This window comes from Carya illinoinensis, chromosome 3 (genome assembly GCF_018687715.1).
Source record: "Carya illinoinensis cultivar Pawnee chromosome 3, C.illinoinensisPawnee_v1, whole genome shotgun sequence".
Taxonomy (NCBI): Eukaryota; Viridiplantae; Streptophyta; class Magnoliopsida; order Fagales; family Juglandaceae; genus Carya; species Carya illinoinensis.
Genome location: NC_056754.1, coordinates 31,381,832 through 31,453,920, shown reverse-complemented (window position 1 = coordinate 31,453,920; position 72,089 = coordinate 31,381,832). Strand labels below are relative to the sequence as shown.

At 37.5% G+C, this 72,089-nt stretch overlaps 1 protein-coding gene and 1 non-coding gene across 3 annotated transcripts; one reads left to right on the top strand and one right to left on the bottom strand.

Annotated features, from left to right (window-relative positions):
- The first annotated feature begins 34,871 nt into the window (after positions 1-34,871).
- On the top strand, positions 34,872-34,979 carry LOC122305918. The gene has a single exon (XR_006241350.1). It is a non-coding gene; the product is annotated as a small nucleolar RNA R71 (small nucleolar RNA).
- Positions 34,980-65,042: 30,063 nt separating this feature from the next.
- On the bottom strand, positions 65,043-69,080 carry LOC122305633. 2 transcript variants are annotated; one of them, XM_043118218.1, is made up of 2 exons: positions 68,771-69,080; positions 65,043-65,969 (listed from the first exon to the last, which is right to left on the bottom strand). In XM_043118218.1, the coding sequence occupies exon 2, from the start codon at positions 65,967-65,969 to the stop codon at positions 65,349-65,351; it is 621 nt and encodes a 206-aa protein (XP_042974152.1). In that variant the 5' UTR covers positions 68,771-69,080; the 3' UTR covers positions 65,043-65,348. The 2 variants fall into 2 exon arrangements, with proteins under 2 accessions (XP_042974152.1, XP_042974151.1); XM_043118217.1 differs by lacking the exon at positions 68,771-69,080 and adding an exon at positions 68,207-68,406.
- Between the last annotated feature and the right edge of the window lie 3,009 nt (positions 69,081-72,089).

Genomic DNA, 72,089 nt, shown 5'->3' with positions numbered 1-72,089 from the left:
GAGTTAGGATGTGAAATCCTTAAGTTATGAGTAAAATGATCATTTTTCCACATGTAGAGGGTAAACACTTACCCTAAGTTGTCTCGTTTACACCCTTCAATTGTTAGTAATTAAATTTATGACTTTTTAAAAACACCCTCTTATATTTTCTCATATTTTGTACTTTATTCTCGTAGAATACGACAATTGAGGTAAGTCGATTCTTAACTTACGATCAGTTTATTGTGTATGTGTGATGGGGAAGGAAACTACAGTTTGTGTTTGTATATGCCATGCCATGCCATGCATGTCATCACATAATTATTTGTTATACAAATTATTCTATCATGAAATACTTATCTAGTACAAAATATATTTGGTCATATGTTGCTATCTATTGCAAGTATGTCACATTACATATGCTATTTGTTACATGTATGTCATGTCACGTAATATTTATTGTCACATGTTATGCCATGTTATGAAATATTATCTGTTATATGTTATGTCATGTTATGAAATATTGTCTATATTATATGTTATGTCATGTTATGAAATATTGTCTATTACATGTACGCCATGTTATGAAATGTTGTTTGTAATGTTTATGTCTCAAAGTACATCATATTTGTTGTCTTACGATCATGTCACATTATCATACGTCAGGAATTTTGTCCTTTTGTATTCATGTCACGTCCCGTCTCAAATACAGTTTGTGTATTCAGAGAATAGTCTTGTTAAGTTATTCATGTCAATCACGACCCTAAGTGTTAGGATGATGTAATATCCTAGTAGAACTCCTTTGTTCACGCTGGAGTATCTAAATAGGTGTGAAATTTCGTAGGTTGACGAAGTACAGTCAATAGGTTATGAATGGGGCCTAATTAGATGGTCACCGGAGCACGTTAGGCACTAATACTGATGAAGCCATATTTTATTTTATGTATGTTTACAACAATTGTGGTACAAACAATTCAAGGGACCACAACAACTATGGAGCATGAAGTATGGGGCCACAACAACTGTGGAGCATATACTATGTAAGACACAACAATTGTGACATGTAGAATACATGGGGCCATAACTGTGGAGTACATATTAACGTACTCATAGCTGGTGTAGATACATGTGTTGTGATGCACTAATTGGTAGGAACACACAGCTTAAGTGGACCCGTGTAGCACCCTTATGGTCACTTTATTAATTAAGTCTATTGAATAAGATTTCAAGTTTATGTATTTCACATTCAAGTCATGTCTCAGGTAATCTTCTGTTTAAGTTTACATTCATATCAAGTTTCAAGTTCACGTCCATGTTATGTTTCAAGTTCATGTCACATCAAACCAAGTTTCAGTTTCACTTCAAGTTATGTCAGCTCATGCCATGTTACATCAAGTCACGTTATGCTTATTATTTCATGCCATGTTATGTCAAGTTATGTGATACTTACTATTAACTTTGATTGCTTGGTCAAGAGATCCTTGAACTAAACAATGATGCCTTCATGCATTGCTTCAAAGGAATCTAAAACCGTTCCATTTTAGATTCCCAATTGCATTTTAGTAATGGAATTTTTCCATCTTTTCTGAAGAGCTTGCATGTGAAAAAATCTAGTATTTGCATCCCCTTCGGCCAACCATTTAACACGAGATCATAGTTTCCATAAAACCTTTTCCCTATTCAGCCAAACTTGATGCTTTGCCTTTGCCTCCAAAATCTTTGACTTTGCATCCTGACTGAATTGATCTACCACTTCATGCCCAAGATCAATAACATGATCTTCTAGATTGGCCAATTCTCTATCAACTTGACCAAAGGTAGCAACATTCCACTCTTTTTAAGGCCCGCTTAAGCTTCTTCAATCTAGTCGCCAACCTTACCAACGAGCAACTTGTGACCTCTTCATCCCAAAAATTTTTAACTAGCTCAAGAAAACTCTCATGACAGGTCCACATGCGTTGGAAATGCAATTTTTTTGGTCCATGCAAGGGATTAGGGTGGAACAAATTAACCAACATAGGGCTATGATCAGATGAAGTGTGCACCATATAAGTGAGTTTGACCCCCTGAAATTGCTGGAAAAACTACCCATTAATCAAAACTCAATCTATTCATGCCCAAATGTACCTTCTTCCCTGTTAACCATTGCACCATGAATATTTAGAGCCATCAAAAGGGGGTTCCAATAGGCCTCCGTCTTCAATAAACTGGTTAAATTCCTGCTTCGCAAAATTTGAATGGTGTATCCCACCAATTTTCTCAGCATTTTTTCTAATAATGTTAAAATATCTAGAAAGAAACCAAGGATGATTCCCCATATTCAAAGCCAGCAACAATTCATCCCACAGACCTTGCCTTTGTCGCTAAAAACAACTCGTATAGACAAAAGAAACTAGAACTTTTATATTTCCAGAAGAAAACCAGCTTGATAAAGACTAGTTCGACGCCAACATCAAATCAAACTGAAAATCCTAATCTCAGAAAACCCAAACTTTGCCACCCTCTTGAGCATTGGAGCCAAATTTGAGACAACCTTTGCATCTTTTTTCCTCTAGGAAAGGTCCCAAAATCACCACCACCCTGGGCTTTCTTTGAATCATAATTCTATGTAAATGACTTCAAGATGTACACAACCCCCAATGTAATTCATGATTGTGGTGCCCCCAATCCCCGCTTGGGATTGAACGGTGATTGAAATTTTGGAAATTGTAATACAAGGCTACACACCTCTTGTATATGACGGATAACATGTAATGCTCCTAGATATACTAATAGTATGCAATAAACATGCAGTGGAATATAATAAAAGGTAGAGTGATCTAAGCAATGCCATAGGCAATTGCATAGCACATGGTACTAAACTTAAAAACTTTTTCCCAAATATTGTCGTATCATCATTAAGAAATGTAGTCATCAAAATATAGTGACACGTTTCAATCTCCCAAAACACGGGACCTTTCCTCAAAATATGTTAAGTCTCAAAATATCAAAACATTTCCCCTTATGGGAAATGGGGTCCCAAATTCTATCATTTTTTTTTCATGAGGGTTCGTCCTTCACTCGCTTGTCCATAGCCCGATCCTTGTCCCTATTATTGAGGTGTTGGAACTCCTCAATAAACTGGAGTATCTCGGAGATCTCCCTATCTATGGCCTCAAGATGCTCCAAAATAGAGGGCTCGGGCCTACTTATGTCCCTCTTAGGCATGATCCTCTCTAGAGGAGGTGCTGTTCTCTTCCGCTTGGCCATCAGCGACTCCTTTTAAACCTGTGATACCTTCTACCATTTTGGTTGGGGAATGGTAGTGAAAACTACCACAATGAGATTTCAAAAAATCTTAGCAAGTAAACACACAACATACAATAGTCAACACAAGCATACAAGAGGTATATCATGCAATGCATGCATGAATATGTACTTGACGCATGGCTGAAAACTAAATTTTGACTTATGCACTAATCACTTTCAAAGACTTGTAATAGAGATTTGACATTTTCAAAAAAAAAATCTTTAACTTTCCTTTTTCATGTTGATTTTTCACAGAACTTGCCTTTTCAGAGAATATTACAATATTTACATCAAGTGATCCGTAACATATGAGCTCTTTTACTTATTTAGAGGGTGGAAACAACACGGTTCCACTTTGCATTGCATGATCTTACTAGTTACTGCACCATCACTGGTCCATGCACTGTGATGAATACGTCTTAAATAGGAACATAACATATTAACTCGATAGTACTTCGTCGGGTTACATGTCTTATGCACCCACTAGTATTAGGCGCTACCTCACTTCAGCATTCTTTAAAAAGAATCCATTTGAGGCACGTCGATGGTTTTTTGTTAACATAGGCGTTACCACTCCATTCTTAAGCACTCTAGAGTAGATAGAGGAGTTCCACTAGGATATTTCCTTGTCCTAGCACTTGGAGTAGTGATAAAAGTTTTTGACTCATTTTATTTCAAACCATTTTTGAAAACACTTCTCTTTGAAATTACTTCTCCCAAATTCATGTGATTTAAGACTTAAGACATGCGTGCTTATACTTGATATATGACATATGAGATACCATGCATGAAATAACCAACCATATCAGGTTCAATCCATGACTTGATAACATAGAACTCATAAGATATTAAAACACAAACATGGAACTATGAAACCTAGACTTGGTCAAAACTTGTAAGTACAAGAACATGGAAAATCATCACTTAAACATACTCCAAAATTCAACCATATTGCTTAGAAATGATGACATTGTAAAACAAAATATAAAATCATAGCATTTGTAAAAGATCCGAAACTACCAAGACATGTTATAGTTGAATAATCAAGTGTCTCAAATTAACAATATTGTTTTCCTTAAATCCAAAATATGAAAGAACATTCTTGCCATTTTTATCATAAACCGAATCATATTAGTCATTCCATATTCACATTCCAAGTTCATGTAAGAATATTCAACCAAACAAACAAGAATTAACAAACAAAGCAATATAAACAAACAAAAGGATCTACACAAGTATATACATGAATTAACCGAGAGCAAGTTGAGTGTATGTTTACAAAAGTCCACGAAATGAAATGAAAAGTAAGCTGTAATTTAAAACACAACCCATTAGAATAAGTATCTAAAAACCTTAATCCGTGTTCTTGAGTGTGTGAAGGTTTTCTAGGGTTACAACTTTCGGCCTCTAGGGTTTTTCCCCAAGAAATCCTTCGTTTCACTCCTAAACTTGTACCAAACTAAAAATGAGACAAGAACATATGATGGAGGTCAAAAATAGGAAAGATGGACACCTTCTATCAATTGGCTTCATGTGTTTCCAAGAAACCCTAATTTGGTTTTTTGAGAAAAAGTGAAGGAAATGTGTGTGCTTCATCATTTTTGAACTCGCTTGAGATTTGGATCTCATCTTTGAGTTAGAATGATGAAGAGTGAGTTTAAGAACTAAGAAAAACCAAACCTTACCTTGGTCTCTCCCTTGAAAGTGCCTAAACCACTCCTTGAATAAACTCCCCTTGTTTGGATGAAAAGAAAACGTAAGAAATGGTGGAAACCTTCAAGTGAAAGTGTGAGAATGGTTTGGAAAGGATGACAACATATGCATAATTCAAAAATGGGCAAGAGGAAAAGCCCATAGGTGTGTACTCCTCCCCTTTTATACTTGATCTTTTCATCTCCTTCTTGTTTGCCTCCAAAACCCTAGCATGAATGCCAAGTGGCATATTCTTCTTCTTCTTTCTTCTCCATTGCCAAGATGGCCTCTTGGTATCCCCTCCTTGGAGTGCATTGGAATGGGCAAGCATGGGTGGCGCGTTAGGGTTTCTTCCTTAGCCAAAAATCATCCTTCTCCCTACTTTGCCCTTACTTCTTCATAAACAAGTAAACTTCCTTCAAGGGTACTTGGGTAAAACAACTTTTTTATTTTTTTAAGATGTACTCCACAGTCCTCAGTAGTGTGGGTAAAATGACTTATGCCTCTTGTAACAACCTGCTAGAAATTCAATGATGGAATTTCTATAGACTTTAGGAATCTCGTGAAAACTCCATAAGTTTTCACGAATCAACCAATCGCACAGGTTTTAGTCTGTCAATATAGTCAGTGTTATCTCTCACTATGATAACATAATTGCAATTTTAATTATTTGAGGTAGTTAGAAATGTTGGAATATGTTATAGTCCGCGCCACTAGACTCAGTTGATTATTTGGGATTTAATGGCACAATAACCTATTTTCATAATTTCGGATGAAACGGCTATTCGAAACTGTGAATTTATTTAAGGGGCGTTTCGAGGTTGAGTTTTGGCAAACGATTTTCACTTTAGGTTAATATGAATATTTAGGACTTTTCATTACTAAGTTTATTACGTATTTTTGTGGAGTGAATAGTAACTTCGATAAGCGTACTAAGTGCAGTGTTTTCAAAATCACAGTGTGGAATGTCCAAATTAGGTTAGAGAAGTTTTATTTAGACACTTGGAAAGATATTAGCCACACATAGTGAATAGTATTAGAAAATTGGCACAAAAAGGAATGTGAAGGAAATCAAGGTGTAAGATCATGCCACCTAAGCAAAAGCTTTTTTATCTGATCAACCAAATTGAGCCAGATCAAAGAGGATTTCAACCCTAGAGAAATCCTAAATTGTTGGAATCCATTTGAAATCCCAAAAGCTTGGTTGAAACTGAAACCCTAAACGGTTTCCCCAAACCCTAAATTGGCCTTCAAACTCTTTTTGATCCAATTTCTAGCATTGTGTTTAATCACTTGATTAAGTCACTTCCACATGCTATTAATTTCTCAAATCCTTGTTATGACATCATTATCCAACCTTTTAAACCTTGGAAATTTTATTGGGCCAAGAAAAATTGGATTTGGGCTTGATAGTATCTCAAACCCTAACCAAACCCCCTTTAAACTTCAAATTGAAGCCCACTTAGTTGAGGCCCACCAAGGCCCACGAATTTGGCCATGTTGGCAAGGCTTCTTGAAGAAGTTTCCTCCCCCACATGGCAGACCATTCACTACCTTTGGCTGCACTCAATAGTACCTTGATAAGATGGACAAACCCACCCCATCAACCTCCATACCTCACAGCTTCAGTAGGTAGTCCTTTCCCCTCTCTATTCTCCACTTTATGTGACATAGCTACCTCCAATCAATGGTCATTAAGGGTCTAGGAGTGTAGAGGACTATTATAAGGAGATGGAAGTGGCTATGATTCCGGCTAATGTAGAGGTGAATTGGGAGGCCACAATGGCCAAATTTTTAAATGATTTGAATAGGGACATAGTCAATGTAGTTGAGTTGCAGTATTGTGTAGAGACAGAAGACATGGTGCACTTGATTATGAAAGTGAAGAGGCAGTTAAAGAGAAATGGGGCAGCAAGATATACTTCGGTTTCTAACACTCCTTGGAAACCAAAGTGGGATAAAAATAATCGAGTTGTAGCAAAGGGGAAGGCCAAACCACCTAAGGGAAAATATGAGGAGACTAGCAAGAACAAACCCAAGGTAGATTTATGTGATGCCCCCAACCCACACTTGGGATTTGGCGGTGACTGAGATGCCGAGGCATGTAACACAAGGCTACATACCCCCATACATGAAAAATAATATGCAATGCTCCTAGATATACTATGAGTATGCAATAAACGTATAGCTAAAAATAGCAAAAGGGAAAGTGATCTAAGCAATGCCACAAGCAAATGCATAGTACATGGTACAGACTAAAAAACAAATTTTGCCCAATTTTGTCAAATCATTGTCATCATCAATCAAAGGTAATCATCAAAACATACTATAGGTCTGTGTCTCCCAAAACACGGGACCAAATACTTCTCAAAATATATCTCAAGTCTCAAAACATTTCCCTTTATTCTTCCAAAAAGATCAAAATCTCATACTCATGTCCTCTTAGTTTTAATCGAACCATCAGGACTCTGACTCCAAAAAAACTCTGTGCGATTGTTTAGGCCCAGGAGGTAATAGTCCCAAGTCTATGGCTATCTCCTTCGCATACGTCGAGGCCTTTGAGGCTCGTTCTAGAAAAGTAGACAACTGGTCCATGTTCCAACAAAACTTTAGGTTCTTGGAGTGCTTGGTGAGTGTGGCATCAATCTTAGTCCCACTAATACTAGCTAAGATCTCCCTAAGGAGCCGAACCGTATACCTTAACACATCAGTGATGTAGTTATAATGAGCTTGTATTGTATACTCATATTCCACCATGGAACCCATCTTCGATCATAGTTCCGTGGAATTTGGGGTACCTGACGCAACTTCTATCATTTCGGGAGAGGAATGATAGTGGAGAAATCTCAGTTTGTAATCACACAACATACCACAATTAACACAATGCATACAAGAGATATATCATGCAATGTGTGCATGGACATGTACTTGACTCAGCTGAAACCGAACCATGACTCATGCATTGTTCACTTTTGAAAACTTGTAACAAAGATTTGGCACCTTCGGAAAAACATAATTTTGTCATCATTCCTATCTTAGTTAATCACGTGATCTAGAACATATCATATTATATCACATGATTCACATCATGTGATCCATATCATATCATTTAGATGCATTACCTTACTCTTATAACACATGTGGATACATCACAGCTCCCATATGCACTGCGTGTTCCTACTAGTTACCACACCATCATCGGTCAGAACATCATGATGACTACATCTTAAATATAAACATAACTTATTAACTCGACATTACTTCATTGGGTTACATGTCTTATGCACCCATTAGCGTTAGGTGCTAACTCGGCTCCCGCATTCTTTAAAAAGAATCCATTCAAAGCACATCGACGGTTCTTTGTCGACCCAGGGGTTACCACTCCATTCTTAAGCACTCCAGAGTGGACAGAGGAGTTCCAGTAGGACATTCCCCCGCCCTAGTAGTTGGGGTTGTCATAAAAGTTTTTAAAACTCATTTCATTTCCAAAACCTTTTTGTCTTTGAAAACGCTTTCTTTTGAAATCATTTTTTCCAAATGCATGTGACATGAGACTTAAGACATGCGTGCTAATACTTTAACATTATGCCATATGAGATACTATGCATAAAATAATCAATCATAACATGTTCAATTCATAGCATGATACCACAGAGCTCATAAGATATAAAAACACAAACATGGAACTAGGTAAACTAGCCTTGGCCGAAACATATATTTACAAAAATATGAAAAATCATCACTTAACCATACTCGAAACTTCATTCATATTGCTTAGAAATCATAGCATTTGAACAAGATCCAAATCACTCAAGTCATGGTATAGCCGAATCATTAAGGGTCTCAAATTAACACCATTAGTTTCCTTAAAACTGTGACATGCAAAGGATCTTTTTACCATTTTCATCACAAACAGAATCACATTAATCCTTCCATATTCATATTCCAAGTTCATGTAAGAGTATTCAAGTAAACAAACAAGAAATAACAACCAAAGCAATAGAAACAAACAAAAGGATCTACACAATATATACATGCATTAACCAAGAGTAAGTTGAGTGTATACTTACAAAAACTTCTTTAAGAATAATAGCAAAAATCTGAAAATTACCATGTAATGTATTAGAAGTTATTCTAGATCCAAAGAAAGTGAGTGAGTGAGTGAAAGTTTGGAAACCATTCTCAAACTCTCAACCCTAGGGCCGAAACCCTTGAAGGTCAAAGCCCTAGTTTGCCTTCCAAGTGAGAAACTGAAACACATCTCACTCAAATCTCAAGTTCAATGATTATTCTAAGAGAAAAAGCTTAGGGTTCCATCTTTCTAGAAGAGAAACCCTAGAACCAAAAGAAAGAAATAAGTTTCTCCACTTAGACCGTGTATGAACAACAAAGAAAAGATGGAAAAACTCTTACCTTAATGTGCTATCCTCCTACTCCAGGTGTGAAGGGTGATTCCTTGGTGATTCACAAAAGTAATGATGAGAAAGATGTTGTTTGGTTGGTAGGAAACTGAGGCAAAGTGTTTTGGTCTTGGAAAATCCTCTAAGTGGTGTGAGCGAAAGGTGGAGAGTAGAACAAATCCTGGAAGACTGAAAATGAACAAGAGGGAAAAAGGGTGTGGTCGTGTAGCATGGGGTCCTTTTATAGCCTTCATCCTTGAAGCTAAGTGGTCAAGAAAGAGCCAATGCATATTGAGCAAATGGCATGGCCCTTCCCATTCCCTCCTTGGCCAAACCCTAATGTCCTCTATGCCCTTCTCCTATGCCTGGGTTTAATCTATCTCTTGTGCATTTGTGTAATTTTGCCTCAAAGCCTCTTCATTTTCCCAAGAAGATGGTGGTGCATGCATGCAAAGTGGCATGGGTGTGTGGTGTTTTCTAGGTGCCTCCCCTCCTCTCTCTTCTCCCCATGAAGATCTTTGCTCTTCCATGCACATTCCCTAGGTGACTCTCCCACTTCACTATGCTTCCTCAAAACCCTAATACGACATGTGGCAAGTGAATGGGAGTGGTGACCAAAAAAGTGAGGTTAGGTTTGTCCTTTCACGTGGTTGTTGCCTCTCAAATCTTCTAGATGGTCTTAGCATGGTTGACAAGTGTCACACTCCTAAGAAAACCCTTGAATAGGCATGTGGGATGGAAAACCAAACCATCCCCTTTGTCTATGGGAGGGCTTGGTCAAGTGCCTCTTGGTTTTCCCTAGGAGATCTTGTCACAAGATGCTTCTAGCATGAGTGACAAGTGGCACCTCCACTAGGGTTGGTGTGTAAGCCTTCCCTTGGGCTTCCCAACACTCTTCTCTCTCCCTTAGCCCATTATCAAGACTAGATACACTTAGGATTTGAATCTTGGGCTAGAATCAAAATGGACTTGGGTTTTCCTTAAGGGTTGAATTACACTAAGGGTTTTTAGGGCTCAATTTCTCTTTTGGGCTAAAATTCACAATTAATCTTCTAAGGCATTTTCTACCCTTAAATCACAAGGGCCCTCAATTACTAAGACTTCTAAAAATAAACTATGGCTCATGATTCACCATATCAGGTTATCACATCCTCCCCCCATTTGAAAAGATTTCATCCCCAAAATCGGTACGGCAATAGTAACCACAACAACCGCAGTTAAGGTAATCGGGGTTACTACCTCTTCCCATTGCTATCATGGATTCTTCTGAGGATAAGGATGAGGGTGGCACTTGATTCGAATCTTCGGTTACTGAATCTTGAGAAAAATAGAACACCACATCTAGGTCGTAGTCAAAATACATATTTACTCGATCTCATTTAGTCTATGTTCTATCTCAAGCTCTGTGTTCTTAGCAGGTTGGTATTCTTCACGAAAATGAATGTGATCTGCAGATGTATCTAAGGTTTTACAGGGCGTAAACCTAATCGTGCATTAAAATTTTGCAGATTCATCATTTTTGCTTTTTTCCAGCTAAATCAAGGTTGCCACTCCTCATGCAGTAACGCTCATCGAAAATAAAGGTTACCACGAAAATATGCATCCATCATGTGAGTATGATGGTGCTCAAATTTCTCCATCTATCTTAACTAAGCTACCATCATCTACTTTCTTTTCCTGAGGAGTTCTCTACGACGTCATTCCCTTAATCTCTCTTAATTGTGCCATTGAAGACACTGACATACGTGGGGCCTTCCTAGGTCACGCCATTCCTTGTTCCAAAAGGGGTAGGTGCATACAACGTTACTATGCTTAGATTGAAATCATCAAATAGATAAGATTTGATCCAGCATGACAGTCACATACACATAGATCAAACAATTCATACATACATCAAAAGCTTACAGATTCTAAGATACAAACAAATGAGGGTATCTATTTCTCATAGAATCCTCCCATTCCCAAGTTGTCTCCTAAAAGTCTGAGTTATTCCAGAGAACTTTAACTAGGGATATCTTCCAATTCCTTAGCTCTTGCTCCTTGCAATCCACAATTTGAACAGATTGTTCATCGTAAGACAAATTAGGTTGCAACTAAAAACTGCCAATATCCATTATCATTGGTTGTTGTCTTCAAAGCTCTTCTTCAAAGTCGAAACATGAAACACGTTGTGAATTCATTGCATTGTTGCTGGCAAGTCCAATCGACAAGCTATTGAACTTACTCTTTCCACCATCTCAAAGGGTCCTACATATCGAGGGCTTAGTTTCCCTTTCTTGCCGAAATATATAACTCCCTTCATCGGTGAGACTTTAATATATACCCAATCTTCTACAGAGAACTCTAGATTTCTTTGCTGATTGTCGGCATAATTCTTTTCTCGATTCTATGCTACTTTCATTCTTTCTTGGATTAGAGCCACTTGCTTCTGAATCTCATGCAAATATTCTGGTCTGAGCACTTTTCGTTCTCCCACCTCATTCCAATACAACGAGGATCTACACTTCCTTCCATACAAGCCTTTGTATGGGGCCATCTATATTGTGGCCTGGAAGTTATTATTATAAGCAAACTCTATTAACAGTAAATGACTTCCCCAATCACCATCGAGTTCCAAAACACATGCTTGCAACATATCTTCCAACGTCTGAATTGTACATTTAGTTTTTCCATCTATTTAGGGGTGATATGCACTCTGAATTTTAATTGGGTACCCATCATCTTTTGCAAACTTTGCCAAAAATGCGAAGTGAAATGGGTATCCTGGTTTGACACTATAGTTCTTGGGACTCCATGTAACAAAACTATCTCCTTGACACAGACTTAAGAAAGCTTATCCATAGAATCAGTATTGGCTATGGGTAGAAAATGCTTGCTCTTTCTCAATCTATCCACTATGACCCATATCGAATTCTTACCCAATAAGGTCTTTGGCAAACCAATTACAAAGTCCATCGACACATATTCTCATTTCCATTCTGGAATAGGCAACGTTTGTAATTCTCCTGTAGGTCTTTGGTGTTTTGCTTTCACCAATTGACAGGCAGAACATTTTGCTATAAATTCTACCATGTCTTTCTTAACACCATCCCACCAATAGTGACCTTTCACATCCCTATACATCTTGGTACTGCCAAGGTGAGCTGTATAAGGCGTACAATGCGCTTCCTTCAAAATCTTCTCCTTTAATTCCACGAAATTAGGAATCACTTTTCTCTCCTTATAAAGTAGCATCCCATCTTCTCGAATCATAAAATGTTGAGGTCTTTCCGACTTCAAAATTTCCTATCTTAGCCTTTGTAACTTGTCATCCTTATGCTGTCTGTCCAAAATTTCTTCCTCAGTTATTGGTATAATCTCTTGCATCAATGTCCAGTTAGAAACTCGAGGAGGGTCTCCAATCAACAAATTTCTCATGGTAGCCCAAAGAGACACCATATCAGCCTGTGCTTTGCAACTGAGTGCATCTGCCACAACATTAGCCTTACCAAGGTGATACTTAATCTCACACTGGTAATTAATAATGGTCTTAATCCATCTTCTCTACTTTATGTTTAGGTTCTTCTGACTAAACAAATAATTAAGGCTTTTATGATCCGTGTACACCTCACATTTTTCACCATACAAGTAATGCTTCCAAATTTTCAAAGCAAAGACTACAGCTGCCAATTCTAAATCATGGCTAGGGTAGTTCTGTTTATGATCCTTGAGTTTCCATGAAGCATAAGCAATGACTCTTCTCTCTTGCATCAGAACACATCCTAAACCCATCTTGGATGCGTCACTGTAAACCACATACGGTTTATGAGGTTTAGGTAAAGCTAACACAGGTGCTAAAGTTAATTTGTTTTTCAACTCCTAAAAGCTCTTTTCACATTCCTTAGTGTAGACATACTTTGCATTCTTATTTGTGAGCGCTGTCAAAGGACTAGAAAGTTTGGAAAGACCTTTCATAAACCTCCTATAAAATCTTGCCAATCTGAGAAAACTACGTATCTTGTGAGTGTTCGTTGGCCTTTTCCATTCCATTACTACTTCTATCTTAGCTGGGTCCACTGCAACTCTTGCACTAGATATGACATGTCCCAAAAATCTCACTTCTTGGAGCCAAAACTCACACTTGCTGAAGTTGGCATAGAGTTGATGCTCTTGCAGAGTCTCCAACACTATCTGTAAATGTTTCTTATGCTCTTCATCATTTCATGAGTATATCATTATATCATTAATTTATATCATCTATTAATGCTACCATGAAACTATCCAAATGCTGCCAGAAAATTCGATTCATTAAATTCATAAATGCTACTAGAGCACTAGTTAGGCCAAAAGGTATAACTAAGAACTCAAAATGAACATAACGAGTTTGGAAAGCTATCTTAGACACATCCTGATCTTTGATTCTGAGCTGGTGATATCTCAATCATAGATCAATGTTAGAGAAAACTGCGGCTCGTTGCAATTGATCTAACAAATCGTCTATTCTTGGTAATAAGTACTTATTCTTGATAGTCACCTTGTTCAAATCTCTATAATCGATGCACATCCTCAAAGTTCCATCCTTTATCTTAACGAACAACACCGATGCTCCCCATGGCGATGAGCTAGGTCGAATGAAACCCTTTTCCAATAGTTCTTCGATTTGAACGTTAATCTCCTTCAATTCTACTGAGGCCATTCAATATGGTGCCTTATACATTGAGGTTGTGGCTGACTCAAGCTCAATTACAAATTTTGTCTCTCGATTTAGGGGTGATCCAAGTAATTCCTTGGCAAAAACCTTTGGAAAATCCTCAATCACAAGAATCCCTTTGACTCCCTTAGGTTCCTCAACCGTGCTAATGATTATTACGAGATAAGCAGTATCTTCATTCTTCAAGCTCTTCTTGACTTGTCCAATTGTCATCATGGATGGATTCAATTGAATAGTCTCCCCATATAACAGAGCCTTTCCTCATTAGGTATCTCAAACACTATCCCACCTACGACAATCTTAGCATAGTGCCTTGACAACCAGTCCATTCCTAAGCTTAGATTGGATTCCATTAAACGGAAGACAATCAAATCTACAGTCAAAACCAAATTTACAATCTGCATCGGGCAATTCTTAACTATACTCGTGCATCCAATAACCTTCCCGTCTGGAATAGCCACTAACATTTTTTGAGACATTGGCTCAACCTCAAGCTCACATCATCATACACAACTACTAGAGATAAAGGATCACGATGCTTTAGTGACAAGAATGCAAAATTTCATATTTGTATCCCTTAATTTCTAGTATTTTATACTTATTTGGTGCCTAAATGGAGGTGTTAAATGCAAAACAAAGTTAATTGGGCGATTTTGGACAGTTTTGCTATCACTTCATAATCTGGACATAACTCTCTTATCTGAGATCCGATTGAGATGATTCAAAATGATATGGAACCCCAAGACAAATATCTACAACTTTTATGTTTTGAGTTTTGAGAGATACTAGCTGCATCAAGGTCTAAATCTATCTTGAAGTTGACGCACCTGCACTGCTGACGTTCTGGAACGTCCAGCAACTTTAATACGTGGATCTGATACAATTTATTTAAAAATCTGGGGCACGAAAACTCCTAGTTATATTAGGACTTTATTTTATTTTTAATATTTTCCTTAATTAGTCATATTTGGATATGGTTACTGGAGGATAATGCTTAGAATAGTTTTAGGAGGTTTTTTTGGAGGCTTGAGAAAAACTTATTTGAACAGGTAAAGATAGGGGAGAAATGGGGGGAATGGACTAGACATCCAGACGTGCATCTCCCTGCCCTCTTCCCTAACTTTTATTTTGAGTTTTCTCCATGGTCATGTGCAACTAAATTTTCATCATTGATCGAAGGAAACGGAAGTCTTGGAATCAATAAAATTGTGAGATCTAAGTTTTTTTTAGTGTTCAATTTATGCTTTGAGTATCGAATGTTCTTCTATGCCTATTTTCATGATTGTCTCATTTAATTACTAGGAGGCCTACTAGTTTATTATTCATTGCAATCTACTGCTAGGTTAGATATTAAATCTGTAATTGTTTGATCCCTCTAATTTGTGAAGCAACTAAGATTTAGTAATTTGTTGCGTCAGAAATTATTAGATCCTAAGAAAAAAGCTCGACTAAATTAAATACAACCGGTTGTGTTTGTGTTGTTCAGCTTCATCGATGTCTCTAGTTCTTAAGGCTACTACTATATTAAACCTTTAGCGCTTGTCTTAGGTTGTTTAGTAGTTAAGATTAATTAGATCGCTTGTTTTCTAATTAACTGCGACTAAGGAGAGATGGGAAAATAATTTCAACGGTGAATATTTAAAATATGAATTAATATATATTTGCATCAATGATCAGTTGTAAAATTCCGATGGTGGATGTTGACTTAGACCAATTTTTGTTCTTTTGATTGATTTCAATAATTTAATTTGAATTGTTCCTTAGTTGTTTTTTCTTGAAATTGTTTTCGTTATACTCAAACCCCCTAATCCTTATTCACGTAGCATAAAACTAGGCTAGAGACTCTCCGTGGGAACAATCCTTACTCGCACTACTACATGTATTTTTTAGGAGTATAGGTTTTATTTTTGGTTGCTTATGACAGCACACCATCAAGAATCAAACAGAGCACACACCAAGTACTGCTTCTATCTAACCTTACCTAGTAAGGTAACTAAGATCACTTAAAGATTCTTAAACACAAGCTACAATCAAGCTAAAGCAAAGTTGGAAATGTTACTAGTAATTACTCCCACCTATGCCATCTCGTTGGCTTCCAAATCTACTTCTCTTGGCATAATGGCATGGACTTTAGCTCTCACAAGGACCTTTGGTTTACTCCTAGGCATTGATGCTCCTCTAAGCGTATTCTACAAACAATCCCAGATCATATGACCAGTCTGGCTGTAACAGTCCGTTAGAAATTTAATGGTAAAATTTCTATAGACTTTAGGAACCTCATGAAAACTTACGGAGTTTTCACGAATCGACTAATCGCATAGATTTTACTTTGTCAACATAGTTAGTGCTATCACTCACTATGGTGCCAAAAATGTAATTTTAATTGTTGAGGTAGTTAGAAGTGTCAGAATATGTTATGGTCTGGGCCACTAGACTCAGTTGATTATTTAGGATTTTATAATGCAATAATCCATTTTCATAATTTCAGACAAAACGACTGTTCGAAACTGTGAATTTATTTTTAAGGACACTTCAGGGTTGAATTTTGGTAAACGATTTTCACTGTAGGTTAATATAAATATTTAGGATTTTTTAGTACTAAGTTTATTATACATTTATTTGGAGTCAATAGTAATCTCGATAAGTGTACTAAGTGTAGTGTTTTCAAAATCACAGTGTGGAATGTCCAAATTAGATTAGAGAAGTTTTATTTAGACACTTGGCAAGATCTTAGTCACGCATAGTGAATAGTATTAGACACTTGACACAAAGAGGAACCATTAGATGGATTTATGAAGGAAATCAAGATGTGAGATCATGTCACCTAAGCAAAACTTTTTTTTTCATTTGATCAACCAAATTGAGCCAGATCAAAGAGGTTTCAACCCTAGTGAAACCCTAAATGGTTTGAATCCAATTGAAACTCCAAAAGATTGGTTGAAACCGAAACCCTAAACAGTCTCCCCAAACCCTAAAGTTGGCCTTCAAACCCTCTTTGATCCAATTTCTAGCATTGTGTTTAATCACTTGATTAAATCACTTCCACATGCTATTAATTTCTTAAATTCTTGTTATAACATCATTATCCAACCTTTTAAACCTTGGAAATTTTTTTGGGCCAAGAATATTTGGATTGGGGGTTGATAGCATCTGAAACCCTAACCAAACCCTCTTTAAACCCCAAATTGAAACCCACTTGGTTGAGGCCTACCAAGGCCCACGAATTTGGCCACGTTGGCAAGGCTTCTTGAAGAAGTTTCCTCCCCCACATGGCAGACCATTCACTACCCTTGGCTGCACCCAATAGTACCTTGATGAGATGGACAAACTCACCCCATCAACCTCCATACCTCATAGCTTCTGCAGGCTGTCCTTTGCCCCTCTCTATTCTCCACTTTATGTCACATAGCCACCTCCAATCAAGATCATTCAGGTCCATATCTTCCCTCTACAGAAGCCTTGAGTCGTGCAAGACACACTTCCTTCCCTTTCATCACTTCTTCACCCCGTTCTTAGAGATAAATCCATAAGAGCTCTCTCTGGAAGATTTTTGGGTCTTTTTGCGTGGAGCTTTTTGACCCTTTGTAAGTATTTTCACATGATCACTCATTCATAAGTGTTCTTCACATTTGAGTGTAGTTTCCATAGATATATTATTTGTATCATTCCATGGTCATTTTGTTGGTAGAAAGTATTTTTAACCATGGAAAGGTCATTCTGGGCGTGAAACTGGAGAGTATGTTATGTTTTAGAATTTTTGACCAACATATCTTAGTCTAAAACTTTTATGGAATGTTGTTAGAATGTTTTTAAGAGTTTTAATTGAAGTTTTGTTGCATGAATAAAGCTTTTGATGATAGATTTTCTTAGATCTAGAAACTTGAAAACTGGAAGTGGAAAAATAGTTTTTATTTGGAGAAAGTTTGAATATTTTGTGGTTTGATCTTACTCTAATGGCTTTGATGTTCTTATATGATGATCCTAAGTCTCTTATTTTCATGTTATGATGTTATTTTGAAGATATTTAGCATTAGTTTCAAAGATATGATTTTTCTACGCAAGAGAATTTCGGTTAGGCCTAAGATTTGATGGTTGGATATTCTTTATGACACATTTTAAAACCATTTGATGCTTTATTTCAAAGATCTCATCTTCTTAAGCTATTGATCAAGAGATTTATCAAAATTAGTTGAGGAAAAAGTTTCTGTTTTTGGACTAAGTGTAAAACCAAAAACTCCAAGTGTTATTTTGTGACTTTGGTGACTTTATTTTGATTATTTAAAGTATGGTTGATCTTAGGATGATGTTATGAATATGTTAGAAGTAAGATTTGATTTTTTTGGAATTCTTGGAGATGCTTTGATTTATGGTCAAAGCTTGTGACTCAAGTATTTGGATCTTTTTACCAAAAGTTTGGTGTTGATTATTAGCTTTTTCTAAATGGATGTTTTAATTATGGTTTTAAACTTAGAATAGGAAGATCCTTGTTGCAAAATTTTGGGCTAAGCATGAGTTTTGAAGGTGGAAGGAATTGCAATAAAAATCAAGAGAAATGGCCTATGGATGTTTTGGCTATAGTGTGTTTTTCATAGTTGTGATTTATTTTAAATTTTTCTAACTCGATATTTGAGTTTAGGAAAAAATTTACATGAGGAATGTAAATTTTGAAAATTTTTGGAGTTAGGATGTGAAATCCTTAAGTTAGGGATAAAGTGGTCATTTTCCCACATGTATAGGGTAAAATGGTAATTTTACTCTAAGTTGTCTTTTTTACACATTTCTAATTGTTAGTAATTAAATTTCTAACTTTTAGAATATCCTCTTATAGTTTCTTATATTTTGCACTTTATTTTCTTTGAACATGACAAATGAGATAAGTTAACTCTTAATTTACTATCAGTTTTTTTGTGTATGTGTAATGGGTAAGGGAAACTATAGTTTATGTTTGTATGTTGTTATATATGCCATGTCATCACATGTTTATCTGTTACATGAATTATTCTGTCATGAAATACTTATTTATTACACAATATATTCTGTCACATGTTATGCCACATTATGAACTATTGTCTGTTACATGCTGTACCATGTTATGAAATGTTGTTTGTTATGTTAATGTCTCAAAGTACGTCATGTCTGTCGTCTTACATTCATTTCACATTACGCTACATCAGGACTTCTGTCCTTTCGTATTCATGTCGCATCTGGCCTCAAATACAGTTAGTGCATCTCGAGAATAGTCATGTTAAGTTATTCATGTCAATCATGACCCTAAGTGCTAGGATGGGGTAATATCCTAGTGGAACACCTTTGTTCAAACTGGAGTGTGTAAATAGGGTTGAAATTCTCTGGGTTGACGAAGTACAGTCAACAGGTTATGAATGAGACCTAACTAGCTGGTCATCGGAGCACGCCAAGCACTAACGCCGATGGAGCCATATTTTATTTTTATGTGTGTTCACAACTAGTATGGCACAAACAATTCATGGGGCCACAATAATTATGGAACATGAAATATGGGGCCACAATAACTATGGAACATGAAGTATGGGGCCACAACAACTGTGGAGCATACACTACGTGAGATACAGAAATTGTGACACGTAGAATATGTGAGGCCACAACAATTGTGGATTATGTATTAACGCACTCACAGTTGGTGTAGATACATGTGTTGTGATGTGGTAATTGGCAGGGACACACGGCTCAAGGGGACCCGTGTAGCACCCATATGGTCACTTTATTAATTAAGTCTATTGAATAAGATTCCAAGTTCATGTATTTCACGTTCTAGTCATGTTTCACATTACGTTATGTTCAAGTTTACGTTCATGTCAAGCTTCAAGTTCACGTCCATGTTATGATTTAAGTTCATGTCACGTCAAGCTAAGTTTCTGTTTTTGTTGAATTATGTTAGCTCATCCCATGTTATGTCAAGTCACATTATGGTTATTATTTTATGCCATGTTATGTTAAGTTATGTTATATTTACTTTTGACTTTGATGGTGCATTCATACCTTTGTTTCTATGCATGCATCATTAACCTGTGTGAAAGTTTTCTATTAACTTGCTGAGATTTGTAATGAAATCTCACCGTGGTAATCCCAACTACCATTCCCTCTGAATGGTAGGCAATGTGTCAGGTTTAGAACAGGGAGCAGACACCAATAGGCTGGAGGAGGTTGACTAGACGCCGCAGACGCGATGCAGAGCTTTCAGCTTCTATAGTTAGTTTTTTTTTTTGGACAGTATTCTAGCCTTGTTAGTCGAGTTATGCGAGTTACTCGATGAACTGGCTCAGTTGTGTATTTTGGTACTATAAATATAGAGTCTAGTCTCCCATGTTTTGAGATTACAGTCTTCTGAGACCTATATTGTAATCGTGGATATTTATTTTGTTAAGTATGCATGGATTATGCTTTAATTATTTGGGATGTTATAAGTTTGGTGCATAGTATTCAAAAAAAAATTTATCCGCTGTGAAGATTACATAATGCTAAATGCATGTTCTATATGTCACGAACTGGAGCATATAACCTTATGTTGCATGTCTCGACACTTCAGATGTTCGTCCGATCCTAAACGGAAATCTGGGGGCGTCACAGGGTGGTATCAAAGCAATACGTCTATGGGTTGTAAATCCTCATATCCTTAGAAAATGCACCAAATATTAAGTTTGAAATTTTAGTCTTCATTAGGCTTAAATTTCTTGAAGTATGAGAGATGAGAGATAGTACATGTTCTAATACGTGTACTCGTGTGTTTTAGAAAGTGACACATGACTCATGGTAGGATACCTCGGAACCCAGAGGGAGGCATCAATTAAGAAAATTTGAATCCCCCAACAGATGGAGGATTAGCTGAAGCTGTATGTCTGTTGGCTGACCTGCTTAGACAACAGCAACAACAACAAGCGCACGTACCCAGACCTGAAGTTAGGGGTTGTCCATATGAGAAATTCTTGATCCATCATTACCCGAACTTTTTTGGTAATGAAGGGCCACTGAAAGCTGAAAAATGGATTATGGATCTCGAAAGGACATACGAGATTTGTGGTTGTACTGAAAACCAGAAGGTTCTATATTCTGGATACCAATTCCAAGGAGAAGCTGGAATATGGTGGGATACATGAAGGCAGCTCTTAGCTAGATAACTAGGAAGTCTCACTGCACTATCATGGGAGAGATTTAAGGAAGAGTTCGATAATAGATTCTTCCCAGATTCTTTGAAATAGCTAAAGGCACAGGAGTTTGCGACTTTAACTCAAGGCAATTTGACCTTAGAACAGTATGATGCTAAGTTTATGGCGTTAGGAAGATCTGCACCCCACTTGATTTCTACTCAAAGGATGCAGGCGCAAAAGTTTCAAGTAGGACTTCAGCCAAGGATCCGTAATCAAGTAGCTTGCTTAAGGATAGAAAATTACCAAGAGTTGGTAAATGTGGTTGCAATAACAGAGGCTGAGTAGAGGGGTCTGGCGATCCATATCAATTTGAATGAAAGAGGACCATGCCGTTTGTGCCAAGCGGTAGTGCTGAGAAGAAGAGGTATTTTTCTAGCTCGGTGAAAGGCAAAGGAATAGCCACAGAAGGACAGATGCTGTCTGTTTAACCGTTTTGCCCTAAGTGTGGAAAGCGTCATCTCGGAGAGTGTCACAGTGGTTATGGAGTTTGTTATCAATGCAGGAAACAGGGACATTTGATCAGAGATTGTTCCAACACCGCACAAGGCAGTGGAGCTAGTGATCACAAGCCAAGGCCCCACATCCCAACGTGTGTATGCTATAACCCCATGTGATATCAATGTTGATGCATCAGAGGTTGAGGAAGCTGGCGTCATCACTGGTATTTTCCTTAAAGTCTTTATGATTTTGTTATTAACTTGAGTGTTAGAATTATTGTTATTAATAGTATCACATTATATTTTATTAGGAAACATGAATCTGTTAAGGTTCACAATTTGTGCAATTCGGGTGTGTCGCAGTCGTTTGTGTCTGCAGCGTTTGCACGAGTTTGCAGTATGCAAACTGAGCTATTACCTCAACGGGCTATAGTGTTAATTCCTGACGGGAATACGGTAGCTTGTACCCGTTTAGTTAAGGATTGTCGTGTAGAACTAGAAGAAAGGACACTAAAGGCTGACCTGCTAGTATTCAGTCAGATGGAATTCGACCTAATCTTGGGGATGTACTGGCTATTCAAGCACTATGCTAAGATAGATTGTCGAAAGTGTGAAGTGGTGTTTGAATCCCCATGTGAAGACAGAATTAGATACGTGGGAGCGTCAGTTAAGGCCACCCGCCAGTGATTTTGTCTTTACAAGCCAGGAAGTGTATTGAGGATGGAACCTCAGCTTTTTTATTAGTGATTGTGGAGAAGACAATGGGGAGTGAAGAAATCCATGGGATACCCGTAGTTGAAGACTTTCCTAAAGTTTTTGCCAATGAGCTACCTGGTTTACAACCGGATCGAGAAACAAAGTTCGAGATAGAGTTGGAACCAGCAACAGCTCAAACTCAAAAGGCCTCGTATCGTATGGTCCCTACCGAATTGAAGGAGCTCAAGGTGCAGCTGGAACATCTTTTAGAGAAGGGTTTTATCCGCCCCAATTCCTCACCGTGGGGAGAACCGGTGCTATTTGTGAAGAAGATGGATCTATGAGGATGTGCACATGGGATGACCCGCTTTTACGTGTATTTTCACTGAATGGTTGTTTTTAATTTAATTAATATATTATTTTATTTATTTTAAATTGGTTTTAATTTATTTGATGTTGTGTTTAATTTATTTAGTCGTTTTACGATTTTTAATATCGTTTTCGGCGGATCTGTTTTTGGACTCCAGAGGTGAGGACTGGACCTCATTTCTTTCCTCCATCTTTTCTTTTCTCTTTTTCCTTTCTCTTTCTTCTCTTTTTCTTTCTTTTTTTTCCTTCCTTCTTTCCCGTGCGTCGACCCCCTCGTGCGATTTCTTTCTTTCTCTCTCCTCTCCCTCGCGCGTCCGTCCAGCCACCCAGACCCGCCGCTCGCCAGCAAGGTGGCCCAGACCACCACCACCGAAATCTTTCCCTTCCTTCGATGAACCACCCCACCAACTTTCATCCCCAACCGTGCCGCCGTTTAGCCGGAAAGTCACCATCAAGCCGCTCGGTTTTAGCCCCGATTTGCCGCCGTCGCTCCACCTCCGGCCACCACCTCTTCACCACATCATCACCGACTCCTTGCCATCCTAACCCACCCATTTCCGGCCTCGATCTGTCGCCAGAGCAGCTCCCACGAGCTAGTTTCCGATTTGCTCCCCACCTCATTACCACAGAGGAAATGCAAGCCGAGTGTTTCCAGGAGGGTCTACGTCCTGATATACGCCGTATGGTGGTTAGCCACCAGACATCCACTTTTCAGGATTTAGTGGATGTGGCCACCCTTGTGGAGAGAGAGAATAATCTGAATATGGGCTCCCCTCCAGGACATATGAGGCGGAGTTTTTCTGGTGAAGGAAGTAGCTCGGGTTCGCCTCAGAAATTTGTTCAGCGGACCGGAACTCGACCGCAAGCGTCCTCAGGTGTTCGTATGGGAGGATGAGTGCCAGTTTGCAGAGTTTGTAATAGAGCCCATGCGGGTGAGTGCCCTTCTGGCGGGGTTCGATGCTATAATTGTGGCCAGCAGGGTCGCTTTGCTCGTGAGTGTCCAAGACCAGTTCAAGGAAGTCGTGGAGGTAAACACGGTGGAAGAACAAATCCAAGACAAGCAGTGCAAGCCCAGGTTTATGCTGTCACACCCGAAGATGTGGATGATGAGGCACCAACGACCCATGATGCTGGAGTAATTACAGTTATGGATTTAATTTAATTTTATGTTGGATTTGATTTTTGGTGTATTTTGGTTTCTCCTTTGTTTTTTGGATTTCATGGGTTTATGTGTTTGGTTCAGGGAGAGTTCGTTTATATGAGTTTTATGCTTGCACTTTGTTTGATTCGAGTGCATCACAGTCGTTTGTATCTTCCACTTTTGCTCGGATGTGTAATTTGGTCACGGAACCTTTACCGAAGTCATTGGTAGTGGCCCTACCCAATGGTGAAATGGTATGGTGTTCCAAGGTTGCTTTGGGTTGCCCATTAAATTTTGATGGAAGGTTCTTGGATGCTGATTTGGTGGTGTTTAAACTATTGGGTTTTGATATCATTCTTGGGATGGATTGGCTATACCGATATTCTACGAGTATTAATTGCAGAAGTCGGGTAATTAGCTTTCAGCTTCCAGATGGTGATTGTTTGGAATTTGCGGGGAGTAAGCTAAAAGAAAAGCCGATAATTATATCGGCAATTCAAGCAAAAAGAGAGATTGCATGGGGAGCGGAAGCCTTCTTAGTTCAGATGGTGTCTATGCCGTCCGAGAAGAAGTCTTTGGTAGACATTCCCGTTGTGGAAGAATTTTCGGACGTGTTTGTGGATGACTTGCCTGGGCTACCCCCTGTTCGTGAAATGGAGTTTGTTATAGACTTGGAACCTGGAGCGGCTCCTGTACATAAAGCTCCTTACCGCATGGCACCGACTGAATTAAAAGAGTTGAAGACTCAGTTGCAAGAGCTGGTAGATAAGGTGTTCATTCAGCCTAGTACTTCACCGTGGGGTGCACCAGTGCTGTTCATTAAAAAGAAAGATGGAACCCTTCGTATGTGCATTGATTATCGAGAATTAAATAAGGTGACCATCAAGAATAAATATCCTCTCCCACGGATCGATGATTTATTTGATCAGCTTCAAGGAGCAGCTGTGTTCTCGAAGTTTGATATGAGGTCGGGATACTACCAGTTGAGGATAAGAGACAAGGATGTGCCCAAAACTGCTTTCAAGTCGAGATATGGGCATTATGAATTTAAGGTGATGCTGTTTGGATTAGCCAATGCCCCTGCTGCTTTCATGGATTTAATGAATCGGGTATTTCGACCTTATCTGGATTCCTTTGTGGTAATATTCATTGATGATATTCTGATTTATTCCCGAGATGTTGAAGAGCATGTGTATCATCTTCGTCTAGTTCTTGGGAAATTGAGAGAACACCAGTTGTATGCCAAGCTCAGCAAGTGTGAATTCTGGTTAGAGGAAGTCAAATTTCTTGGGCATGTGATTTCCCGAGACGGAGTGGCTGTTGATCCTAGTAAGGTGGAAGCCATTTTGTCATGGCAGCATCCGACTACAGTGCACGAGATCCGGAGTTTCTTGGGACTTGCTGGATATTACCGAAGATTTGTGGAGGGATTTGCTCGCCTATCCGGACCTCTCACAACGTTGACTAGAAAGAATGCAGATTTTGTTTGGTCAGATAAGTGTGAGAGAAGCTTACAAGAATTGAAGAACAGGTTGACGACTGCACCAGTGTTAGCGCTCCTAGAACCGCATAAGCCATTTGTAGTCTTCAGCGATGCATCAAAATTCGGATTGGGTTGTGTCCTTATGCAGGAAGGACGGGTTGTTTCTTATCCATCTCGTCAGCTAAAGGACCATGAGAAGGATTATCCGACGCATGATTTGGAATTAGCTGCGATTGTTTTTGCTCTCAAGATCTGGCGACACTTTTTGTATGGGGAAGCTTGCGAAGTATACACCGATCACAAGAGCTTGAAGCACTTGTTTTCCCAGAAGAATCTGAACATGAGGCAGAGGCGATGGCTGGAGTTAATCAGTGACTACCAGTGCGAGATCAAGTATCATTCGGGGAAGGCAAATATAGTTGCTGATGCTTTGAGCTGAAAATCGCACTTGGAAGATGAAGCCGAGCCGTCAGAATTGGATTCTTTGCTTTGCGGGATGAGAAGGCTCCTTATTGAAAGTTCACAGCAAGAAGAGATTTTATCTTCAGTTCTTGATATTCGGGTAACTGATTTTGAAGAATTGAAGACTCTTCAAAGGAAGGATCCGAAGCTGCTGGATATCAGAAAAAGAGTCAGAAAATCTCGAGGGCCGTTGCATTACAGCATGGATAAAGATAGAATACTTCGGTTCCGAGATCGTAGGGTGGTCCCCAAAGATTCGGAATTCAAGGAGCGGATCATGGTAGAAGCTTATGCGGCCCCTTATTCAATTCATCCCGGCAGTACGAAGATGTACCAGGACTTGAAGAAAAATTATTGGTGGGATGAAATGAAGAGGGATATTGCCTTGTATGTTGAGAAATGCCACACATGCCGTCAAGTCAAGGCCGAGCGTCAAAGACCTGCTGGTATGCTCCAACCCCTCCCTATTCCTGAGTGGAAGTGGGATGACATCACGATGGACTTTGTAATGGGCTTGCCGAGGACGCCTAGTGGAAAAAATTCTGTTTGGGTGATTGTTCACTGGTTAACGAAGAGTGCTCATTTCTTGCCTGTTAATAACACTGATTCCTTGGGTAAGTCGACACGCTTGTACGTGAAAGAGATAGTGCGGTTGCACAGTATACCGAAGAGTATTGTGTCGGATTGGGACCCAAGGTTCACGTCTCAGTTCTAGAAGAGTTTGCAGGCAGCATTGGGTACTAAGTTGAAGTTCAGTATTGCATATCACCTGCATACAGACGGCCAATCAGAGCGCACCATTCAGACCCTTGAAGATATGTTGTGGGCATGTGTCATGGAATTTCAAGGGAGTTGGGAAAACCACTTGCTGCTCATAGAGTTTGCGTATAATAATAGCTTCCATGTGACCATTCAGATGGCTCCTTATGAAACTCTTTATGGGAGGAAGTGCAGATCGCCTTTGTGTTGGGATGAAGTCGGGGAGAGTAAGATAATTGGACCCGAAATAATTCAAGAGATGCAAAGCCAAGTTCGGATCATCAGGGATAAAATGGCGGCAGCTCAGAGTCGTCAGAAAAGCTACGCTGATACCAGGAGGAGAGAGTTATCTTTTGAAGAAGGTGATTGGGTTTATCTCAAAGTCTCTCCCATGAAAGGAGTTAAGCGTTTTGGTAAGAAGAGGAAACTGGATCCGAGGTATGTCGGCCCTTTTCAGATTTTGGAGAAGGTAGGGTCCGTCGCCTATAGAGTTGCTTTGCCAGAATATTTTGGGGATATTGATTACTCCCAAAGAATAACGCGGTAGTTGTAGCACAGCTTTGGGGTGTCGATTCCACAGGGAGATAAATTAAAAGTATAGCAAGAGGAACAAATAAACTAAAGAAAAAATATTAAATAAGTAATAGAGAACAAAGATTAATTTTAAATGTAAATTCAAGTGAAGCAAAGTGATTAACAGAAAAAGTACTCAAATTTAACAAACAGTAGAACGTCGGGAATCCCTTGCACAAATTTGGTATTTTAATTATTCTTAATTCATTGGATAACTCAATTAGGAACTCAATTCCCGCAATTCCCAATCGGAAGGTATAGATTTATAAACCAGACTTAAATCAAATGTAACCCTTTGAAAAAAACATTCACCACTTTTAAAAAACGTGAATTACTACCCCTATTGATAAAATCCAATGACGACAATATACTCAGGAAGCGATATTGCAGCAAAAAACTAAATCAATATAGATAAATAATTGATCCAAACATAATTAAAGAACTAATTCATTCAATAGAAAAAGCATGACTGAATCCATAAACACAATAAATTCTATGATTATTCGGAGAAGAAAACATCAACGATGAATTGAGCATGATAAAACAAAAGAGTTTTAGCAATTGAAAATCAAATACATGAATTAAGAATAAATTAGAAATACCATCTAATGTGCAAGTTTATCCCTAACCCTACTTGAGAATTTAGTTACCCATAAATATAATGGACAACAAAAATCTCCAGAGAAAACTGAAGCGAACGGTGGCCATGGAAGTGATTTTCTCCTCTCTTCAGATCTACCTCTTGTGCCTCTTCCTCCTCCCCATTTCGTGCTAATGATATGCTTATATAGGGTAAGAAAGAAACCCTAATGTCCTCTTGATTTCCACATAAAAAAATCGCCTAAATTTTAGGACTTATCTTGGCAGCCATGTACAGCCTTCAGGAGTTCGAATTTGGAAATCCTTATTAGAGACAAAGTTATAGCCCTTTAAGATAGCTTTCCAATACATCAAGAATCACATCAATATGATATATGAGTAAAAAGATACAGTCAAAAGACTAAAATATGTCCAGACTGTCTACTAGCGAATTTCGGACTTGGACTTCTTGTGGTTTCATTTTGTGATTTTTTTCTTTTTCTTTTCTTCCAAATTGCTCACAAACCCCATGAATGTCCTCCTTTGAATTTGGCTGGGCTTGACTTGCTCTTTTATAAACTTTGAAATTAGACATAAAAAAACTGCTTAGGAGTATCCCAACGTAAATAGAAATTCAATTTAAGAATACACATTAATTCATATGATTTCTATTCACATTTTAGCATTTTAGTCCAATAATAGGATATATAGAGTGCACTTTCGCACACTCATCACACCCCCCAACTTACTCATTGCTAGTCCCTAGCAATTTTTATGTCAAAACAATGAAAGAGACCAAAGAAAATCACACATAAAGGCCATCAAATCACACTTTCCAGATTCACATATCAAAACAATCTAAGGAATCCAATAACCCATCAAGATCAATCCACCTATAGCAAACCACAGAGTGTGTGTGTGTTCTCCAAGCCATAACCATCGTACCACTAACCTTGGCACATGCAACATCAAGAACATCTTAAGCAAAAGGTTCAACTCCATAACTCACGGGTATAATAGTGTTTCGTGTAAGGGCTCTCTCTATGGAGTTGACAATGGGTGTATATACACTCTCATGGAAAATTAGGCAATTATGTACAAGCAACAAGCAAACATTGATCTTATGATAGGAACACTAACAAATGAGACTTCCATCAATCTTTTCAACAGCTTACTTAGGATCAGAATGGTCAACACAAAAGGTTGTAATGTGGCTTGGTTTTGGGGTTATATAAAAAAAAAGGATGAAAGGGATTCAAAAACTTCCAAGTACATACAAAGGGAATTTTATTAAATATCTCAATAGACCACACTTCTCACTTGATATACTCTCCAACTTTTCAGATCATCAAATAATAATGCTTTTCCTTCTTCTTCCTCTTTTTTTTTTTTCAACAATTTGATGGACAAACACATGCCACTTTTGTATTCTTTCCATCTCTACCAACTTCTTTTTTTTTTTTTTTGGAGCTCACTCAATTGAACACTTTGCAACTTGTACTCTTCTCTTTTTTTTCATCATTTTCTTCTTCTTTTTTTTTTAATTGAAAATGATAAAATTAAAGAAAGAAAATACAAATTCCACACCTAGTATACACTTGGAAGTAAAAAGGGTAAGAAAATCTGTGTATAGGTTATACTCCAATGTGGAGAGGCATGGATGATATGGGCATATGAAAAGAAAAAGCTACAAGTGTTTTATTGGCTCAAAGTTGGCTATTAGGGGTCTATGATGGAAAGGATAACTTGAAAGGCTCAAACGTTAATCCTAAGTTGACCTTCGTCATATCCCAAGTATATCCACCATTGTACTACAAACCGTAATGATATTCTCAAAAGAAGTGCCCAATTCAACAGATCAATGAACGCTTATCACAATTTACTGCATTTGTATGCTTTCAATCCTCTCTAAACTCACATGAAAACTTAAGCAAAAGAGTTCTCTAGCTACATGTGTCAAACCACCATCTTACCACAAAACTTGGATAAGTGCATTAAGGATTCTGTGAATGTTTCAGCAAAAAATGATCTGGTGGGTTTGGTGAATTCACGAAGATGGCTATGAATGAGAATGAGTACACATGTGATGCAAATTAAAAAAAATTGACACATGAAAATATGCCACAGAGTTCCAACAAGCATTTTAAAAACTGAAAATGGTAGAATACACCTGATGAGTGATGTGAGTAGCTCCCTAAACACCAAAGATGGTAATCTGAAATGACGAAATGAAACTATCCTGCAATCAAAAACAAAGAAAACAACAGCAAACAAAAAGGAAAAGAAAGAAAATAATAAAAAACAAAAATAAAACAAAGCAAAACAAACTAAATAAAGAAACACATACCTTGGTGGTGTGGTCAAGGTTGATAGACTGGATCCACAAGTGGAATGTCTTCCACCTCCGGAACTTGCCTATCAATTAATATTTTAAGGCGTTGACCATTTACTTTAAAGATCCGACCATCCTTAGGATCTTCTATTTCTACCGCCCCATTTACAAAAACATTCCTTACTAAAAAGGGGCCAGTCCACCTAGACCGAAGTTTTCCTGGGTGTTTATGGAGTCTAGAATCATATAAAAACACTCGATCATTAAGCTTAAACATTTTTCTCAAAATATTTTTATCATGAAACGCTTTCATTTTAGCCTTATAGATTCTAGAGCTCTCATAAGCATCATTTCTCAACTCCTCTAACTCGGTTAACTGAAATTTTCTAAGCTTACTTGCTTCTCCCATATCAAAATTGAAATGCTTGATGGCCCAATAAGCTCGATGCTCGAGCTCCACAGGTAAGTGGCAAGGCTTCCCAAAAACAAGCCTATAAGGTGACATACATAAGGGAGTTTTGAAAGCTGTACGATAGGCCCAAAGCGCATCAACTAGTCTTAAAGACTAATCTTTGCGATCTGGATTGACCGTTTTTTCTAAAAGTTGCTTAATTTCCCTGTTTGCAAGTTCTACCTGTCCACTTGTCTGGGGGTGGTAGGCAGTAGAGATCTTATGTACCACCCATATTTTTTCATCAAAGCCTCAAAAGAACGGTTGCAAAAATGTGTACCCCGATCACTAATGATAGCACGTGTTGTACCAAATCGAGATAACACATTCTCTTTGAGAAATTTGATTACCGTCCTATTATCATTGCTCCTGCAAGCTGCTGCCTCTACCCATTTTGACACATAATCTACTGCCACAATAATATATTGATATCCAAAAGAAGGAGGAAACGGTCCCATAAAATCAATGCCCCAACAATCAAAAATTTCAACCACTAAAATTGGGTTTAAGGGCATCATATTACGACGGGATATAACTCCTAACTTTTGACACTTTTCACATGAGCGACAATAGATGTTTGCATCCTTAAATATGGTGGGCCAATAAAATCCACACTGCAGAATTTTTGCAGCGGTTTTCTTCATTGAAAAGTGGCCCCCACAAGCTTGAGAGTGACAAAATTCCAAGACGCTAGCAATCTCTTCATCAGGGATGCAACGCCTTAAAATTTGGTCAGGGCAGTGTTTGAAAAGAAAAGGATCATCCCAATAGAAATTACGTACCTCAGTTATGAACTTCCTCTTGTCCTGAGCACTCCAATCCACCGGTATCTCACCTGCAGCCAAATAATTCACAATATGAGCAAACCATGGTAGAGAAGTAATAGATAGTAAATGCTCATCGGGAAAATCATCCCTAATTGGCAGGTGGTCAGAGGTGTCCTCAAATGTGAGCCTCGAGAGATGGTCAGCCACTACGTTCTCCACTCTTTTCTTGTCTTTGATGGTGATGTCAAATTCCTGCAAAAGTAAAATCCATCGTATTAATCGTGCCTTAGCATCCTTCTTTGTAAGAAGGTACTTAAGGGCTGCATGATCCGTAAAAATAATAATAGGAGAACCAATCACGTAAGCACGAAACTTATCCAAAACAAACACTACAGCTAGCAACTCTTTTTCAGTGGTAGAGTAATTCATCTGAGCACTATTTAGAGTTCTACTAGCATAGTAAATGACAAAAGGCTTTCCCTCCCTTCGCTGTCCAAGTACAGCACCTACAGCAAAATCACTTGCATCACACATAATCTCAAAAGGTAAAGTCCAATCAGGTGGCTGCATTATGGGTGCTGAGGTAAGCTTGCCAATTAGCGTTTTAAAGGCCTCTTGACAATCTTGTGTCCACTCAAATGGGGCATCTTTAGCTAGGAGGTCACATAATGGTCTAGATATGGTGGAAAAATTCTGTATGAACCTCCTATAAAAGCCCGCATGACCAAGAAAGGATCTCACGTCTTTTACTGTCCTAGGTGTAGGCAACTTAGAGATTAATTCAATCTTAGATTGATCTACCTCTATCCCCCTAGAAGAAATAATATGCCCTAACACAATACCTGAAGGTACCATAAAGTGGCATTTTTTCCAATTCAAAACCAATTCCATCTCCTCACAGCGAGTCAACACCCTCTCTAAATTCAATAAGCATGCATCAAAAGTAGATCCAAAAACAGTCAAGTCATCCATAAAAACTTCCATGCAATTTTCAACCATGTCACTAAAAATGCTCATCATGCAACGTTGAAAAGTAGCAAGTGCATTACACAATCCAAATGGCATTCTACGAAAAACATAAGTACCGAAAGGACAAGTGAAAGTGGTTTTATCCTGGTCTTCTAATGCAATTTCAATTTGATAATAACCAGAATAACCATCCAAGAAACAATAGAAAGGATGACCAGCCACACGCTCAAGAATTTGATCAATAAAAGGGAGAGGAAAATGGTCTTTCTGGGTGGCAGCATTCAATTTTCTATAATCAATGCACATCCGCCACCCAGTCACAAGTTTTGTAGGGACTAGCTCTCCCAGGTCATTCTTCACCACAGTAACACTTGATTTCTTAGGAACAACCTGTGTAGGACTTACCCATTTACTATCAGCAATAGGATATATGATTCCTGGATCTAATAATTTCAACACTTCATTTTTCATCACTTCTTTCATAGTAGGATTAAGCCTACGCTGGGGGTCTCTACGAGGGCTAGTTCCTTCCTCCAAATTAATTTTATGAGAACAGACCAGGGGACTAACACCTTTTATATCAGCAATGCTCCAACCTAAGGCTGACTTATGCTCACTTAGGATCCGAATTAATTTCTCATCTTGAGACTCAGACAATTCAGATGAGATAATAACAGGAAAAGTATCACTTGGACCAAGGAAAACATGCTTTAAACCCTTAGGCAGAGGTTTCAGTTCAACTTTGGGTACTTCCACACTTGAAGAAATTTGCTTTTCCTCTCTCTCAGGCAACTCCTCAAACTTCGGTTGCCAGGCCCGAGTGCCATAATCCTGAGTTCTATCAAAGATAGCACAAATATCAACTACATCAAATGGATTACTGATAGAATCAAACTCAGAATTACCAAGAAAATACTCAAAGGGGTCAAAATCATGAGCTATAGAAACTCCCTTTTCTATGAGTGAGTCAATCATGTATGTCTGGTGGCTCTCGTCATCATCTTCTGGCTGTCTTGCAATATGGAAGATATTCACCTCGAGAGTCATGTTTCCAAAAGAAAGCTTCATGAGCCCATTCCTGCAATTAATAAGAGCATTAGCAGTGGCAAGGAAAGGCCTACCTAAAATCACAGGAATTTTAGAAGTAGTATCAACAACAGAGCTAGTGTCAAGGATTAACAAATCAACAGGATAATAAAATTTATCAATTTGAATTAGAACATCCTCTACCACACCCTGGGGTACTTTGACTGAACGGTCAGCCAATTGTAATACCACAGTGGTTGGTTTGATTTCTCTCAACCCCAGCTGCAATTAAATAGAATATGGCATTAGATTCACGCTAGCTCCTAAATCTAGCAAAGCTTGCCCAAACTCATGATTTCCAATGCTACATGCAATGGTTGGGCAACCAGGATCCTTGTACTTGGGAGGAATCCACTGCTCAATTAGAGCACTAAATTGCTCTGTCAGAAATGTTGTCTTCTTAACATGGTGCTTCCTCTTGACTATACACAAATCTTTAAAAACTTTTGCGTAAGTAGAAACTTGTTTAATAACATGCAAAAGAGGGAGGTTAATTTTTACCTGCTTGAGATTCTCCAAGATTTCATTGTTAGGATCCAAAGTTCGCTTATTCAGTTTTAAAGCTTGAGGAAATGGTACCTTAATTGGGCTCTTTATTACCTCGGCTTCTTTGGGCAGGTCGGCACCACTATTGCTTTGATCCTCTTCCACATCTTCTGATTTGTTCGTTGTTGGGATGTGTAATGACTTACCACTTCGTGTCATAATGGCATTCGCATCCTTCAAATTCTCTTGTGCCATGTGTTGACCATGGGGTACGGATTGAGCTTGAGAAGGAAACTTACCTCGCTCATTCATACTCAAGGAGCACATCAATTTGGACACTTGGCTTTTTATCTCCTTATTTTCTTCAACAACCTGCGTAATCAAAGATTCAAACTTTTGGTTAGTCTTACCTTGTACCTCAATAAAAGCATGTAAAGTATCTTCTAAGGGGCTCTTAGAAGATGAAGGTGCATGATATGGTGTAGGATATGATCTAGGGGGTTGTGCAGGTGGCTGGTTTTCAGACTTCCAGCTAAAATTGGGGTGATTACGCCACCCCGGATTATAGGTGTCAGAGAAATGTGTAAAAGGCTTCTTGTACATACCTAAGGCATTACATTGTTCCTCATATATTCCTCTCATCTCAGCCAATGTGGGACACTCTTGGGTAAGGTGATCTACCCCACCACACACAAAACATGGTCCAAAAGACTCTGCATGATTAGCCACGTGTGTTGGCTTTAAGTCCTTAGTCTTCAACGCCTCTAGCTCTATAGTGAGCATCTCAACCTTAGCTTTTAGGTTATCTTCTTCCCTGAGATGGTAAATTCCACCACCATTTAGGTTTCCTGCAGGTCGTGACCTATTTGTGCTCTCAGTAGCACTAGGTCCAGTCCAAGTGTGAGCTTTTTCAGCAAGCTCATTGAGGTATTCTATGGCTTCATCAGGATCTTTCTGTAAGAACTCACCATTACACATCATCTCCACAAATTGACGCTCTCTAGGTGTAAGTCCCTCATAAAAATAGCTCACTAAGTGCCAATTCTCATACCCATGGTGAGGACACATACTCAATAGCTCCTTAAATCTCTCACAAGACTGATACAAAGTCTCACTGTCCTTTTGTACAAAGGTGGAGATTTGTCTTTTTAAAGCATTGGTCTTATGTTGGGGAAAGTATTTATTAAAAAAGACCTGAGTCATCTCATTCCATGACCCAATAGATCGTGGTCTCAAAGAGTATAGCCAACTCTTAGCTCTATCCTTCAAAGAGAAAGGAAAGAACTTAAGTCTCACAATGTCATCAGTTGCATTTTGACTATGAAAAGTCGCAACTACTTCCTCAAACTCCCTAATATGCACATATGGATTTTCATTTTCCAAGCCATGAAAAGTAGGGAGTAACTGTATCATCCCTGTTTTAAAATCCAATTGGCGAATATTAGCTGGAAACATGATACATGATGGTGTGGCTGTGCGTGTAGGGTGGAGGTAATCCTAAAGGGTCCTAGTGGGTTGATTTTCATGTTCACTCATTTTCTCAAAATTAGAAGAATTATCAAACAAATGATCAGAAAAATTAAACTCTGACTCTAACACAGGTCTACAAGCAAACCGACCCAAGGCGTCTCTATACCTGTGCATGCAAGGTAGAGAAAAACGCAGCACTAAAAAAAACTGCAAAAAGAAAAAGAAAAAAAAATGCAGCAAGCTAAAATAGGGAACGAAGTTACCGCCTTTACAAACTATTGAAAAGAAAAATTATCTCACAATTCTTCTACCGTCTCCCCGGCAACGGCGCCAAAATTTGATTACGCCCAAAGAATAACGCGGTAGTTGTAGCACAGCTTTGGGGTGTCGATTCCACAAGGAGACAAATTAAAAGAATAGCAAGAGGAACAAAGAAACTAAAGAAAAAATATTAAATAAGTAATAGAGAACAAAGATTAATTTTAAATGTAAATTCAAGTGAAGCAAAGTGATTAACAGAAAAAGTACTCAAATTTAACAAACAGTAGAGCGTCGGGAATCCCTTGCACAAATCTGGTATTTTAATTATTCTTAATTCATTGGATAACTCAATTAGGAACTCAATTCCCGCAATTCCTAATCGGAAGGTATAGATTTATAAACCAGACTTAAATCAAATATAACCCTTTGAAAAAAACATTCGCCACTTTTAAAAAACGTGAATTACTACCCCTATTGATAAAATCCAATGACGACAATATACTCAGGAAGCGATATTGCAGCAAAAAACTAAATCAACATAGATAAATAATTGATCCAAACATAATCAAAGAACTAATCCATTCAATAGAAAAAGCATGACTGAATCCATAAACACAATAAATTCTATGATTATTCGGAGAAGAAAACATCAACGATGAATTGAGAATGATAAAACAAAAGAGTTTTAGCAATTAAAAATCAAATACATGAATTAAGAATAAATTAGAAATACCATCTAATGTGCAAGTTCATCCCTAACCCTACTTGAGAATTTAGTTACCCATAAATATAATGGACAACAAAAATCTCCAGAGAAAACTGAAGCGAACGGTGGCCATGGAAGTGATTTTCTCCTCTCTTCAGATCTACCTCTTGTGCCTCTTCCTCCTCCCCATTTCGTGCTAATGATATGCTTATATAGGGTAAGAAAGAAACCCTAATGTCCTCTTGATTTCCGCATAAAAAAAATCACCTAAATTTTAGGACTTATCTTGACAGCCACGTACAACCTTTAGTAGTTTGAATTTGGAAATCCTTATTAGATACAAAGTTATAGCCCTTTAAGATAGCTTTCCAATGCATCAAGAATCACATCAATCCGATATATGAGTAAAAAGATACAGTCAAAAGACTAAATTATGTCCAGACTGTCTCCTAGTGAATTTCGGACTTGGACTTCTTGTGGTTTCATTTTGTGATTTTTTTCTTTTTCTTTTCTTCCAAATTGCTCTCAAACCCCATGAATGTCCTCCTTTGAATTTGGCTGGGCTTGACTTGCTCTTTTATAAACTCTGAAATTAGACATAAAAAAACTGCTTAGGAGTATCCCAACGTAAATAGAAATTCAATTTAAGAATACACATTAATTCATATGATTTCTATTCACATTTTAGCATTTTAGTCCAATAATAGGGTATATAGAGTGCACTTTCGCACACTCATCAGATATTCATGATGTCTTCCACGTATCATCCTTGAAGAAGAGCTTTGGACAACAAGAGCCGCGCTTTGTCGACCCAGAGAGTATTCAGTTCCAACCGGACCTTACTTATGAGGTTGTTCCGTCACAGATCATGGATTGGAAGGAGCAACAGTTGAGGTCCAAGACGATACCTTTGGTTAAGGTGGCATGGGAAGATCTATTAGTTCAAGATTTCTCTTGGGAGTGAGTAGAGGACATGAGGGAGCAGTACCCCTACTTGTTTGAGTAGTGACGGTACGTTTCTTAATCTTGGTCACAGGTGGTTTTATGTGGAATTATGTGGCTTGTTTCAAGTTAGTATTTGATCTTGCAAATTTCGAGGACGAAATTTGTTTTTTAAGGGGGGAGGATGTGATGACCCGCTTTTACTTGTATTTTCACTGAATGGTTGTTTTTAATTTAATTAATATATTGGTTTATTTATTTTAAATTATTGTATTTAAAATTGGTTTTAATTTATTTGATGTTGTGTTTAATTTATTTAGTCGTTTTATGGTTTTTAATATTGTTTCCGGCGGATCTGTTTTTGGACTCTAGAGGTGAGGACTGGATCTCATTTCTTTCCTCTATCTTTTCTTTTCTCTTTTTCCTTTCTCTTTCTTCTCTTTTTCTTTCTTTTTCTTTCTTTTTTTTCCTTCCTTCTTTCCCGTGCGTCGACCCCCCGGTGCGATTTCTTTCTCTCTCTCCTCTCCCTTGCGCGTCCGTCCAGCCACCCAGACCCGCCGCTCACCGGCGATGTGGCCCACACCACCACCACCAAAATCTTCCCCTCCCTTCGGTGAACCACCCCACCAACTTTCATCCCCCGGCCGTTTAGCCGAAAAGTCACCATCAAGCCGCACGGTTTTAGCCCCGATTTGCTGATTTCGCTCCACCTCCGGCCACCACCTCTTTACCACTTCATCAAGTACTCCTTGCTGTCCTAACCCATCCATTTTTGGCCTCGATCCGCCGCCGGAGCAGCTCCCATGAGCTAGTTTCTGATTTGGGCCTTTAAGCCCTTCAACCGCCATTTTCTCCGCCACCCACGGCCAAACTCCACTTCCCTTAGTTTCATAAGTATCCCTAGGCCATTCCCTATCAATACCAAGCTTTGGTTTGTCCCCATTCGAAAGTAGGTAATTTATTACCCACGGCCACAGTGTAAATAACACTGTTACGTTGCTTTTCTTCCGCCGTTTGCAACGCCGCGAGCTTTTGAAAAATACCGTATAGCGCTGTAAGTATTTTCCAAACTCTACTTTTAGATTTAAATGTATTTTTCTCTTACAATAAATATTGCTGTTGGTTGGTTGATTCCGGACTGAATCCAAGGAGCTCGGGAGTCGGATGGATTGAGGATGGAATGCTTGGTTTTGGTTGTTTGTGATTGATTGGTTATTTGTGCCATGAGGCGTGCGTTACATATTGCATACATGTGCATTTTTATTTTAAGTGAGAAAATCATGTTTTGTTGGCGTAAATGGATTTCGGGTGCGTGGGTCTCACGAGTCCAAGCCGGGATGGGTTATTATCTCGATAGAGCTCCTCTGGTCACTCGGGAGTGGATAATACTGAGTGAGATCCCCTGGGTTGTCGCAGGGCGACGACTGGATCGCACGATATGGTAACGCTGTCATATCGACTCTGTGGTCCCTAGAGTGGCGGGGACTAGAGGATGGCCTGGCCAGGTACGCGCTGGGCGCGAGTCTGGGCATCACTAGTTTAGGTGTCACACGCGTAGTCATTACCTATGGTGTGACACAAAGCCAGGGTGTGCGGATGATCCCTAGGGGAGATCATGGTGCATGCATAATTGGATCGTTTTTATGGTTTTCGGATACGGGCCTTTTTCTGGGAAAATGGCGAGATTTGGTTTTGAGGCTTTTGATCCATTTTCAGGGAAAATGGTGGTTTGGGCCATTATCTGGGATAATGGTGAGGCTTGGTTTTAAGCAACATGTTTTCGGGCCAAATGGGTTTTTGGCGTGCGTGGAAAAATATGGTTTTACAGGACATGTGCATTGGTTTTTCTTTCATGCATGTTGTTTGAATTTTATATGTTTTTATCTAGTGGTGTTTGGATTTTACTTAACTGCGACACCATCTTTGGTTCCGTAGATTTTGGTGCAGAGTTCGAGGAGGAGGAGGAGACTGAGCCCGAGGATGCGGCTCTGCTGGAGTTCTAAGTTGGGTTATGCTTTGTATTTGGGCTTTGAAAAATATTTATGGTTTGTAATATTTTATTATGTAAGATTTGAATAGCTTTATATTAAACAAGAAAAATTCTAGTACTTAGTTATATGGTTTTGCTATCCGCTGCGTGTTTCTCGTGCACATTTGTTGCTTATACACACACTTGACACTCGTCGATAGGGTGGTGACCCGTGATGTCATCATCCGGACGTCTCGATTTCCCTGTGTCTGTGCGTGGGGATTTGGGGGCGCCACAACACAAACTACAACGAACTTAACAAGGTAACGATCAAGAATAAGTATCTGTTACCCAGAATCGACGATTTTTTGGATCAACTACAAGCAGCAACAATGTTTTTGAAGATCGACCTGCGATCCAGTTATCATCAGCTAAAAGTTAAGGAACAGGATGTGCCAAAAACTGCCTTTAGGATAAGGTACGGCCACTACGAGTTTTTGGTAATGCCTTTTGGGTTAACCAATGCTCCAGCTGCATTCATGGACATGATGAACATAATATTCAGACCCTAACTAGATAGTTTTGTTGTCGTATTCATTAATGACATCCTAATCTACTCAAAGAGCGAGGAGGAGCACATAAATCATCTAGTTATGGCTTTGACTATACTTAAGGACCAAAAGCTATAGGCCAAACTTAGCAAGTGCAAGTTCTAGCTTGATGAAGTGAAGTTTTTAGGTCATGTGATCTCTAGTAGAGGAGTAGTAGTGGACCCGAGCAAGATTGAAGCCATAATGAGTTGGCAGAGACTGAACAATGTGCATGAGATTAGAAGTTTCTTAGGACTGGCTGGTTATTATAGGAGGTTTGTAGAAGGATCCTCTAGTTTGTCTGGACCACTCACTACATTGACTAAGAAGAACGTGAAGTTCGTTTGGAACGATAAGTGTGAGGCAAGTTTTCTTGAGTTGAAGAAAAGACTTACGACCACACTAGTACTTACACTGCCAAAGCCTCATAAGCCTTTTGTAGTGTATAGTGATGCATCTAAAGCAGGACTCAGATGTGTGTTGATGCAAGAAGGGAAAGTAGTTGCTTATGCTTCAAACAACTGAAGGATCATGAACAGAATTATCCTACACACGATTTGGAATTAGCTGTAGTGGTTTTTGCCCTTAAGATTTGGAGACACTACTTGTATGGTGAAAAGTGTGAAGTTTTCACAGATCACAAAAGCTTCAAGTATCTGTTTGAGCAGAAGAACCTTAATATGAGACAAAGGAGATGGTTGGACTTAATCAGTGACTATTAGTGTGACATCAAGTACCATCCCGAAAAGGCCAATGTGGTAGCTGATTCTTTGAGTTGCAAGAGCAGATCGGAGGATTCGTATACCTGTCGTCAGAAGTAAATTCCCTCTTATGCAGTATGAGAAAAATGTTGATTGAGAACCATAGTCAAGAAGTCGTTTTGACCGCCGTTTAGGAGTTATTTCCATTGGATTGGAAAGAACTGAAAGACCGTCAGAAGAAAGATAGTAAGCTTGCATAAGTCATCAGGAAAATTGACAAGTCGGAAGGACCGAAGGACTTTAGCATCAGGGAGGATGGGACTTTGTATTACAAGAATCGAAGGGTCATCCCAGCAGACCAAGAATTAAAAGGAAAGGTGATGAAGGAAGCTCATAACAAACTTACACTACTCATTCCGGTAGTACAAAGATGTACCAGGATCTGAAGCAGCATTTCTAGTGGGAAGGAATGAAGAAGGACGTAGTAGAATTTGTGAACAAGTGTTCTGTATTTAGTTAAAGCGAAACACCAGAAGCTGACAGGTGAATTGCAACCATTGCCAATCCCAGAATGGAAATGGGAGGATATCTCGATGGATTTTGTAGTGGGTTTTCCAAGAACCTCAATAGGAACTAATACTATTTGGGTGATAGTTGACCGTCTGACGAAAAATGCTCACTTTATACCCATCAAGAATACAGATTCTCTAGAGAGACAGACAAAAATTTATATAGTAGAGATTGTTAGATTGCATGGAGTGCCTAAGATGATTGTGTCCGATAGAGACCCTCATTTCACATCATGATTCTGGCAAAGTTTGCAGGATTCGATGGGAACTAGTGTGAAGTTCAGTAGTGCCTACCATCTACAAACAAATGGGCAAACAGAAAGGACGATCTAGACTTTGAAAGATATGCTAAGAGCCTGTGTTTTGGAGAGTGAGGGGAATTGAGAGAAGCAACTACCTTTGGTAGAATTTGCTTACAATAACAGTTTTCAGGCCTCCATTCAGATGGCACCGTTTGAAGCCTTGTATGGCCAAAAGTGTAGATCGTTGTTGTATTGGGACGAAGTAGGAGAGAGCAAAGTGTTTGGGCCTGAAGTCCTGTAGGAGATAAAGGATAAAGTCCTAATGAATAGAGAAACGATGAAAACTGCACAGACCTGACAGAAGAGTTACGATGATAATCAAAGGAGGAGTATAGAATTCGAAGTTGGAGATTGGGTCTATGTGAAGGTATAACCTATGAGAGGAGTAAGCCGTTTTAGAGTGAAGGGAAAATTAAGTCCAAGATATGTGGGACCCTATGAAATAGTGGAGAAAGTGGGAGTAGTTGCATACCGTTTGGAGTTGCCAACTGAGTTAGTTCCATGGGATCCACAATGTATTCCATGTGTCCTCATTGAAGAAGAGTTTTGGGAACCAAATACCAATAGTGGTGGATCCCGTTAGTGTACCTTTACAATCCAACCTGACCTTCATAGAGAAGTTGGTACAGATCATTGACTGGAAGGAAAAAGAGTTACAGAACCGCAAGATTCCATTGGTCAAAGTACTTTAGCAAAACCATACTATTCAAATGGCGACTTGGGAGAAGGAAGTTGATATGCGAGCCAAGTATCCCCAGTTATTTGCTACGTAAGCCAATCTTGTTTTGTTTTGTTTTCGGCTCAGTCGATATTTTGTGCTTCACTTTGTATGGGACTACTATATCAGATGTGGTACTTCATTGTTTGGATATCAATAAAGTATATGTTTCCATTTCAGAGTTTTGTGGGCCATTCTTAGTGTGTATACTATAGAATATTCTCCATTTTGATTATGTTCTTTTTGCAATTCCATGGCTCGAAAGCGTAAGACAACCTGTAAATCAACCCTTTCCGCACAGCGAGTGCGTGAGATGAGAGAAGAGCGTTGTAGAGGACGACTAGCTGAGCTAAATAGGGAGTTAGCCGCTTATTGGCATAAGATGGAATGCCAAGAGCACCATCGCACTCACATCCTTGACATTAATAGTAATGGAGTGGGTTATGAGTGGAGAGCTTTACCTCATGAGGAGCGTTACCCTCCGTTGCACCCAACCACGTCGTTAGACCGAGATAGTTTCAAGGTTAGGATGGCATGGGATGGAGCAGAGTCTAGCATAGGAGCGTGCTACAGCTGCGGATGTTGAGCCCGCTATGTCAGGCTCATCCATGTCATCAACTCATTGTGGACGTTTGTTGGATGATGGTCAGGAGCCAGACAGCAGCGATGGGGAGGTCGTGCAGCCCCTTGACCTAGGTCATTTTGAAAATTTGGTATATGATTTAGAAGACGATGTGTTTTACTACTTACCCCAACACTTTGTGCCGTTGGACATTGATGCACCTCCACTGGATACGACAAGTGACGATACGTCCAGTGATGGACCGTAGTTTTCGTAAGCAACATCTTCTATTGAGCATGTTTTATATTTGTACTTGCTTTGATTTCAAGGATGAAATCTTTTTTTTTTTTTTTTTTTTTTTTGCAGGGGAGGATGTAACAGCCTGCTAGAAATTCAATGGTGAAATTTCTATAGACTTTAGGAACCTTGTGAAAACTCTGTAAGTTTTCACGAATCGACTAATCGCATAGGTTTTAGTCTGTCAACATAGTTAGTGTTATCACTAACTATGGTACCAGAAATGCAATTTTAATTGTTTGAGGTAGTTAGAAGTGTCAGAATACGTTATGATCTGTGCCACTAGACTCAATTGATTATTTATAATTTTATGGTGCAATAATCCATTTTCATAATTTCGGACGAAACGACTATTCGAAACTGTCAATTTTTTTTAGGGACAATTCAAAGTTGAATTTTGGTAAACTATTTTCACTGTAGGTTAATATGAATATTTAGAATTTTTCAGCACTAAGTTTATTACGCATTTTTGTGGAGTGAATAGTAATCTCGATAAGCGTACTAAGTGCAATGTTCTCAAAATCACAGTGTGGAATGTCCAAATTAGGTTAGAAAAGTTTTATTTGGACACTTGGTAAGATCTTAGTCATGCATAGTAAATAGTATTAGACATTTGGCACAAAGAGGAACTATTAGATGGATTTGTGAAGGAAATCAAGGTGTGAGATCATGCCACCTAGCAAAACTTTTTTTTCATCTGATCAACTAAATTGAGCTAGATCAAAGAGGGTTTCAACGCTAGTGAAACCCTAAATGGTTGGAATCCAATTGAAACTCCAAAAGCTTGGTTGAAACCGAAACCCTAAACAGTCTCCCCAAACCCTAAAGTTGGCCTTCAAACCCTCTTTGATCCAATTTCTAGCATTGTGTTTAATCACTTGATTAAATCACTTCCACATGCTATTAATTTCTCAAATTCTTGTTATAATATCATTATCCAACCTTTTAAATGTTGGAAATTTTTTTGGGCCAAGAAAAATTGGATTTGGGCTTGATAGCATCTCAAACCCTAACCAAACCCTCTTTAAACCCCAAATTGAAGCCCACTTAGTTGAGGCACACCAAGGCCCAAGAATTTGGCCACGTTGGCAAGGCTTCTTGAAGAAGTTTCCTCCCCCACATGGCATACCATTCACTGCCCTTGGCTGCACCCAATAGTGCCTTGATGAGATGGAGAAACTCACCCCCATCAACCTCCATACCTCATAGAATCTGCAGGCTGTCCTTTGCCCCTCACTATTCTCCACTTTATGTCACATAGCTACCTCCAATCAAGGTCATTCAGGTCCATATCTTGCCCCTACAGAATCCTTGAGTCATGCAAGACATACTTCCTTCCCTTTCATCACTTCTTCATCTAGTTCTTAGAGAGAAACCCAAAAGAGCTCTCTAGAGCAGATTTCTGGGTCTTTTTGCGTGGAGCTTTTTGACCCTTTGTAAGTATTTTCACACGATCACTCCTTCATAAACATTGTTCTTATTTGAGTCTAGTTTCCATAGATATATTATTCGTATTCTTCCATGGTCATTTTGTTGGTTGAAAGTATTTTTAACCACGGAAAGGTCATTTTGGGCATGAAACTGGAGAATATGTTATGTTTTGAAATTTTTGACCAAGCTAATAGACATATTTTGGTAACGGAACTTTTATGGAGTGTGGTTAGCATGTTTTTAATAGTTTTCATTGAATTTTTGTTGCATGAATAAAGCTTTTGATGATAGATTTTCTTAGATCTAGAAACTTGAAAACTGGAAGTGGAAAAACAGTTTTTATTTGGAGACAGTTTGAATATTTCATGGTTTGATCTTACTCTAATGGCTTTGATATTTTTATATGATCATCCTAAGTCTCTTATTTTCTTGTTAGGATGTTATTTTGAAGATATTTAGCATTATTTTCAAAGATATGATTTTTCTATACAAGAGAATTTTGGTTAGGCCTAAGATTTGATGTTTTTGGGTTAGATCCATGTTTTATTGGATTTTAGCCATGTGATTTTAAGTTTTATGGTTGCTTTATTTCAAATATCTCACCTTCTTAAGCCATTAATCAAGAGATTTATCAAAGCTAGTTGAGGAAAATGTTTCTATTTTTGGCTAAGTGTAAAACCAAAAACTCCAAGTGTTATTTTGTGACTTTGGTGACTTTATTTTGATTATTTAAAGCATGGTTTATCTTAGGATGATGTTATTAATATGTTAGAAGTAAGATTTGATTTTTTTTTGGAATTCTTGGAGACATTTTGATTTAAAGTCAAAACTTGTGACTCAAGTGTTTGGATCTTTTTACAAAAATTTGGTGTTGATTATTAACTTTTTCTAAATGGATGTTTTAAGTATGGTTTTAAAATTAGGATAGGAAGATCCTTGTTGCAAAATTTTGGGCTAAGCATGATTTTGAAGTTGGAAGGAATTGCAACAAAAATCAAGAAAAATGACCTATGGATGTTTTGGCCATAGTGTGTTTTTCATAGTTGTGATTTGTTTTAAATTTTTCTGACTTGATATTTGAGTTTAGGACAAAATTTACATGAAAAATGTAAATTTTAAAAACTTTTGGAATTAGGATGTGAAATCCTTAAGTTGGGGGTAAAGTGGTCATTTTTTCGCATGGAGAGGGTAAAATGGTAATTTTACTCTAAGTTGTCTCTTTTACACATTTTTAATTGTTAGTAATTAAATTGTTAACTTTTATAATATCCTCTTACAATTCCTCGTATTTCGCACTTTATGTTTTTTGAACGCAACAAACGAGGTAAGTTAACTCTTAACTTGCTATCAGTTTTTTTGTGTATGTGTAATGGATAAGGAAAACTATAGTTTATGTTTGTATGTTGTTATATATGTCATGCCATGCCATGTCATCACATGTTTATCTGTTACATGAATTATTCTGTCATGAAATACTTATTTGTTACAGAATATATTCTATCACATGTTATGGCACGTTATGAACTATTGTCTGTTACATGCTGTACCATGTTATGAAATGTTGTTTGTTATGTTAATGTCTCAAAGTACGTCATGTCTGTCATCTTACGTTCATGTCAGGTGACGCTACGTCAGGACTTCTGTCCTTTCGTATTCATGTCGCGTTTGATCTCGAATACAGTTTGTGTATCTCGAGAATAGTCATGATAAGTTATTCATGTCAATCATGACCCTAAGTACTAGGATGGGGTAATATTCTAGTGGAACTCCTTTGTTCACGCTGGAGTGTCTAAATAGGTATGAAATTTCCTCGGTTGACGAAGTACAGTCAATAGGTTGCGAATGGGGCCTAACTAGCTGGTTGCCGGAGCGCGCCAGGCACTAACGCCGATGGAGCCATATTTTATTTTAAAATGTATTCACAACAAGTGTGGCACAAACAATTCATGGGGCCGCAACAACTGTAGAGCATACACTACGTGAGACACAGCAATTGTGACACGTAGAATACTTGGGGCCACAACAACTATGGAGTACGTCTTAATGCACTCATAGCTGGTGTAGATACCTGTGTAGTGATGCAGTAATCAGCAGGGACACACGGCTCAACGGGACCCCTGTAGCACCCATATGGTCACTTTATTAATTAATTCGATTGAATAAGATTCCAAGTTCATGTATTTCATGTTCTAGTAATGGTTCACGTTACGTTATGTTCAAGTTTACGTTCATGTCAAGCTTCAAGTTCACGTCTATGTTATGTTTCAAGTTCACGTCCATGTTATGATTTAAGTTCATGTCACGTCAAGCTAAGTTTCTATTTCAATTCAATTATGTCAGCTCATGCCATGTTATGTCAAGTCATATTATGGTTATTATTTTATACCATGTTATGTCAAGTTATGTTATATTTACTTTTGACTTTGGTGGTGCATTCATATCTTTATTTCTATGCATGCATCATTTACCTATGTGAAAGTTTCCTGTTAACTTGCTAAGATTTGTAATAAAATCTCACCATTGTAGTCCCAACTATTATTCCCCCTGAATGGTAGGCGATGTGTCAGGTTCAGAACAGGGAACAGAGACCAATAGGCTGGAGGAGGTTGACTAGACACCGCAGATGCAATGCGGAGCTTTCAGCTTCTATAGTTTTTTTTTTGGACAGTATTCTAACATTGTTAGTCAAGTTACGCGAGTTACTCGATGAACTGGCTTAGTAGTGTATTTTGGTACTATAAATATAGAGTCTAATCTCCCATGTTTTGAGATTACAGTCTTCTGAGACCCGTATTGTAGTCGTGGAGATTTATTTTGTTAAGTATGCATGGATTATGCTTTAATTATTTATGATGTTATAAGTTTGGTGCATAATATTCAAAAAAAAATTTATCCGCTACGAATATTGCATAATGCTAGATGCATGTTAGGAACATTGCATCCTATATGTCATGAACGGGGGCATGTAATCTTGTGTTGCATGTCTCGACACTTCAGATGTCCATCTGATCTCAAACAAAAAATTGGGGGCGTCACACTGGCCATATCTTAAGCATGCTCCTAAAGCTAAACAGCATTCTCCACTATGCCTTCTCACACATCGTCAATATGGTGGTGGAGTGACAGGCACTATTTTCCCGGCTGCTACACCTTTTCCTCTATTCAGGGTCATAGGAGCCTTTCGCTTTCCTGCACTACCTCCTGGTGAGTAAAGAAATCCCTATTTCTATCCGCCTGAGCTTGCACAATTAGTCTTTGTTGCTTTGCTTCTGCTATCAAAGCCACATTGACCCGTTCTTGGAAATTTTTCAATCCGTAAATAGGCCACTTTATGTCGAATACGGGGTCGCAACCTACCCTGAAATTTTCTAGCTTGCATCTGTTCTGTGCTAATTAGGTGAGGTGCAAACCTCCCGAATTCCATAAAGTGAGCTGTATATAGATCAACCGTCATATTTCCTTGTGTCAAGTTTGCAAACTCCAAAGCTTTCTGCTGCTTTGCTATTTCCGGAAAGAAATGATCCCAAGTAGGTGTAGTCAAATTCCCCAGCTCACGAGGCAACAGTTGTTGATTAGTATCCCACCATATTCTAGCTTCACTCTGAAGCATATCCCATGAACTAGACTCTCTGCTCAACCATGCATCCACTCATATTGAAAGTCCTTTTCAAGTCCAAGAACCACTTATTAGCCTTCATTGGTCCTTCTGTTCCCATGAAATTTGGGTATTTATACACCAAGAATTTCTCGTAAGAACATCCTTGTTCTCTTCTGGGTGGTCCTTTTCTAGCATGCTGCTCTTGCTCCATTTGAGTCTGCATCACTTCAGTCATTTGGCGAATAGCTTCTGCTATCGCTTGTCCTCCTTCCATGGGTGGGTTCTCAGCTTCCTGCTCTCTTCCTAGAGTAGTATTCTCACGTCGATTTTGTACTAGAGTTTCTCTTTTCGCCAAAAACACATAAAGCAATGTAGATCAGTTTCCTTCTGACAGGTTACCCCTTCATTACTCAACATTTTCCCGATGTCGTCCATGCACTTTACTCCATCCTTTCAAGACTCATGCCTATCGCTTATAGAAAACTTTGATTACAAACATTTCGATTCTCTAAACTCAGAAAGTTTGTAAGTTAGCTTATAATTTACTCTTAAATAATTTATTTATGATTCATGTGTAAACACCACATTCATATTATAAATGCCATTTTAGCATGAAATGTTATATGATACATTGAGTATTTGATTACTTGCTTACATGATATGTGAAATTTTCACCATTTTAAGCATATTGCATATAAAGGTCATTTTCACATGAAAGTTTTCTACATATGCACATGTCATGAAATACATTTTTTAAGCATAACATGAAAATGAATTTTGTCATGACCCCAAAGACTAGGATGGGAAATTATCCTAGTGGAACTCCTCTGTCCACTCTAGAGTGAGTAAAAATGAAGTGGTAACCCCTGAGTTGACAAAAAATAATCAATGGGTTCCAAACGGATTCTTTTTAAAGAATGCCAGAGCAAAGTTGTATATGGTACCTAATGTTGATGGGTGCATATGTTATGATAATAAAATGTTATAATACCAATGCATTAAGAACGATGTTTGCAAATAAAGACATGTTGATGGGTGTCAACATGAGTTGTGCTACAGTCATCGGTAGGTGCTTACGGTGCATATGGCGAACATGTTGCTACCATACATATGTTAATGATGGCTTTAATGACGATGTAATGTTATATTTTTTAAAGCCATGGGGTATGAAAAGTTCTCTTTCGAAATGTCATGTTTTTGGAATGAGAAAGTGAAAAGTTCTGTGAAAGAGAAAGTGCATCAAAATTTTTCTAAAAATGTTGAGGAACTTGGATGGGAGACAAATACGGGTTTTTTTTTTGCATACCATTGCATGCATCTCATGTTTATCATTAATCATGCATATCTTATCTCTATGCAAGTTGATTGTTTAACTTACTAAGATTTCAAGTAATCTCACCCTTGTGGCTTTATCATTCCCCCTGAATGATAGAAGTTGTGACAGGACCAATAGATGAAGAATAGGAAGGACTGTTGGATACAGATGGTTGAAGAGGAGCTGGACCTTGAGCAAAGGCTAGATATAATTTTGATGCTCATAAGTATTGACTCTTCATACTTTAGAGTGTATGAAAGAGTTGATCTAACCATGGAACTTGTATTAAATATTTCATATTAAGGAAATGTTATCCTCAAGTTTGAACTTATGATGGTTATTAATGCTATTGGGATGTTTTAGTTCATTTTGGCACGAGTTATAACTAATCACCCTCATTCCGCTGTGATTATTATATACTACTAGTTACATTTTAGGATGCATTTCTTATTAATTATCACAGCAAGCCTCCCACCAAGAAATCATTTAGCCACCCATGTCAGCCCTACGTCTTTTATAAGTCCTTCCTTGCCTCCCACACTTCAAAATCTACATTCACAATCCTTTTTCTAGAGAGAACCTGAGAAAGAGTCTTCAGGCAGCTTTCTTAGCTGTTATTGCTCGATTTTTTCAAAGTCTTTGTAAGTGTATTCTCATAAAACCACCTCCTATAAGTTGTTCCTCTTTGAGTCCAATTTCCATTGGTGTATTTTTTGTAATTTTTAATGTAGATTTGATTAGTGAAAAGTTTGTTTAAGAATGCAAAGGTCATATTTGGCTACAATCTGGATTTTGTGTGAGTTTTTAATTTTTTTTTTTTATGAGGTTTCTAGCAAGATCTTGGTCCTATCCTTTTATGGTTTAGAGTTAACATATTAACATGCAAGTTGGATTTAAATTTTTTGCATATTAAGAGCTTTTACTAAGAGATTTGCATGATATGACAAAGTTGGATATTGGAGGTGTAAAAACAATTTCTATTTTAAGTATGTGAAGCATGATCCTATGGTCTTAATATTCACCTATGTTGATCTTAGGACTTTGCTCTATATGTTAGGAAGTTATTTTTGTGGATTAATAGTTTTCATCTTAGTGAAATGTGGTTTTGTGCATGCTTAGGTTCGCTTAAGACAAAAACTTGAGGATTCCCCTAAATCCGAATCCGATTTGTGTAGGCTTTGATCCGAGTCCACCTCCGACCTGCTTAAGTGGAGTCAAATTTGGACTTTTTTTAGGCTTTCATATTTGACCCGTTTTTTTTAAAAAAAAAAAAAAAAAAGAATTTTTCGTCGGCTTTCAAATTTTAATTTTTTCAAAAAGTAAAAAACTAAAACTAAATCATTCACTACTAATTTACTTCTATACTAATTATCTAACTTATTTTTATATTAGACTTATACTATGGTGTCTAATTACATTTTATCATACTATAGTATTACATATTATTTCAATGCCTAATTACATGTTATTATACTATAGTGTTATGTATATATAACTTATTATATTAGACTTATTTCTAATTAGTGTCTAACTTATTTCTATACTAGATGACTCACTCAAAAATGAGTAGCACTAATGCTATCCCAAGTGCAGGGGGATGTCGTGTAATAATTAGGAATAAATTCCTAGATCGTCTCATCAGGGAAAGTTGCTTAAAATTAAACTTGTTGAAAAATGTGAAAAACTTCACAAAGAGAAAACAAGAAGATGATATGTACAATGGATGGAAGAGGTTACTAGTCATGGACTAGATTCATATTTTTAGATGTTTGATTGTCGGATTGGAATGTAAATGACTAACAGATTAAATTCAGAGATTAACAAAACTAAATTAAGCATTAAACTAAATTAGAAAGTAATTAACAAAACATGAACGGAAAAATTAAAAAGAGCCCAAAACTAAGATTCTAGAATTAAATTACGAATTCTCAAAATAACATATAACAATTGTAATCACTATGAAAAATTAAATGAAGTAAGAAAAATAAATAACATGAAATAAGTAAACAGAAACTCAAAAGTATTCTATAAACTTTAAACTGAATTTAAATAAAATATAGACCGAAAAATCTAAACGAAAACGTCCTTTCACGATTCGATTGAAATTCGAAACGAAAAGGAACAATTTCTCATATATGATATTTCAGGCAAAATAAAAATAAAAACAAAAGCTTATAACCAAATCTTTCTTGCAATAAATTAAGGTTACACAATTAATGAGAACTTCTAAAGCAATTCTTATTGAAACAAAATAGCATACTTAATTAAAAACTTCTAAAACGATTTCTTTTATTGGATGAAACAAACTAGTAACTTAATGAAAATTAAGGTATTACACTTAATGAAATGCAATTCTAGAACACATATTAATACACTTAATAAAAATTCTAAAACAACAAAGCATTGCAACAAAAAAATTGCTGAACAAAAACTTAAAGATTTCAGACAAAGAATGCCGAAATTGAGTGGTACTTCAGCCCTCTTTCCCTACTTATTTCTTCCCCTACTTCTCTCTCAATGTGGCGTCTATTTCTTCCCTCATTCATTTCGGCTGGTGTCTCTTTTTATACTTTTTATTTCTTTTCCAGCCCCACATGTCTTCATGTTCACTAGTTATCTCTTGCATTCACACCTCCAGAAAATTCAAATGCCGAATTGTTTAAAGAAAAAGGAGTAGGGCTGGTTCTTGGTGAGAGGTTGCCGAGTGGATGATTGATGAGAGTGACTTGAGTTGAGTTGGTGGGATGAAGCGCATATGGCACTCTTCAAGAGGTGGTCAACAATTCAATATATCTTTCCATGCCATGTGTATAGGACCTACAAGCCAAAATTCATTGTTTTGAGTCATGCATGCGTTAATGACAAAAAAAAATTAACATATGGATCACACACAAAATTTATCTCATACTAAGCTTTCTAAATAAAATATGCATATGAATAAACATTATCCAATTATATCTCAAGTTATAAAATTAAGCATAAACTCATGCTATTAATCAATTTAAATCATAACTTGCATTTATTCTTATTAACCATTTTTCCATTTAAAACCAATAATAATGTCATGATGAATTTAAAATACATTGGTTTTAAATAGTAAAAATGTGCAATATTCTAGCTCAATCACTAGACTTACATTATAGTGCCTAATTACATGTTATTATACTATACTATTACATGTTATTATATTATACTAGTGTCTAACTTATTTATAACTTATTTATATTCTACTTATTTGTTACACGCCATGTAATGCCATGCTATGATTTATTTTCCAATACAAGTTTATCTATTACATGCCATGTCATCAGTCATACGAGCATTTCACGTCACATTACATGATATCATGAGTCATAGGAGTCCGTAAAGAAATATTCTCCCAACATGATTGTTAGAGTATCTCCATTAATACTCGTTACGTAATCATTATGATTGTTCGAGTATCTCCATTGATAATTCACGTAAGGGACTTCTGGTGTAATTATTCTAATTGTTAGAGTTCCTCTACTAAAATACTCAAGGCGTAATCATTCTGATTTGTCAGAGTATTTTCATTTAAGTTATTATTAGCTACTCTTGGTGTAATTATTTTGATTGTCAAAGTATTTTCATTGAAGTTAATACTAGGTACTCCTTGTGTAATCATTTTGATTATTAGGGTATCTCCACTAAAATGCTCATGACGTAATCATTTTGATTGTTAGAATATTTTCATTTAAGCTATTATTAGGTACTTCTGGCGTAATTATTGTGATTGTTACTGTATCCTTGCTAAAATTTTCATGCCATAATCATTCTAATTGTCAAAGTATTTTCATTTATGCTATTACTAGGTACTCTAGGCGTAAGTATTTTGATTGTGAGGGTATCTTCGTTAAAATACTCATGGCATAATCATTCTATCATTCTGATTGTTCACCTATTTCTGACCAAACAATTGGCAAAATTATTTTGATTGTTAGGACATTTCACGTTCATGTTAGTTTAGTTCATGTCAAGTATTTTCAATTCATGGTCAGTTTCACGTTTAGTTCATGTTCAATTTCAAGTTCAATTTAGTTTCAGTCCACATCATGTTTTCTTCAAGTCAGTTGAGTTCATGTTCAATTTCAATTCACGTCATGTTTGTTTTATGTAGGTTTAGTTGATGTCAATTTCCAGGTTATGTCATAACATGTCATGTTATTTGGCAAGTCATGTCACTTTCACTCATGCTCACGTCAACATTCGTGTCTTTTTACTATCATGCATGCATCTGTAAACTATTGGTTTAAGTTGGTTGTTAACTTTATGAGATTTGTAGTCAAATCTCACTTACCAACTACCATTCCTCCTGAATGGTAGACCATGTGTCAGGATCACCAATGGAGGATTATCTCGATGAGGTCAATTAGACTGAGACGTGACAACGAGGAGCTCATCACATCGATGCTCTAATTTTTTGATAGGATTATAGCTATCTTGGCTAAGCTACACGAGCTACTCATTAGGCTAGCCTAGTAGTTATTACGTTGATTTTATTATGTACATGAGGAGCTGTAACTTTTGGATATCAATTATTATATGTTTATGAAGTATGCTTATGTTAATTTGGTATATGTTATATCTGGTGCATATTATTGTTCAAGAAAATAATTAGTCGTTGTGAATATTGTATTTTGCTATGTGCATGCTAGGTTCATTCATCTTTATCTGTCATGAACGAGAGCATGTAAACTTGTGTTGCATGTCCCAAGCGGCATCTAGGGGCATCACAACATTGCTCAATTCTTAGACACTCCTGAGTAACTAGAGAAGCTCTATCAAGATAATGTCCCATCTCGTCTTGAGTCATGATTCACTTAAACACCCACATACGCCTCTTATAACCAAAAAGTAAGCATTTTTAAAGAATATTGTCAACTTGTTTATCAAAACAACTAGTAAATCATAGTGGTATTATTCATGTAGAAAAGTGTCAACATCAAGACGATAACATAGTAAATCATAACACAACATGCTCATAGTTATTAAGTGTCATTGTTAATGTTGTCGCAGAGAAGAACTTACCTTAGTGGTACCCTCTCACTAAGTAAATCACTGATGGTCTAGCTTCCCCTTGGTGTGAAGATGACTTTGGCATCTGAGTGCATAAGAGTACCAGCTCAACTTGCAGAGTTAGGGTTTCATCTTTTTTGTAGATTATAATAGACAGTAGAGAGAGACAGAGAAAGAGAGAGAGAGAGAGAGAGAGAGAGAGAGAGAGAGAGAGAGAGAGAGTATTTCTAGGTCTTTGGAGAACTCTAAGCATGAGGGTGAATCAAAATGGTATGATGCCTTTATATAGAAGAAACTACCTCTCTTGGGCCTAATAGTTCTCGACATTAGTTGGCTGATGAATCAACGAGCGTCCATTGTCTAGGTGTATGTTAGATGGAAGGTATGGATAGATCGTGCTCTATGTGTCTTAGAAGTTCAGCTAAGGAGATGGGAAGCCTAATCTACCACTGGTGAATTTCGGCCACGTGGTGGAAAGCTTCTACGAATGGTTGGGCACATTTGAGTATGTGATCTTCTATCCTACGTGTGCTTCTTGTAGAAATGTCATTGTTAGAGTCTAGGATTTTCAAGAATCAAGACAACCTTGCTTATTTTTTTAGTACTCCCGAGTTCCTTCCAATCGTGCCCTGCTCACTTTTGAACTTTGTAACTTAGCTTGGATTTCGGAGCAAGAACTTATCCTTGTATCTTAAGTTTTGTTTTGTCTTGCTCATGGTACACGTTTTTTTAATTCTAGCTCACTTACCCTTTTCTCATCCAATTGCCTTTGCTTGCTTCCAAACTTGCTCATCTTGTACATCGTCCGTCTACCCTTTACTCACGTAGTGTTAGTTTCCCATGCCTTTTGGTTGCCTTTCCTTTGCTCACCCAAAAGTGACACTTATTTCATTTGCTCGCTTTTTCTTTTACCTCATCTGTTGCCCACCCAGGGCCATGTTTGTCTAAGTCTCATTTGTGTAAGGCTTTTGCTTGCCTTAACCACCTGACTGAACCTTCCCTTGTGCTCAAACTACAAATATTTTACTCAGTCATGTTTCTTATTCGTGGGGATTTACTGCCTTTGAAGGGCATGGTTCTCACACACAGCTTGCAAACACTAGAAGAAACACGTCAGTGACAAAAGTGATGCCCTAAGTGTGTATAATTTGACACTCCAAACATGCTCCCCATTTTCCTTTCGTACTTGAAGCTTATCCTTTGAGTATACTGAAAATCAAGTTTTCTTGATTGCAGTATGGTCTAACTCCTATGAAAAGATGCTACTCTTAACTTATTTCAAGGTAAAGTTTGATGAAACACAAAAAATTGGTTTACCTTGTATAACTATCCCATTGGATCATCCTAGTGAAAGGGTGGAAAGTCAAAGTCATACTGTATGGGTTTGCACCTCCCCATATTGATGTATTCTCCTAGTGGTCGATATTGACTCCTAAAGAATAAGGTCATGTTGACTAGTTTTTAGTATTCTTTTGAATCTCCTAAATTAGTGCAAATAGTTGCCGAACAACTAAATCATATTACCTTTTGACCACCAACATTTCTAGCTCTAAGGTTTCCATCCTTAATCAATTGATTTCTTTAGAGTATTCAGACCATCTTGTAACTGGGTAAAAAAACGTGTCCCTTTTGCCATTTTCCATGCTTTGGATACCACTTTTTAACACTCATATTCTATAGAAATGAGAAGATGACCAGAAATGTACATAAAAGATGTTCTCACTTCGAGTGTGAGTACCTCTAGACAATAATAGAAGAAGAAAAGGAAATGTTTGTATTGATTTTCTAATGAAAACTCTCTACGATAGCTAATACATCATATATCTAAAATATCTATCCATAGATTTCATACAGCTGAAAATGTGTAAATGTAGGGGAAAAATGAACCATTACTAGAAGAAATTTAGGGAAAAAACTGACAAATACTAAAAGTCATCAATGCCTCTAAGTTACATTCTGATCCATATAAAGTAACAACATATAAAGTAACCGAATTATTAGAAATCAAATTCATTATGTTGGACAAAATGATTCAACACAACCTAACACCTCAGGAGCTAGAGATAATACATCTAATAAGGACTTCAAGAGAGTGATAATCCTTATATCTTGAAGTTCCATTATCACTCTCTTGAAGTTCCATTATCTAATGAGGATTATCACTCTCCTAAACCAATACTAGAAGATTCTAAATAACAGAATGTAGAAAAAGATAGATGCTTTATCAGTCACATTCCCTAGTCGCAGTCTAATGGAATCAAGCCAACAAACAGGCATGTGTCGATCACCTGAGAGAAGATAGTTGAACTCTCTTGATAAATCTAACAATCTTATATTGGCCACGTAGTCGATACATGTCTATCCCACAACCTACCTTATAACTAGTTGATTAAGTCTCCTCTACATTGCCTAACTTTACCAAAGCCTTCCTTCTCATCTACATTGGTCAAGTGCAAAGTTGTAACATATTCTTACCAAACATATGTTTATAGGCTAAGATAAAAGCCACCAATGTCTCCTAGTTACATTTTGATCCATTTGTAAGGATTAAAAATGATTTGCAAATAAGATATGAGATATGGTATAGCAACCCCTAGTAACAACATACAAAGTAATTGAATTATTAGAAATAAAATTCATTATGTTAGACACAAGGACTCACAACACAATCAGATACGTCAGTTGTAACATCCCACTAAAAATTTAGCTGTCAGCATAGTTAGTGTTATCACTCACTATGGTGCCAGAAGTATAATTTTATTTATTTAATGTAGCTAGAAGTGTCAGCATGCAATATGGTTTGCACCATTAGACTTAGTTGATTATTTAGGATTTTATGGCGCTATAATCCCATTTCAGTTTTCGAAAGAAATGCTTGTTTGAAAATGAATTTTGTTTATTTTGAGGCACTTCGGGTTTGAGTTTTGATAAATGAATCGCGTAATTAGTTAAGTGTGTATATTTAGGATTTTACAATGCAAAGTTTATTTTCACTTTTTCCGGAATGAATAGTAACATCAATAGTACTACCAAGTGCAGTATTTTTAAAATCATTGTGCGGAATGTCCAAATTAGGTTAGAGAATTTTTATTTAGACCCTTGGTAAGATCTTAGCCACACTTGGTAAATAGAATTGGACATTTGGCACCAAGAGGAACCATGAGATGGAATTGTGAAGGAAATCAAAGAATGAGTTCATGCCACCTAAACAAAACCCTATTCCATCCAACTATCCAAATTCTACCAAACCAAAGACGGTTTCAACCATAATAAAACCCTAAATGTTTGAAATTCAGTTGAAACTCCAAAAACTTGGTTGAAACCGAAACCCCAAACAATTTTCCCAAACCCTAAAGTTGGCCTCCAAATCCTATTTGATCCGATTTCTCGCATTGTGTTTAATCACTGGATTAAATCACTTTCGCATGCTATTAATTCCTCAAATTCATGTTATGACATCATTATCTAACCCTTTAAACCTTGGAAATTTTATTGGGCCAAGAAAAATTGGACTTGGGTTTGATAGCATCTCAAACCTTAACCCTTTTTTTTAAACCCCAAATGAAGCTCACTTATTTAAGGCCCGCGAATTTTGCCCACCTTGGCAAAGCTTCTTGAGGAAGTTTTCCCTACTCATAGAACACCAACATCTACCCATGGCAGCCCCAAATAGTCCCTTGATGTGACAGGAAAATCCACCTCACTACCTCTCTTTGACACGGTAGTAGCAACAGCCCATTCTCACTCACTATTTGTATCTTTTTGTGACCTAATCACCTTCCAACAAGGTGTCACCCAAGCCCATACTTTTTCAGAAGTGTATTAGGCGTGCAAGTCATTCTTTCATCCATTTTACCCATTTTCATTTTTGTTCTTGGAGAGAACACTTAAAAGCTCTCTCAAGCAGTTTTCTAAGCCTTTTTGCATGCCATGTTTAGAACCCTTGTAAGTATTTTTCCTTTTTTAAAGAAGAGGATGGTACTTCAATTTTATTAATTGCTCTCGCTTATAGTGGAGGAATACCATGGTAACAAGCAGTATACTTGGGATTCACACATTCAATAAATATCATCCCAGGCATAGAAAAACAATTTAAACAATAACCAAAATATACAATAATCTAAACAAAAACAATAACCAAATAACCAGAATAACCAATCCTATACAATAAACTTAAAAGCAAAAGCCAATAAACCAAAAAAAACTATCTTATACGTAACGAAGGCATCCCTAAATAATCCATACGAATTAAGCCTCTCAGCACTCAAGGAGTCTCTGCCAAACTGGTACATACCAAATCAAAGCCTGAAGCCCTCTCTTAGCCAACCAATCTGCCACTTTATTTCCCTCTCTAAAAACATGGTGCACATAACAAACCATAGAATTCATAATGCCAAGAATTTCCTCCTAAAAATCCTCCAAATACCACACCCCACATCTCATACTCTTCCATCATGAAATAACAACCATAGAATCAAGTTCTATTTCAAATTAATTAATACCCAAAGATTTGCAAACCTTGAGACCCTGAAGAAGAGCTAATAACTCTACTTTATTGTTAGAACTAGTGCCAATAAAGGAAGCAAAAGCATGTATTAAAATACAATGATCATTTCTTATTATCCCACCAACACCTAAAGAACCTGGATTGCTCATACTACTGCCCTCTGTGTTCAACTTAAACTAGCTAGCTGCTAGTCGATTCCAAAGCAATTGCTTTACATCGACGAGCTGGAGGAATCACGAACGATAATTGCAAGCTTTCCAAAATTTGCATATCAAATTGAGAGAGGCTAGAACTTTTTTGCACATCACGACATTGGAGTCCAATACACTAGTGAATGGAATGCATTAGATCAGTAAATGATTCAAGCCATCCCTCCATACATGCCAAGCATCTTCTCCACCAAAGTCTCCATGTGATAATCACTGATAAAATCCCCACTTTTTAATCCCACCTGAGTCGACAACTTCTCACGACGAAACAAAGTATGCACAGTTTCTTTCTAGGTACGGCCAAACGGATACCAAATAGCGCTCCAAAATAATGTCGTACCTTACTTGCAAATTCTCCTTCAAAAAATATATGGTTCTGATCTTCATAGTGGCCTTCATCATAGCAATCACACTGAGAAACAATAGGGATACCAACACGACAAAGTTGGTCATCCACACTCAAAACCATATTCCATGCCTTCCACATAGTAATAGACATTTTAAGAGGAAGCATTTTATGTCACATCCATGAATGCCATTCAAAATTAGAGCCCATGATATGAATATAGTCCCAAGCCGACTTAGTTGAAAGATAACTAGTTTCATTTTTTGTCCAAATCAACATATTTGAACCCGACTTGCTATTTCTTATAGCCTCCAAAATCCCATCAACATTGTCTTATCCTGATAACCTCACAAGCAAATCTACATCCCAACTGTTAGATAATTTATAATCCTTGATTGTAAGTAAAGGTTGGCCCACTACTTGCATGCCATCAATTAATAGACTACACTCTCGCCATTTATCATACCAGAAGAAAACATTCCCCACCTTGATATGCCACTTTGAATTATTAATGACATAATGTCAAAGTATTAGCATGCATGTCTTAAGTCACATGTCACATGTATTTGGGAAAAGCGATTTCAAAAGAAAAGCATTTTCAAAGACGAAAAGGTTTTGGAAATGAAATGAGATTTAAAGAGTTTTATCATGACCCCAAGTGCTAGGGTGGGAGAATGTCCTAGTGGAATTCCTGTCTACTTTGGAGTGCTTAAGAATAGAGTGGTAACCCGGTCGACAAAGAATCGTCGACGTGCCTTGAATAGATTCTTTTTAAAGAATGCCGAAGTGGGGTAGCACCTAATGGGAGTGGGTGCATAAGACATGTAACCTAATGAAGTACTGTCAAGTTAATGAGTTATGTTTCTGTTTAAGATGTAGTTATCATGGTGTATGAACCGGTGATGGTGCAATAACTAGCATAAACATGCGGTGCATAGGGGAGTTATAATGTATCCACATGTGTTATAAGAATAAGGCAATGCGCCTACATGATATGATCTAGATCACATGATGTGAATCATGCGATATGATGTGATATGTTCAGGATCACGAGGTTAACTAAGATAAGAATGATGACAAAAATATGTTTTTCAGAAGATGCTAAGTCTTTGTTACAAGTTTTCAAAAGTGAACAATGCATGAGTCATGGTTCGGTTTTAGTCATGAGTCAAGTACATGTCCATGCATGCATTGCATGATATACCTCTTGTATGTATCATGTTAACTATGGTATGTTGTGCAATCAAATTGAGATTTCTTAAAATCTCATTATTGCAATGCAATTTTTCCACTATCATTCCTCTCCCAGAATGGTAGAAGTTGTGTCAGGTACCCCAAATTCCATTGAACTATGAACGAAGATGGTTCCATGGTGGAAGATGAGTATATGGTACAAGCTCATTATAACTACACCACTGATGTGTTAAGGTACACGGTCCCACTCCTTAGGGAGATCTAAACTAGTACTAGTTGGACTGAGATTGATGCCACACTCACCGAGCCCTCCAAGAATGTAAAGTTTTGTTGGAAGATAGACCAGCTGTCTACTTTTCTAGATGCGATAGAGATAGCCACAGACTTGGGACTATTACCTCCTGGGCCTCAGTGATCCCACGGAGTTTTTTGGAGTCTGAGTCCTAATGGTTCAATAGGAATTAAGAGGATAGGAGTTTCAGATCTTGTCTTACTGGAAGAATAAAGGGAAATGTTTTGAGACTTGAGATCTAGTTTGAGAGGTATTTGGTCCGTGTTTTGGGAGACACAGACTTATATTATGTTTTGATGACTACCTTTGATTGACGATAACAATGATGTGACAAAGTTGGGTAAAAGTTTGTTTTTAGTCTATACCGTGTACTATGCATTTGGTTGCGGCATTGCTTATATCACTTTACCTTTTGCTATCTTTTGCTGTATGTTTATTGCATACTACTAGTATATCTAGGAGCATTGCATATTATCTATCATATATGGAGGGTGTAGCCTTGTGTTACATGTCCTGGCATCTCAATCACCACCAAATCCCAAATGGGGGCTAGGGGTGACACAAAGGATGGCATCAGAGCAATTAAGTCTTTGGGTAAATGCACACTTTGTCCTAGGGATACACAATACTTATAACTAGGTTGCAAACCCCTTGGAACTTTCATGATTTTGACAAGTGGCAAAGTGGTTGTTGGCTCTTCATCGCTAGGCATGTAATCCCTTTGGCCAAATCCCTAAAGCCTCTTAGAACCTTGTGCTTCTGATTTTTGCACCTTCCTAAGGCACCCCATATCATTGCATCTTCTAGGAACTCATACACAAGGGCATTGGTGTGGCGTCTGGCTCTTAGGGTTCCAAAACCCTATTCTCTCTGTCCCCCTTCTTCCACTTTCATGTCCAAGTTCAATGTGTCCTGGATGTTGGTTTGCATTTTGGCCATATGGCATCGATGTGCTATCCAAGGGGCTTCTTTCTTAGGTAGATGGTCCCATGCCAAAACCCTAATTAGGATTCTCCCTAAGCCCAAGGCCCTTAGTGGCCAACTTTCACTAGCCCATAATGGGCTTCTTAATGGGTTTGGGTGCCTCTTCTCTAAGATGGACAAAGCCCTTGATGCTTTCTATGTTCTCTGCATGCCAAAACTTGGACAGATAACTAAGGGAGCCAAGACTAATGATTGAGCTGAAATATTACATATTTTATACATTTAAAATCAACATATTTTAATCATTTCATGACATTATTATTGGTTTTAGATGGAAAAATGGTTAATAGGCATAAATCTGAATTGTTAAACTCATTAATATAATGATTTATCCTTAATTTTATAACCTATGATTTAATTGGGTAATATTTCCTCAAATGCACAACATATCTTTTATATTCGGTTCTTTCTTTTTATTTTTATTTTATGATTTCTATTTCTTTTCCAAAACTTCCATTTATATTTTTATAGTTTCTACACTTTCATAAGACTCAAAGTCAAATTTGGGCCCCTGCACCAGCACACATCACAGAAGCCAACTTCACGCAGGCCTTTGCACTTTCAAGTTTACGGAAAGCACTCACGCTACAACCATGCAATTCACTCCACAGAAGTCAATCCAACTTCATGTTGGCACCTGCAATTCACACCAGAATTAGAGTCAAAAGGGCTGGCACCTTTTATTCATTGGAGATAACTAAGACAAAAGAAACCGCAGCAACACAGCATGGAGGAAAGTAGGAACACAAAATTTTGATTCACCCTAAGTTGCAGCAGAGAAAGTTCTTGCCCTTTGTAGACATATAATTGCTAAAGGTAGAAAAGCCTCAATACAACTACTGCGATAGGGAAGTGAAAATCAATTACACAATAGAAAAGCCACGCTTGCTCCATTTTTTGTGCTCTTGGCCTGTGTGCTTTGAAAGGCAACTCTTTTGTTACCTCAATGATGGAAGCAAGGGAGCTTGAAAGGACTTTCAAGGGATCTAAAACAGGGAAAAAACAGATGGGAGCTTGAGGAGAAAGGGGCTTCGGGGCATTTGATTTTTCTAGGCTTGAGGGAAGTAGACTACACAGGGAGGTGACTTTTATTTTTTTTGGTTCTAGGAACGCTGGTGGAGAAAAAGGGTAGGGACTGGGAGCCTTTCTTGGACGGAAGCTCTAGTTTTTCTAAAAAGGAGAGACTTACGGTAGCTGGTTTTGAAAGAGAGAGCAGATGGGGCAATTGGAGGTCTGGTTTTTGGGAGTTACGGAGAATTATTTTCATTTGGGAGGGAAGCTGGCAGATGTGAGACGGAGAGAAATGAGCTGGATTTTTTAGAGGGAGTCTGGAGCTTTTGGATGTAGAGTGACTTACAGAGAGACGGACTGGAAAGCAGGGGCTTTTAGGGAGAGAGACGAGAGCAAGGGTGTTTTTTTGGGTTGTATTTTCTCTTCACTTTTGTTCTATGCACTCCGTTGTTTTCTAGTGTTTGATTGGTGTATTTTATTTTAGTTTTTTTTTTTTTATGGAGAATATTTCTTTGATTTTCATAACTCTTATGTTGAACATGGTTGGCTAAATTTTCATACAAAGGTTAGAGGTGAAGTCTAATGATTTAAACATTATTTCTGGATCAACATTAGAATTTATATTATGAGTTTGATCGATTGAATAATTTTATTATTGGATATTTTGATTATCTATATATTTATCTTAATTCATTGTGATTTTCAAATACAATGTGAAATTCCCAATGTACCCCTGTAAAACCACGAAATTGTCTACCAATTTCCTTGAACAAATAAGTTAGATCTCAATTATAAAAATTATGAAACGAATCAAATACTTTAAAATAAATAATCAAACTTGCAAGACACAACGATTGGTTACGAAGGAAAACCCTTTAAAGAACTCTTTAAAGGTAAAACCCTACGGGGCAGCCAAACCCAGGAAAGTCAATCTCATTATTTGAAGAACAATTACAAGTAATAATCAATTACAAAACTTTTGCAATTCGACTCTCTTACTTGCCTAGACAAACGACCCATTTGTCTTCTACCACAGTAGCAGCTAGAACCTCTGGCGATCTTCAAATGTTGACCTCCCTTCTGGAACTCCAAAGACTGAAACCCAATCGATGTTGCTTCGCACTCAAAGCACGATCACACTCAAGAAGATATGAAAAATCCCATAAAAATTCTCAAGAGAATTTTCTCTCATAAACACACAGAATCTCCTCTGTAAAATACGTGGCTTGAAGTCCTTGAAGAGATACAAAACCGAATCCCTTTAAATAGAAGATCTGAAAAGAGTTCTAATTACAGTAGGACTCTGCTGACGGTTAGCAACAGACGCAAAAACGCGTCCCGACGGACTGCTAACATTTCGTGATAACTTCTTCTGATATAGACTAAACTCTATTCAGATTTGTTCTGGATAAGTGTAATGCTATCAGAACTCGATTTTGACTTCAGGGACTTATCTAAACAACTCCTAATATTTCTAGATAGACTCAGCATTGTTTAGAAATAAATCAATAATTATTTTTACATTCATCCAACAATAATAAATAATATGATAAGATAAGCCTTATCATTTACTCATCTAATCCTAGCCAACTTTTTTTGCCTTTACAATCTCCCCCTTTGGCGGATTGATGACGAAACCAGTTTGATGAATGTAAATTCCCTGAAAATATGTCAACTATCAAATCACAAAAAGTATAGAAGATTATAAAGAGTTGTGATTTAATAAAAACAGAATGGTCAGTTAGCCTAATCAAAATACATGCCAAATTGTATCTGCATTACAGTCTAAAAAAAAAACTAAACTGGACAACAGAAAAAAATAACATGATAAGGTTTTCAAAATTTTTTTTTTTTTTTCAGTTGTGTCAATGTACTCCCCCTTTGATGCTGCTGCTCCCCCTCAAACTTTTCTCCCCCTTTTTGTCAACAATCAGCCAAGGAGGTCTAGATTTCATCGTCAGAATCTGCTACGCTTGCCATAATGTGTTGGACATCCAAGGACAGTTGAACTAGTCGATCATTTGCTTGTACACAATCAGAGCGTACTGCAGCCAATTGTTGCTCCAACTTAGACTGACTGGCCTCCCACTTAGCTGTGAAGCTATCAATCTTCTGAGATAACAAAGAGATTTGCTCAAGAAGTTGAGAGCTGGGGATGGACGGTTCAGGTGGAGAGGATGCTGACTCAGAAGTGAGGGGGTGCTTCTTGGTGATGACAGCTACTGATTTAACCACGGTTAAGGCAGAAATAGGCCCTGGCAGCTTCATGGTGGGTTCATTTGCTCGAAGGGGCACTTTTGCAATCATGGCCAATTTAGTAATTAGACTTCCAAAGGGGAGATTTAACTCTTTTTCCACATGTGAACGATGAATAATATCAATGACATGTCGTGGAAAATCAATAGACACACCCGTAGCAAGAGCATACATAAAATAAGCTCTTTCTAGAGAAATTTCAGTGTGACGACTAATAGGCCAGAGATTGGTCAAGACTATTTTGGCCAGGAGCCGATACTAAGGAAGCATATTGTGAAGAGGCAGTCTGTGTGTCTTGGCAGTCCATTTGGGGCCAGTGAGACCAACAAACAGATTGCGCATTGCAGTCTTGGTTGGGGCTCCCATGCCCTTATATGGGTATAGAGGGGATTCCACCTCAGGAAGAGTAAATAGATTGCGGAGAATAGCAGGAGATACCTCAATCTGAATCCCACGAACAATAGAGATGATGCTATGATCATCTAAATTGAAGTGGGCTATATTGGAATAAAATTCCCGGACCACCTCAACACAAGGTGTAGGAAGGGCATGAGTGAGCTTCTCCCATCCTCTTTCAATGAATATATGGCGGATAATTTGGAAGTCATCCGAAGGAAAGTCATGGATGCTTACCTCCCATTCACCCAAGACGGGTCTCTTGGAAAAGGTATTTCTATAGGCATTCTCGGCTTCAATGGAGGTGAAGCGATCAGTAGGTGCTTCTGTGGGCACAGGCACAGATTGTGATGGAGATGGAGGAGGGGCGGAAGTGTCGCCTAATTGCATTGGTTCAAGTGAAGGGACATCCTCACTTGAAGAGTGCTCGGATGGCACCGGAGTAGTGAACTTTTTGCGTTTGGCCCGTTCTTTGAATCTCATCTGAATCAGTACAAGAATCAAGTTTAGAAAGGAAATTTTCAAACCTTTTAGAGGATAAGAATAGGAAAAAAAAAAGGGGTGGTTTGGTTTTTTTTTTTTTTTATAAGTTTGAAAGTCGATAACAACCCAAAAACAATGTGCATAAAATCTTACTATGTATAGATAAGAAAGAGCCATCCTAACAAGTGCCCAAAACAAAATAGAGATGAGTCAGGAAAAAACACAAACACTTGGTGTGCATCCGTGGAGAATAAAAACAGAGAATCCGTGTGCAATGGAGCTTTGTCCTCAATACATGTATATAATGGGAAGAATCAATACAATCAACCCATTTCCGAGTAGTGCAGCTCAACCAAACAACCAAGATTCAAAAAAAACAAAATAAAACCCTTCACAAAAAAACTGTAGAGATCAACATACTGAAACTTGAGGGAAGAAAAAAAAGAAAAAAAAACAGAGGATCCGAGAATACTTACCTTGAATATGGAAGGAGGAAGGATGAGAGTGAAAAGAGCACCGTGTATGGAGGATTGGGGGAAGGAAGCAAGCTGCCGTGAAAATGGGTAAGGGGATGCTTATGAGGATCGGGCTGAGTGTAGGGGACAAAGGCCAAGAGGTATGCTAAAGGGTTTTAAAAGAAGACCCCCCCCCCCCCCCCGGTGCACGTGCTGGACCAAAGAGTCCTATTAGGACTTCTACACCTAGACATAAAAGACCCGATATATGTATGCAACACACTGGGAACCCTTTTTTTTTTAATTTTAAATAAAAAGGAACAACAGAACAAAGAAACAGAAAAAAACTATATTTTTTTTTATTAGAAAAAGATTTGTTTTTTTTTTTGTTTTGTTTAAAATATAAAGAAAAGATAACATGCTTAAAATCATCTTAGTTTAATCAAGTCAGAATATACAAAAAAAATTCAATAATCCTTAGCACACTCATGTTTGCAACAGTCCCTTTTTGGATGTTCACTCCTCATAGAATCAGTAATGCCAAAGTTCATGTGAGTGTGTGAGTGAGTATACTTATATCATAGCATGTTATGAGCTTTCCCTTTTTTTTTTTGTTGCTCTCTTTTGTGTTATATTTTTGATACCTTTGTTCAAAGAAAGATAAATTTTTTTTTTTTATAAAGATGCTCTCAAGAGTTTGTTTCTTGACCTTAAAAGTCAAACTTTATGTTAGGGCCTAGATACATAAGCATCTCCTCCAAACACTAGTTTGTACACCTCCTTTGTTCATGTTGGTTGCTCATCTTTTTCCATAATGATTGGAGCAATGATTTTTTCTGTAAGAACTCAAGGTGATAGATCCATGTAGGGTGTTTGTCTTTTTCTGCAATGAATAGAAACCGACTTTTTCTATATGGATCACTCTTTGTGTTTGGCAAGAAGAGAGCTCTTTAAAGAAGTACTAGGTTCAACTAGTATTAGTCAATTCAAGGCATAAACTCCCTCTTTGATGAACATCTTTTTTAAAAAAAGATTAATTATAGGATGCTTACATATAGGTTCCTCACAGTGTATTATAGATGAACTTTGCCAAAAAGACCTATAGGGTTAGTATACTTAAAGAGAACTGCACAAAGAGGAGTAATACATAAGATCAGAAAATTTTTTAAAGCAATTCCATACATGCTCAAACTGTGATGTAACAAACATGTACCTTAAAGAAAATACATAACCCAGTTTTTTTTTTTAATAATTTTTTTCTTATTTTATATATATATATATATATTTTTAAAAAAGAAAAACTGAAACATTCATGCTTTTTAAAGGAAAAAAAAAACTGGAAGAAAATATCCTAAACTAGTATGATAGAAAACTCTCACTTGGGATCACATATACCAATGGCTTTTCGTAAAAACTCAAATCTATGTCCATCCAAAGGTTTAGTAAACAAGTCAGCCAGTTGATGTTCAGTAGGCACATGTTCCAAGGATATTATTTTAGACTCAACCAAGTCTTTTATAAAATGATGTCTAATATCAATGTGCTTGGTTCGAGAATGTTGGACATGATTTTTGGAAATACTTATAGCACTTGAATTATCACAATATATTGTCATAGTGTCTTGAGAAAAACCATAATCATCAAGCATTTTTTTCATCCATAATAGCTGAGTACAACAACTCCTTGCAGCTATGTATTCAGCTTCAGCAGTAGATAAAGAAATAGAATTTTGCTTTTTACTCATCCAAGCTACAAGATTTTCACCTATATAAAAACACCCACCCGTAGTACTCTTCCTATCATCAGCATTTCCAGCCCAATCAGCATCCGAATAGCCAACAAGTGTAAGATTAGTGTCTTTTGAGTACCATATCCCATAATCAACAGTGGCATTAAGGTATTTTATGATTCTTTTTACTGCAGTAAGATGGGATTCTTTAGGATTAGCTTGAAATCTAGCACATACACCAACACTGAAAGCTATATCAAGTCTACTTGCTGTAATATATAAAAGACTTCCTATCATGCTTCTATAAAGAGTGGGATCAATATTTTTACCTGTGGGGTCATTGCTGATTTTCACTGAAGTGCTCATGGGAGTCCGAGCATTGCTTTTTCCTTCCATTCCAAATTTTTTTACAAGATCTCTTGCATATTTAGATTGTGAAATAAATATTCCTTCTTTACATTGTTTTACTTGAATACCCAAGAAGAAATTTAACTCACCAATCATACTCATCTCAAATTCAGATTTCATTTCATTTACAAAGTTATAAGCAAGAGATTCAAGTATTGCTCCAAAAACAATATCATCAACATATATTTGAGCAATTAAGAGTTGTTTACCTGATCTTCTTATGAATAAAGTCCTATCAGCTTGTCCTCTAACAAAATCATGATCAAGTAAATAGGTAGTTAACCTTTCATACCAAGCTCGAGGTGCTTGTTTCAGTCCATACAGCGCCTTCTTCAACCTGTAGACATATTCAGGGTAGAGATGATTAACAAATCCTTTTGGTTGGTTGACATATACCTCTTCTTGTAACACTCCATTTAGGAAGGCACTCTTGACATCCATTTGATATAATTTGAAGTCTAGATGACAGGCAAGTGCTAGTAGAATGCGAACAGATTCTAGCCGGGCCACAGGAGCAAATGTTTCATCAAAATCAATCCCCTTCTACTTGTGTGTAACCTTGTGCAACCAGCCTTGCTTTATTTCTCACAATAGTACCATGCTCATCGGATTTGTTCTTAAAGATCCACTTAGTCCCAATTATGTTATAATTTTCTGGTTTAGGAACTAACTCCCATACATCATTTCTAGTAAATTGATGGAGTTCTTCATGCATGGCGTTGACCCAACTTTCATCATTTAGTGCATCCTCGACTTTCTTGGGTTCAACCTGTGACAAATAACACACAAAAGAAACCTGATTTAGTACTCTTCTTCTAAGCCTCATACCTCCATCTAGCTCATCGAGAATGTTTTCTTTAGGATGATTTTGAGTGATTCTTGAAGAAGGTTCTTTGATTTGTCGATTTTGTGGTGTTTCCTCTATATTATCTTCCTCATTTTGCACTTGTGAGTCTTCTCCATTGGTCTGCCCCAGTTCCTTCATATTCTCAAGCTCCTTCATGGTAGTTTCTGCTGAAATGTCATCCACAACTACGTTAATTGATTCCATAACAGATTGTGTACGTAAGTTGTAAACTCTATAAGCCTTACTATTGGAGGAATAGCCAAGAAACAATCCCTCATCACTTTTGCTTTCAAATTTATGATTGTTTTCTCTGTCTTTCAGAATATAACACTTGCTACCAAAAATTCTGAAATACTTTACCGTAGGCCTTTTATTTTTCCACAAACCATAAGGTGTTTGATTGGTGCCGGGTCTTGGAACCACTCGATTCAAGATATGATTTGCTGTATTCACAGCTTCTCCCCAACAATATAAAGCCATCTTCTTATTGCTTAACATTGTTCGTGCCATTTCCTGGATTGCTCTATTTTTCCTTTCCACCACTCCATTTTGTTGTGGAGTGATAGGTGCAGAAAATTCTTGGTGTATTCCCTGTTCATCACAAAAAGAAGTAAAATTAGTATTCTCAAATTCTCGACCATGATCACTGCGTATTCTAGAGATAGAAACTTCCTTCTCTATTTGTAGTTTCTTGTATAGCTTTTTGGCAAGATCAAAAGCTTCAGATTTTTCTCTTAAGAGCATTATCCATGTGAACCTTGAAAAATCATCTACAATCACCATGATATACTTCTTTCCTCCAAGACTCTCAGTTTGTGTTAGACCCATCAAATCTATATGCAATAGCTCAAGAGGCCAAGAGGTAAGAATATGAGAAATCTTCTTGTGTTGAGCTCTAGTTTGCTTTCCTTCTTGGCATGCTCCACACACTATTTTCTTCACTTTTATTACCTTGGGCAGTCCATCAATAATTTTTCTTTTTGAGATTTTTGACAAATTTTTAAAATTAATATGCCCAAGGCGTTGATGCCATAATTCAGCTTCATCAAGTGTGACTCTATGACATTTCTCCAATGGTTTTGGAGAAATTCCATAACAATTGTCTGTAGTTCTAGTACCTTTTAAGACCCATTCTCCACCTTTATCATAAAGGTTGCACGCATCTTTTGAAAACTGCACAGAAAAATTATTGTCACAAAACTGACTAATGCTAAGTAAATTAGCTTTCAAACCATTAACAAATAAAACATCATGCAACACAGGTAGTCCTGGTATTTCAATACTCCCTTTCCCTTCTATGACAGCCTTGCTCCCATCTCCAAAGGTCACGGTGCCTCCATGAGATGTTTCAATTTCTTTAAATAAGTTTTTGTCTCCAGACATGTGCCTAGAACAGCCGCTGTCCAGGTACCACAGACAATCTTCCTTTGATTTCAGTGCTGTGTGAGCAACAAGACATACTGCATCTTTCTTTCTCACCCATTTTGTCTTGAGTATTGACTTGTGTTTTTCTTTGTATTGAAGGCAAATATCTGCTAGTTCCCCAAGCTTAAGATTTATGAGATTGATTTGTTGACTTATGTCATCAACTTGAGTCTGTAAGCTCTTCTCTTTTCTTTTTCCTTCAAATTTCTGCACTTGATTCATGTTAAAACAATGTGGTCTTATATGACCTATTACTCCACACTTATGACATGTAGGGACAAATTTATCATGCAGATTTTTTGAATAAACTGGCTTAAGTTCAGCATGATTTTGAAAACTCTTACCTTGACTTCCTTTAACAAAAACAATACCTTTGGAGGTTGTAGCAGCGGATGATGAGGCAGATTTTTCTTTTCCTTTAGAAGTCGTGTACCCTAGACCAGATCTGTCACTATTCATTTTTTGAAAACTCAACATTTCTTCTAATTTTTGTGTTGCTGTTTTTTCTTCAACCTTTTTCAATTCTTTTTCTAGTGCAATATTTTGATTTTCTAACCTGGCTATTTCACTCTCAGAGACTTTTAAAGCTTCAGACATGTTGTTTTTCTCACTTTCCATATCAGTGAACTTCTTATACAACTTCTTGTTGAGCTTCTTTAATTTGATCACTTCTTCACACACATCATTGTAAGCCTCCTGTAAACTCAGTTCTTGATCAACCTCAACAATTGATACATTTGAATCACTGTACTCACAACTACTTTCAGATTTTGTCAGTGTAATATCAGGAAAATCATTCACAATAGTAGAGAAAGCCATAAAAGATTTTTCATCATCAGAGGATGAGTTTGAACTTTCAGAATCTGAAATATCACTAAGTGTGACATTCAATGCTTTCCCTTTGTTTTTCTTGAAGTTTGGACATTCAACTCTTATATGACCATACCCAGAACATTCATGACACTGAACTTTATCCTTTTTCTCAGTTTTTTCTTTTTTCCAATTTTCAGATTCATTTTTCTTAGCAAAAACATTTTTTCCTCATTTTTGTTTACCATTTTCTTTATGAAACATGAACTTTCTGAATTTTCTAGCAAGTAAAGCAATCTCTTCATCATTCAGACTTTCTTCATCAGAAATATTTTTATAATTTTCTTCTATAATCTTTAAAGCAATGGACTTACCTTTTCTTGTTTGAGGAAGTGAAGATTCATATATTTGTAAAGAACCTACCAATTCTTCTATCTTTATTGCAT

Bases quoted from the DNA above. Each gene is read 5' to 3' on its own strand.
- LOC122305633 (XM_043118217.1), bottom strand. From the start codon at position 68,317: ATGCCACTGTTGATTATGGGATATGGTACTCAAAAGACACTAATCTTA. The intron at 65,970-68,206 runs GTGGGTGTTTTT...GTACTGATTCAG, and splicing joins TGATAGGAAGAGTACTACGG to ATGAGATTCAAAGAACGGGC.